Here is a 72,089-nt window from a genome sequence, read left to right on the forward strand (position 1 = left end):
ATCAAGACAGATCACCTATAGTAACAATTGTGATTACTTGTTTATTTTGTTACCAGTATGACCGCGCATGCCGAACGTGCATTTGTTAGATTTGATTTTCGTAATATTAATATAAGAATTCACGATATCACTGGATATGCAGTTCGTGAAGCCCTAATCTTCAATTACAATAGGAAAATTTTAAGACACTAAAGCATTTGCCAAGTGCTGCAATATGATAGATTAAAATTAGTGAGACTCTTAGAGTTGCAGAATGCAGCTAGTTGCGTGAGTTAGAGCGATATTGCAGAATAACACTTCATTCTTGGATAGGCATGACAGTAGAAGAATGATCTGGAGCTTTTTGTCGCGGGATTAGAGATTAGCTCGAACAGCATGAAGATTTACAATCTTGTTGCACAATAGGACTGGGTTGAGGAGGGTGAGTGGCAGAAAAAGTTGCGCTTCTGGATGTATTTTGCAGCAAACACATGCATAACTCTTTGTTAAAGGTCGAATAACACAATAAGGAAGTCATTTAGCTCTTCACTTCGTCGACTTTGAACCCAATATCACTTGCCAACTTCTTATTTTGTTTTTTGTTTTTAAATGATTTTTACTGTCTAAAGGGCTCCATTTTTTCTCTGTAAAATTCTATGTGTTGTTTCATTTATTTGTGGTTCACTGAGTATTCGTTTTGGCAGCTAAATAACAACACCGCCCACAAACAACGCAAATATTCACACCCGCTGAAACACACTCCCAACACTGCGCGTGAACGCTCCCTGAAACAGCGTCCAAATACATCGCGCACGACCGAATCTGTCGCATCCCTGGTCTTACAGCCAGTGGATCGAGTTGGCCAGTGTGATCCTATCGCCAAATCTCTCTGCATTCGGTGCGGGCGTACTTTATGTTGATAACTCATTTGCATAGGTTTCTCATTTCTGTAGAGAGGCTGAGTTGTGCTGCTGCAGCCCCACGATCCGTGCAAGTGCACTACTTGCCAATTTCCTTGCATCTCTGTTCCCATTTTCTCTGGTGTGGCCGGAACGAGTTCTGTCTTGCTTTTGAAGTTCAGATAAAAAATCAATACTGGTGGTATTCATTCTTATGCATAGCACGATTTTGCGCATATACTTATATTACATAGTCTATTTGCGATGTCGACCAAATATTTTGTAACGATAATTCCTCTACCCTTTTCATAGTGGTATTAAACATTTGCAGGTTCATCTACAGTTTTATTAAATTATTTACTGCGCATTTCCGGGTTTCTACTGTGGATACTCAAGTATCTTATTTATCTGATGTTCTGCCACATTGTGTTTTGTGCTCTGTTAAATGGATTCCTCTAATTTAGACAGACACTTTCATTCCAACTTAATAATACAGAACTTGTATTTAGTTTGGATCCATTATTTGTTGCTGTAAATAGCTTCATTCATCTCCACACACACACACACACACACACACACACACACACACACACACACACACACACACACACACACACACACACACACACATTCAGTTGAAGTGCAGAACGAAATAATACGCGGTTCTGTTTTAATGACAATGCATGGAAAATAGATATCATACTTTACCTCACGCTGAAGTCATTCTTATGCCTTACTTCCACAGATTACTCAGTTTTCAGATACTGTGTTTTGTTGTACACTTTAACTGTATGAACTGAAAGTTATTTCTTATTGTCGAACCCTTCAGTACATTAGCTATATACATATCGAGTTGAGCTGGACAAAGAATAAAGGTGCAGTGAATAGAATACTTTATTTGACATATGCTCACTTAACTATGAGTCAAGTATTCATCTTATCCTATTATTTTGGTTCACTTTTCTGCCTAAGATTTCAAATGCTGTCAATAATATTATTAAAAAGTGTTTAACTGCATATAATTTGCCACAGACGATTTTTTCGTCATTTTAACATACAATGTAAAGATAAGAGATCTTATCCATCGCTGATGGTTTACTTTGGAATAATTAATCTCAGGTAAGAACAGTGAACGTCCACAGCTGACGTATGCGAGCTGTTGTTTGTGTCTCTGAGTTTTGAAAATTTTACACTAGATATAGAACTGACACCCGTTCTTACACGTATCTGACAAAATGTAATTTGATAGTTATAACTGTAAGTGTTTCACTTTGTGTTGCATATAATAATCACACAACCGCAATTTCAACTTAATGCCTGTTCTTTAGGATGCAAAGACCTCATTCCTGCTCGCTACATTGTGGCGATTTTGGCGTTTTTCGGCCTATGTGTGCAGTACACGCTGAAGGTGAATCTGTCAGTTGCCATCGTCGCTATGGTCAAAACAAATACCAGCTCTGACAGCAGTGATGACGGGACGATAGATGCTTGTCCAGCAACGGAGAGCAACGCCGGAGATGGCAATACAACTCAGGTGGGATCTAACAACACGTTTCTTTTTCAGTCCCTAAAAACCGCATTCGCCGGTATCGCTTAGCGCAATTGATATGAATTCCAATCAAAGAGTTTAGTATTCCAATAAAATTAGGCCATGTTTTGTACGATAACACTGCTGGTTTTTTAACATTTCAAAATTTAACTTTTCTGCTTAATAATGTTGAAAAGTATGATACCTACGAACCTGAAAACGAAACATATAAGTACAAATGCATAATGTGATCATACGACAGCAAGCTATAATGTATCACTATCCGCTTCATATGGCGTTGGTCTCTGATACGTAAAAGCGTGCCGCCTGTCGCAGCACGGCTACTGCAAGTTCACGGTAGGCTAGGTATGTGGTGTTCAATTGTCCGTGCAAGCGATGCAGTTCTATAAATAAACAGAAGATCGTCTCTGTTATTCTCCAAATTTGGGCTGGGAGGCCATAATACAACTCGAATTCTTTAACTGGAAGCCCTGTGGTATTGTCATAAACCCTGCTGGAAGGTATAACGGCCTTTGTATAGCACATCAATCACGAAATGATGCAAAAATTGTCAGCAAAATATGTGCTTGCATTCTTTGAAGTACCTCTTGCAACCGTGAGTACCAAGGATTTCCATGTGAATGTCCTCCTGGCATAATACTGCCGCCTTTAGCCTATTTCGGTTCTGCGATATATATATATATATATATCTCGAGGAGGAATTCTGCCGGAAGATGGCGTGTGTCGATATGATCTTCGAAATGATGTGATCAAGCATTTAGTTTCCTTCATTCTGCGGCCGAATCACATGCATCTATGCCCCCTGCTACCTTAATGGCATCAACAAAAGCACACATGCTAGTCGAACTCATGTTCAACCTATGTGCGATGGATTTTGTGCTGCACTTCAACCACTGACAAACGAAGATTCTGCTTTATAGACCGGTCTAGCTCCAGAAATCCACGTTTTTCGACGATACGTTCAACCTCTTGTAGTTTTCTAATGGCTTGTGTATAATTTGTTTATCTTCCTTGGATGCTAGCTAATGTGCTTAATTACACGACGAGCTTCACTTATTCTGTTCAGTCGTTTCCTTCTACTTGCCATCACAATCTAACCATTTCTAAAATCACTGTAATCAGCAGCATTTTCCATTCTCTCTAGTCGTACATGCATCGACGATGACTCACCCTGTTGCTAACATTTATTACATAGGCCTATATTTCCTTTATCACGTGTTCCTCATATAATCTAGGTGCGCTCACTTACACGATGGATGATTGCTCATAATGCACCGACTTGTGAGAGTACACATAGATGTGCGTATTTTAAGTTGTAGTATTTTAGTGAAAATATTGCTGAAATCATTGGTTTCCATTAATGTGACAAGTTTTAACACATTTGTGTAAGGCATATTCGAAAGATCAGAGGTTGCTAGCCTTTCAGTACTTGACAATATTTCAATAGCGCTGAATTAAGAACAATTTAAAATTCAAAAATTTCTTTGCTTTGGCAATAACATTTTTAAAAATTCTCTTACAGTGAGAAATGAATAATAATTTAGTGAAAGAAACACTGAATTTTTTAATGGATACTTTCACTTAAGAAGAAATAAGTTAAAGCTACTCTATATACACAGGCTTTTAAAGCGATGGAGAACGCATGATTTACTGCAGTTTAAGAAAAAAACGAAAGCAACATAAGGGGTTGGAGGAAAAGTTTGTTAGTATTTTGTAGTAGATGGCTTTTAGATTTGTAATTCTGGAGATAGTATTCCAATCTGGGACTGCCCAAGCACATAGTAGAACCTATCCCAGGAAAGACTATAATTATAAGAATGTGTAGTATCTGTTCTTTCGGACCATGCAGTCATGTAATCGATTCCTCTCGATCATAAATGAATCCCCAACCTTCAGTGCGGATGCACATTTATATTCGACCTCCAGCAGAAATCTGAAGTTAGCGAGCATGGAGCACATGGACAGGGACTACGGATAGGTCGCGCTAGGCGGAGTCCGAGTCACCCAGGGAGCATGTACAGTAAACACTGTGTCTGACTGGATAACATCGGAAGTTCGCAAAGGCTTTTTGCGGATGATGCTGTAGTATATCGAGAGGTTGTAACAACAGAAAATTGTACTGAAATGCAGGAGAATCTGCAACGAATTGACGCACGGTGCAGGGAATGGCAATTGAATCTCAATGTAGACAAGTGTAATGTGCTGCGAATACATAGAAAGAAAGATCCTTTACCATTTAGCTACAATATAGCAGGTCAGCAACTGGAAGCAGTTAATTCCATAAATTATCTGGGAGTAGGCATTAGGAGTGATTTAAAATGGAATGACCATATAACATTAATCGTTGATGAAGCAGATGCCAGACTGAGATTCACTGGAAGAATCCTAAGGAAATGCAATCCGGAAACAAAGGAAGTAGGTTACAGTACACTTGTTCGCCCACTGCTTGAATACTGCTTACCAGTGTGAGATCCGTATCAGATGGGGTTGTTAGAAGAGATAGAGAAGATCCAACGAAGAGCAGCCCGCTTCGTTACAGGATCATTTAGTAATCGCGAAAGCGTTATGGAGATGATAAACTCCAGTGGAAAACTCTGCAAGAGAGACGCTCAGTAGCTCGGTCCGGGCTTTTGTTGAAGTTTCGAGAACGTACCTTCACTGAGGAGTCAAGCTGTACATTGCTATATCTCGCGAAGAGACCATGAGGATAAAATCAGAGATATTATAGATCACACACAGGCATACCGACTATCTTTCTTTCCACGAACAATATGAGACTGGAATAGAAGGGAGAACCGGTAGAGGTACTCAAGGTACCTTCCGCCACACACCGTCAGATGGCCTGTGGAGTATGGATGTAGATCTAGATGTAGATGAGTGGCACAGTGATTAATATAACTGCCAAAGAAACGCCGGCGTGGTAGCTCAGCGTGTTCGGTCAGAGGGTTAGCTGCCGTCTGTAATAAATAACTGAGTTAATGGATTAACGATGAACTTCAACAAGCGTCATGGGACGTTCACACCGAATGAATAGAACGAACAAAACGAGATAAAAAAAAAATAATAAAAAAGAAGCAGGCGATTCCGGGTTCGAGTCCCGGTCTGCAACATATTTTTACTCATCACCACTGATTACACATGAAGTCCCGACGTAGCTAATATCATTAGTTCCTTCCCTTTATCCTCCCTCCACCTTCAATCTACATAAGAAAGTTATGAATTTTGAAACTGATTGGAAACACATAACATGTCTGAGCAGAAATTTGTTTACAAAAAAGGAATAAATTTCTGATGTTTTTGAACATTATGCAATATCAGTATATGTGTCACGAAGCTGATTACACCTTTTCCAGTCTGGAAATTTATCAAAGGTGCACCTCGAAGTTAAATGTTAAGCAATGCCGGCACATTAACAGCCATGAAGTCTGCAAGAAACTAAACACTAACAACAATTTAGATAAAGCTATTTATTGAGGGCTGACATTTCATCTGCAAAAAATTGCTACGAACAGAACTAATTTCACAGTGTTTGGAATTGCTCATTTGGGGCAACAATATTTGACCACGTGTCACAATGGTGCATGAAAGAATTGGTAGTCGAAGAATGGTCAAGTTCTGTTGGTGGTATCTAAGAGAGGAGGTTTCACGAACATCACAGGTTGCCGAGCACTGGTCCATATGGCTGTTGTAAAGCTGTGTACTTCTAACTGAACTGAAACTTTCGCAGATTCAGGAAGAACAATCTGTGCCTTTGTGAATGTTACGAACATTGTGCAACAAAGACATCATCAGGCAAACTCTCTAATTGTTATTTAGATGAATGAGGTCAAGCACAGATGCCTGGATCAGAACTGTTGTTGGTAGCTTGCATGTACAATAGCTGAATATGTAATTTGAAAGTGCTGTACACAAATAAAGCTATATATGTGTTTTAGCCACCTGCTGATACCTTAACAAACTGTGACGAAACACATCTGGCAAATCAAATACTACCGTTATTCCGTTGCATGTAGACAGTCCTAAGCTAAAATTCATTAATATAATATTTATTTTCTTGTTTATGATTTCAGACTACTGGTGACTTTGACTGGGATGCGCAGACACAGGCCGAAGTGCTAGCTTCTTACTACTATGGGTATGTTGCCACACAGCTTCTTGGTGGTTTTCTTGGTGAAAAATATGGAGCTCGGTATATATGTGGGCCTGGTTTATTTATCGCTGGGCTCCTCACCGTCGTATCGCCATGGACAGCATATGTGAACACATACTTCTTTATGGTTGTACGAGCTCTGGAGGGAGCTGCTTCAGTAAGTAACATCTTCCTTAGCAAAGAATATTTATTTCTAGGAAGTAACCTGTGGTTTATATTGTTATACTACCACAAGACAACAACAACAACAACAGTTATAATTATTAAATTCGTTCATTTTCCATTTTATTGTCTCGGGACCCTTATCTGTGATCACTGTTTATGTGTTTCTATGCTCTGCTTCATATTGACGTGTATCCCTACTCTTGTTCTTCCTTACGTCAAGTTTGATTTAGTGGGCTCAGAGGTGTGTTGTGTTCTTTTGACGCCCTCCAAGCCTTAAAGACTTTTGTCCCATTTAAGTGTCTGGCTGGGATATAGAAGCTTTGCCCCATCTAACCAGACATGACAGATGGCAATGCTTTTGAAAGTGAGTCGTCATAAAGGATGGGGAAAGGAGGGGAGGTACCTCCATTTTGTTTTTCACGTAGGTCTGTTATGGAGACTCCCTTGGCCTGGATGGCATCACATATTCAGAAGCACATTGTTGTGGTGAAGGTGCTGAGTGTTCTGTAGTGTGATAGGAATTGCTGTATGAAGTACAGAAGCTACTGTTTTGCTTGTTTTTAAGGGGGCATTACGCTGTGTGGTGTTTGTTTGAATACAGACACTGCAATTATTTGTGTACTATCCCAGGAGTTATCTCATGGCAGTACTAAATTGTGAAGCAGCAGCAGCGACAGTGGGTGGGATGTTTGTATGTTAGGCGGCCACAGAGCACTATGGGACTTAACATCGGAGGTCATCAGTCCCCTAGACTTAGAACTACTTAAACCTAACTAACCTAAGGACACCACACACATTCATGACCGAGGCAGGATTCGAGCCTGCGACCGTAGCAGTATTGTGGTTCTGGACTGGAGAGCCTAGAACCGCTCGGCCACAAGTGCTGGCTGCAGGGTGGCCCTCCGCCGTGTAGTTAGTTTTCAAATAAAGCACTCAGGTCTCCTATTTCTTATCCTTGGTAGTGATGCTAACAGGAGAAGTGCAGGTGCAAAAGTTATTAGCAATATGCTGTACATGCATCTTCTTATAAAGTTAGTAAAATAGCTATGAAATGTCCTAACACTGTAACTAGCAACATACATTTGGTGGTGATAGTTATTAAAAATTTAATGCAACATGTTTAAGTGTGTTCCTTGAAAAATGGGAGAAAGTCATCAAAATAGTCCCAATACAATACAGTACAATAGTATGTTGGTGTGCTTGCAGGGTATGCACTGTGGTGTTACAAGTTACATTTACACATTTTATAGCTCTGTATTTTGTGTGTCTTCTTGAGAAAGTAGGTATTTATGAAATTCTACGAGAAAATCGATAAAATTTTAACAAATAGCCTACAAACTGTAAGTAGTGTCTTAATGGTGGTGACAGTTATTAAACATTTATAGCCACATACTTGTGTGTGTTTCTGGAAAACAGGTAAAATAGCAGTGAAATCTTTATTTATATTTGCCATCTTAAAAAAAAAAATCTGTAAAATTAGTCACAAAACCCATAATTACATGTATCTTCTTAAGAAAAGTGAAGGTAAAATCGATAAAATAGCAATAAAATGAGTGACTTCTTAAAAAATGGGTAAAATTATCCACAGAACCATAAATAGCGTTGCATGTTGTAGAAACTAGTGTTTGGTGCGATTCTCTGCCAAACATTTATGTAAACTAGGAAAATATCTCTGGGTGTCACACTACACCAGAAATTTACAAAATCACCTGAATTTACTGCTAATAGTGCATGTGTGAGGTTCAGACTAGGAATGACAGTTTAGAATGCTGGAGATACAAAGGGGGTTGGGGCAATAGTGAGGGGAGAACAACAAGAGCACACTGCAACCGTGGGGAGGGCAGAGGCTATTCTTCGGCCATGTCCGAAAGAACAGATACCATATTCATATAGTTAAGGCAAACCGACCATTGACCATCTTCTTCTGTGCTGGATGCACACGCATTGCCTGAACTCTTATAGGACTTGGTAAGATTGTCTGCTGCAAGTAATGAGTGTAATGAGCAGGGGCACTATGAATGTAGTGTGTGGACGTTAAGTTGGGAATGTGGGTCTCACGGGGAGCGTGCAAGGGATAAATCCCTACAGTTGTACTATCCTCTGTGCCCTCGGTGGCTCAGATTAACAGAGCATCTGACATGTAAGCAGGAGATCCCGGGTTCAAGTCCCGGTCGGAGCACACATTTTCAACTGTGCCCCTTGATGTATATCAATGCCTGTCGACAGCTTGGGGTCTTGATTTAATTATCATTTCATTCTAAGAGAGCTGCATGGTCACATGTCCGAAAGAACAGATACCATCTTCATATATGTCCTGAGCTTGGTCAACTGTTGTTTTAAACTTAAGCCACAGTTTGCCTACATTTTCCTCCCATTTTTTTAGATTGAATTCCTGCATGAATATTTTTGATGGAATACATTACTCTTTATGAGTTTTTTCTTTTTCTATTTCACATTATTCAACTGCTCTCCATGTACTGCTAAATTTTGACAAAATAGTCAGGCTTTTCATTACTAAAAAATGTTAACATTAACAGTTACAGCAATTTTGGTGATCTGTTTTATGTAGTTTGACAATACTAATTGGGCAAATGCTAGGGACATTGTGAATGTTAGCAAGAACATTCTATATCACAAATGAGAATTGCACTTGTAAATATGATCTTCAGGTAAAATAATAAACTAGCATTACCATTTACTAATTGGACTCTTATATATCATTTGTTAATCAGTCACATGATCCATAGCCATTTCCCATGATAAACAATATGATGTGAAATAAAAGTTACTTACAAGTTTTCCTAAATGCATTTATATGGTACTTACTGGCCATTTACTGTTTTCTAGTTAACTACTTGTTTCTAAAAAATAACAAGCTTTCTTTTTCTATTTTTAAAGTTCTCAGTGCATTCACCTTTATCATATTATTATAAATATTACTGCATCATTTGTTTCACTTTCAGGGAGTTGTTGTTCCTTCATTACAATCATTGGTTTCAAAGTGGTTTCCTCCAGAAGAAAGGACAAGACTGTCAGGTGTAATCTTTTCAGGTATGTAAGACAAAGCTGCACAAGTCATCAAACAGTATTTCGCAGGGCAAATAGTAATATTTATGCCACTCCTTGTTCTAATTGAATATGGCAGGTGGGAAACGCAATTGCCTCTGTGCATCTGTGTAACTCCAGATTAGTGTAATTTTAGGTAATTTTAGTGTCACAATCATTGGCTGATAGATATATGGGAAAGGTAATGACACATTATTTGAGTTCTCTCAGAAGGTGATTCATAAATATTTTATGGCTATATGTTGTTATGTACAATGTGATCATTATGACTTCTCAAATACAAATTTGCCGAGTAGGTCTCTGCATTTGAAACTCTTGACATTATTATACAAACCCTTAAAGACCTATTGAAGTATTTGTTTTCTCTGTTTTATGGATAATCTACTTTTATAGATAATCCTGTGCAAGAATCCCGTGCTAGGGAAATTGTACAGAAATACGAGCGTAAAATTCCAGGTTAGCATCAGTCTGTAAAGTGGCAAGCTCTTGAATGAACAGTCTCTGCAGAATTTAACAGTCAACAGTTTACATTTGGCATCAAGAAAGTAGTATACAATATCATATAAGTAAATCTGAAATTGAAATGGCATTTCTTTATGATAACCTTTACATCTACATACATACACTGCAAACCAACATACGGTGCATGGCAGAAGGTACCTGTACCATAACTAGTTGTTTCCTTCCCTGTTCTTCTTGCAAACTGAGTGATGTAAAAATGACTAACTATATACCTCCATATTAGTCCTTATTTCTAATATCTTATCTTCAAGGTTCCTATGCGAAATGTATATTGGCAGCAGTAGCATCATTCTTCAGTCAGCTTCAAATACTGGTTCTCTAAACTTTCTTAGTACTGGTCTTTGAAATGAATGTTTTCTTCCATCCAGGGCACTTAAGTTACCAATGCAAATCCGTAACACTTGCATGCTGACTGAACCAACCAGTAACAAATCTAGCAGGTTGCCTCTGAATTGCTTTAATGTCTTCTTTCTATCCAAAGTGGTGCGGATCCCAAACACTTGAGGAGTACTCAAGAATAGGTTGCACTAGCACTCTATATGCTGTCTCCTTCACAGATGAACTATGCATTCCTAAAATTCTCCCAATAAACCAAAATTAACCATTCACCTTCCCTACTACAATCCTCATATGCTCATTCCATTTCATATCACTTTGCAACTTCATGCCCAGAAATTTAAAAAATGTGACTGTGTCAAACAACACACTATTATTGCTTTATTCAAACATTACAGGTTTGTTTTTTCTACTCATCTGCATTATCTTACAGTTTTCTACATTAAGAGCCAGCTGCAATTCATCACAAAAATTAGAAATTTGGTCTAGGTCATCTTGTATCAACCAACAGTCACCTATCCTAGACACTGTCCTGTGCACCATGACACCACCAGCAAACAACCGCAGATTGCTGCCAACCCTGTCAGCCATATCATTTGTGTATATAGAAAATAGCAACAGTCCTATCGCACTTCCCTGGGGCACTCCTGATGTCACCCTTGTCCCTAATGAACACTCACCATTGAGGACAGTGTACAGGGTTCTATTCTTTAGAAGTCTTCAAGCTAATGACATATCTGGGAGCCTATTCCAAGGGATGTACCTTTGTTAATGGTCTGCAGTGGGGTTCCATGTCAAATGCTTTTCAAAAATCTAGAAATATGGAATCTGCCTGTTGCTCTTCATCTACTTTTCAGAAAACTAGAAATATGGAATCTTCATCCACATGATCTAAGAAAAGAGCAAGCTGTGTTTCACACGAGTGATGATTTCTACAGCCATGCTGATTCATGGACATGAGCTTTTCAGTCTCTAGGAAATTTATTACATTTGAACTCAGAACATGCTCTAGGATCTGCAGCAAGCTGATGTTGAGGATATTTTGCAGGTCTGTTCTGGCTTTGAAAACTTGCACATTTCCTTAACTTTTGTGTGTGACTTCTTCTGCCACCACTTGATCAGTAGATTTTTTATCTATCCATTTATGTTATATGACAAAAAATTAGTGACAGTGCTTACAGTTTTACTTTTTCAGCAGCTCTGAATATGCTTACCTATTCCTTTGTCCTTCTGAGAATCATATCTGATACTAGGAAACCTTTTTATATCAATTGTCACTGCAGCAACCTACAGTTATCCTTCCTGTTCTCCACTGTAATAGTTTTATTCATCCTACTGTCCAAAAAATTATACAGGGTGTCCCAGGAGGAATAGTCAATATTCAGGGATATGGCAGGAACACTCATTTGAAGCAAAATACTTCATTTGGACACATGCTTTGTTCTGAATGGTTTTCAAGATAGAATACATTTAATGTACATTTGTTTTTGGGCTTGTGGTGTGCGCATTATGTGTCTTACCCCCCATCCACTTTGATGTTTGATGTTTTATATGCATTAGGTAAAATGTCACACATGCACACTAATGAAAAATATGCAGATACGGAGTATATTCATGGCTGCTGGGAAGGCAGCTCTCCAACTGCTGTTGAAGAATACTGTCAGTGCTTTTCGATATGTTGATACCTGATCGTAGAGTGATTAAGAGTTTTCAGCACGTTGCATGAAAAGTATTCTTCCAAGTTCCCATTTTTCTTCTACGTGTACAGTTCAACAAACTATACAGGAACACATTGTTTAAATGGTTCAGTATAGTCCTATTGCCAGTGCAAGTTGATTTTTTACACTCTCTGCATGTATCACTGTCCCAAGAACAAGTGTATGGCAAACACTGCAGGCAGAAAACATCCATTTCACATGCAGTCTGTCCACAATCTTCACATTGCTGACAATGTCACTTGACTTGAATTTTGTCACTGTTTAAATGACAATCATCATTTAATCTCTTTAATACTGACGTGGGAAATGGGGTATTTTTACCGCTTTCAAGTCTGTCATTTGGTGAGCCAGCTTTTACTGCCATGCCCATGCACTAAGTTCAGGGTGTAGGCTCAGGTAATGCTAATTTATCAAACATGTGATTATATAATAATATATTTATTGGCAAGGGTAGATGCACTAAAGAACTTGCAAAAATACTGTCTGAAATGTTCACATTCTGTGGTTGCTTGATTGTAGTAAATAGCTCAAGCATTTATCCCAAGGGTGTACACTCCTCAGCAATCAGGCACACAGTATGACCTCATGGTTGCGGAGAGCCGAATGATGCATGTCCGACCAAACACACAAATTACATCTCACCTTGTGGGGCTCCATTTAATTCATGGATGCAATGGAATGGAGTGAACAATCGGTGCTGTTCAGATTCTCTAATGTGTCAGTGGGGAGCGTACATGACCCACATGGACCATGGCTGATAGAATCTACAGTTGTTGGAAATGTCCACACAGCATGGGGGTCTAACTGGCACTAGCTTTTGCTTTGTCTCTTCTGTGGCTGTTGGTGTTGCAGCAAAGCCAAAGTTGACCTAATGGTAAAATCTGTGCTCATGGGTGAATACTGGTGCACCACCATCCCTCTTGGGGAGCAAGCTCTGTAGCCGTAAGAAGTGAAAGGAAACTATCTGCAGCCAGCCTATGTTTGGAGATCATGTGTTTCATGCTGACGTCAGTGTGAGTGTAATGGCAATGGGCTTGTCAGTTGTGATTAGGTAGCGGAAACCGTGAGTGGCAGTTGATGTGCCTTGATGTGTGTGGCAGCAGGAGTCCAGAGACCATGGACAGTCTAGGCTCATGCAAATGCAGTGTCATCGGGACCAAAATGCTGGTCCAGGAATTGCAACAGACAGGCCCAGTAGTGTGGGGGCCAGTGTTTGGAGCTCAATGGGAATGTGACACAGTGACAGGTGTGGGGGTCAATTCAGCCTCAATGCATGGCGTGCCAGAGGCAGAGAGGTGTGACAGTGAGTCCAGGAGCTGCAACAGACAAACAGTCAGTGAGATGGGTGGCAATGTCTGAAGCTCTACTGGAGGTGAGATCATGGCTGGTGAGGCGGCCTGCCAGAGACAGTGTCTCAATGATAGGCAGCAGGTGGGGTGTGTGCTGGCTGTGTTCTGCAGTGTGAAGTCATTATGTTGCAGCTTGGGCATTTGAAGGCATCATGGACATTTGAAGCAGACATGGCGGTTGGCTCTTATGATGAAGTCTGTTGGCTGCTGTGGTAGGGGGCTGGTATGCTTGAGGGAGTCAGGGTCTGGGTGGCTGCTAGGCTGGGGTGGAGGTAGGCTGAGGCATACATTGCTGCAGGGTGATAGCTGGCAGTGTCCATGCATCACTGGCAGTTATGGGAGCGAGCTCTGCCTGACTGGTTGCATGAGGAGCATAATCCATTAACAGTTCCTCTGCCAGGCTGAGGAACTGAACGGCAGATGGGACAGTCAAGACATAAGCCACTTTGAGTCAGTCAATGGAAACTTTAGTCAGTTTGCTGTTACATTTTATCTGCAGAGTCTTCTCATCACAGGTGACCGTGTAATGTGGTCCTGAGTAGGGCAGCCTAAGTGGTGGCTGTACCGCATCTACGCATAACATAACATGTGCTGTAAGTTGGTGTGAACAATTACTTTGCTAGTGCCATGCCACAGTGGCTGCCAGTGGTGGGGCTGAGGCATTGTGTGGCAGTGGTACCACCTGCATGAATTCACCAGGGCTTGTGAGCGATTGACTGTGGATGAAGTCTACAGATGAACCACCAATCTTATCCTTCGGTGTTATTTGCAGGCTGAGAGTATGATCAGAAGTGCCTCCATCCAGGCAATGTTGTGACACATTAGGGACACTTTCAGTGTTGGATGAAGCCATTCGACCATGCTGTTAGACACTGGGTAGTGGCTGGGCATTCAATGTAGTCGCACACCACACAGTTGGGTAAGATGTGTAAACAGCACACTGGTGAACTGCAGATGCAGTCGGTTGTTATCAGACAGGGGCAGCGAAAACGTGCCACCCAAGTTTCACAGAAGGCAGTGGCGATGGTCTCAGTGGCATTGCCTCTAGCCAGCGTGAAACTGTCCACCATCATCAGTAGATTCCGCTTGCCTTGGGACAGAGTAAATGGGTCCATGATGTCTGCGTAGACATGTGTGAAGCAGCTTGTCATTTCAGGGAAGGTGCTGATGGGTGCATGGGTATATGTCTCCCAACTTTGCCATGCTGGCACATGGTGCAAGTACATGGTCATTACCAGCATTCTTTCTGGAATCCCATCCAGATGAAACGTGCGACCACAAGCATCACAGTGTTGTCTACACCAGGATGTGATAGCCCATAGATGCAGTCGAATGCGCTGCACTGGAATTTTCTGGGAGAAATGGCTGATGTGCGCCTGTCAAAACGTCGCACCAAATCTTGCGGGAGGAACCAGAAATGGGTATTAGTTCCAGCTGTAGGTGGCTGTAGGTGTCATGGTAAAGCTGTCCAATAGTTCATCACTCTCCTGTTTTTGTGCGACGTCCTCAAAATTCACAGGAGAGGAGACAGCAACACAATCGTGAGACAAGCAGTCGGCAATGATGTCCATCCTGGTAATGGGTCAAATGTCAGTGGTGAACTGCGACACTTACTCCAGCTTTTGTAGCTGATGTGGTGAACAGTTGATATTGTTGCTCCAAAACACGTGAGTTATCGGCTTGTAGTCGTGGAAAATGATGAAAGGAGGGGCTTCTACTGATGAACAGAAGTATTTCACCACATGGTAGACTGCAAGTATCTTGCGGTTGTAAGCACTCCACATGATTGTGATACTGATAACTTGTGCAAAAAGAAACCTAGTAACTGTGAGCTGCTGCCAACGCATTGTTGGAGTGCTGCACCCATAGCGGTCTGGTTGTCATCCACACCTATGGCTAATTCCTCGAAGTGTATCAGCTGGGTGAGCTGTTTCGCTTCAGCAAGGCTCCATTTGGACTCACAAAGGTTTGTTCCATTGCATCCATCCAGATAACAAGGGACCTTCCTTTGCCTGTGGACCACGTAGTGCTGCAGTCAAGGGTTCCATTACTGTGTCAGCATTATGAGATGCCACTAGTAAAAGTCGATCAAATTGAGGCATTGGCAGATGCCATTGTGGCTCCCTTGGCATGGCTTGTTCAAGATTGCCTGAACCTTGTCCAGTAGAGGCTTGGATCCATCCAGGAGGGGCATTAGATGCCCTGGAAATTCGATATCCGCTATTCCAGATATGCATTTCAATGGGTTGATGCCAGCCTCGAAAGACAGTTGTTAGGTGACTGCGTTGGAACTTGGACTACTTCGAGAACATGAGGACCTCATCAAGATGAGCGAAACAGCCTGGTAAGCCTCGCCAAATGCTCTCCAAGAAACAGTGCCAAGTCTGGGCAGCATTCTGAAGACTCATCATCATGCACATCTCCCGAAGGCCCTAAACTTGGTGACAATCATAGTCTGTTCAAATTCGCAAATGCTTCAGTGGGGTTCATGTTTTGTGCTTCACTTATGTGGCCCATGGGTGATGGATTCTGGTGTAGGTGCTACTCAGTTGCAAAAAGTTGGCCCAACAGTAAAGTAAGCACTTGTGGGGAAATAATGATATGCCACCATTCATACAATTCTGTGACAGGGCTGCCACAGTACTATTCACTGATGAAGCAACACTTACACAGAATGCAATCAACAAAACACATAATAACAGTGGTCTGCATTTTGAAACTTTTTTCTTGAGGGCACAGGTTCTTGGATAATAATAGCCACACTGGCTACAGTTGCCTGAGACTATAGTCGTGTGTGTGTGTGTGTGTATATGTGTGTGTGTGTATATATATCTGTCATCTGTTTCTGACAAAGACCTTAGGGGTTTAAAGCTTTATTTGTGACAGTCTTTTTGTTGTCCCTATCTGTTACTCAGCATCTCCACTGTATGGTGAGTGGCAACTTTCCTTTTCATAATATTGTTACACTCCATCCTGGATCTAGGATGAAATATATGGTATTCTAATAAATGTAGCTAAGAAGTATGATAAGATACTTTTAATTACCAGTGTTTTATTTCAGTCCTTGAAAGTGATGCCAGAGGTACAATTATAGCTGGCAACCCTTTATACGGAGATGGAATTGGCAACTTTGTGGGGGAGAGAGAGGTGGGATTGAACTGACCTCACTTCTGACTTGTATTAACCTGCAGGCTTGTATGATTTGAACTTCATGAGTGAAAGCTACATTGTTACAAACAGATCAAAAGTGCAACAGCCATCCTGACTGATTTTGCTACATTTGTGGTAAAGTCATCATGCCACACAGGAAGTCAAATATTACTCCTTTTCCAGGGAAAATGTATTATGCATACTTTGGAGTTAAAATTGATTATAAGGACAAGCCCTTCACACCACATGTATGCTGCAAAACATATATTTAAAGTCTATGGTGCTGGAGAAAATTGCAGCAAAAGTGTCTCAGTTTTGGTGTACCTATGATAGGTACCCTATGATGCTCAACACCCACAGAAATTGGGGAAGGAAGAAAAAAGAAAAGGAAATTGAAAAATTGGGGGAAAATTTAGTTGTTAATTAGACCAACTTTGATGTTGCACTGTTGTGCTGACCCATGCAAGTACAGCTTAGCACTTCTCAGTCCTCCAGAAACAACTGACAAATGCTCAGCACTACTATCTCAAGAAAAACTCTGCCAGTCATTGCCCAATGGCTGGTGGTGATTTAAACCACCCAAGTTTACATCTTTTTTGCATAAACAGTATCATTGACAATTATTTATGATTAAATTTATTTTCTTTATTGTAGTTGTTTTGGTAAAGGATAGATTCATTGTTCCCTGATTAATGTAGAAAAATGATTTGGCTACAATGTATGCAGATAGTGCTCTTCATGGTTCCAATTCAGCTGTTTTATTTAATAAAAAAAAAAGAAAACTAGTCATGTTGGTGGTGACCACACCTTTCAAAACAGTGGAAAGATGAGAAGTGTGGTACAGTGTTTCATCATATAAGTAAAGAAATGAGTTCCTCTAGTGGACCTTTGGAAAGGAGACTGAACGCGACAAGGATGTGATACAAGCATTCATTGAAGTCAGGTTTTCTTCTTGAAACAAAGCGTTAGAAAAGTTTGCTTTTCTGAAAAGTCAAATTATCTTATTTCTTGCTGTAGTAGGAAAAATGCAGTTGATAAAGGTGTGAGTATGCAGCATTTAATGTCTAACAGAAAGGAGGGAGAAATGAAGACGGAAAGAGTATTTATGTTGAGAATGTTATCTTCACTGTGTTATCTCATGGTGCAGAGTTAGCAATCCTTGGTCGCACAGATGAAAATTCTAATTCTAATAATTATTAGAGTTAGTGGCTGCAGATGACTGTGATTTGTCCTGTTGGCTTAAGTATACGAAGTACAAATGGCTTTCACACAACATAACAAATGAAACAGTCTCTATTACAGATAATGAAGTCTTACAAAATTTGATAAAGTTCTACATCTACATCTACATTTATACTCCACAAGCCACCCAAAGGTGTGTGGCGGAGGGCATCTTACGTGCCACTGTCATTACCTCCCTTTCCTGTTCCAGTCGCGTATGGTTCGCGGGAAGAACGACTGTCTGAAAGCCTCCGTGCACGCTCTAATCTCTCTAATTTTACATTCATGATCTCCTCGGGAGGTATAAGAAGGGGGAAGCAATATATTCGATACCTCATCCAGAAACACACCCTCTCGAAACCTGGCGAGCAATCTACACCGCGATGCAGAGCGCCTCTCTTGCAGAGTCTGCCAATTGAGTTTATTAAACATCTCCGTAACGCTATCACGGTTACCAAATAACCCTGTGACAAAACGCGCCGCTCTTCTTTGGATCTTCTCGATCTCCTCCGTCAAACCGATCTGGTACGGATCCCACACTGATGAGCAATACTCAAGTATAGGTCGAACGAGTGTTTTGTAAGCCACCTCCTTTGTTGATGGACTACATTTTCTAAGCACTCTCCCAATGAATCTCAACCTGGTACCTGCCTTACCAACAATTAATTTTATATGATCATTTCACTTTAAATCGTTCCGCACACATACTCCCAGATATTTTACAGAAGTAACTGCTACCAGTGTTTGTTCCGCTATCATATAATCATACAATAAAGGATCCTTCTTTCTATGTATTCGCAATACATTACATTTGTCTATGTTACGGGACAGTTGCCACTCCCTGCACCAAGTGCCTATCCGCTGCAGATCTTCCTGCATTTCGCTACAATTTTCTAATGCTGCAACTTCTCTGTATACTACAGCATCATCTGCAAAAAGTCGCATGGAACTTCCGACACTATTTACTAGGTCATTTATATATATTGTGAAAAACAATGGTCCCATAACACTCCCCTGTGGCACGCCAGAGGTTACTTTAACGTCTGTAGACGTCTCTCCATTGATAACAACATGCTGTGTTCTGTTTGCTAAAAACTCTTCAATCCAGCCACACAGCTGGTCTGATATTCCGTAGGCCCTTACTTTGTTTATCAGGCGACAGTGCAGAACTGTATCGAATGCCTTCCGGAAGTCAAGAAAAATAGCATCTACCTGGGAGCCTGTATCTAATATTTTCTGGGTCTCATGAACATATAAAGCGAGTTGGGTCTCACATGATCGCTGTTTCCGGAATCCATGTTGATTCCTACATAGTAGATTCTGGGTTTCCAAAAACGACATTATACTCAAGCAAAAAACATGTTCTAAAATTCTACAACAGATCGACGTCAGAGATATAGGTCTATAGTTTTGCGCAACTGCTCGACGACCCTTCTTGAAGACTGGGACTACCTGTGCTCTTTTCCAATCATTTGGAACCCTCCGTTCCTCTAGAGACTTGCGGTACACGGCTGTTAGAAGGGGGGCAAGTTCTTTCGCGCACTCTGTGTAGAATCGAATTGGTATCCCGTCAGGTCCAGTGGACTTTCCTCTATTGAGTGATTCCAGTTGCTTTTTTATTCGTTGGACACTTATTTCGATGTCAGCCATTTTTTCGTTTGTGCGAGGATTTAGAGAAGGAATTGCAGTGCGGTCTTCCTCTGTGAAACAGCTTTGGAAAAAGGTGTTTAGTATTTCAGCTTTACGCGTGTCATCCTCTGTTTCAATGCCATCATCATCCCGGAGTGTCTGGATATGCTGTTTCGAGCCACTTACTGATTTAACGTAAGACCAGAACTTCCTAGGATTTTCTGTCAAGTCCGTACATAGAGTTTTACTTTCGAATTCACTGAACGTTACACGCATAGCCCTCCTTACGCTAACTTTGACATTGTTTAGCTTCTGTTTGTCTGAGAGGTTTTGGCTGCGTTTAAACTTGGAGTGGAACTCTCTTTGCTTTCGCAGTAGTTTCCTAACTTTGTTGTTGTACCACGGTGGGTTTTTCCCGTCCCTCACAGTTTTACTCGGCACGTACCTGTCTAAAACGCATTTTACGATTGCCTTGAACTTTTTCCATAAACACTCAACATTGTCAGTGTCGGAACAGAAATTTTCGTTTTGATCTGTTAGGTAGTCTGAAATCTGCCTTCTATTACTCTTGCTAAACAGATAAACCTTCCTCCCTTTTTTTATATTCCTATTAACTTCCATATTCAGGGATGCTGCAACGGCCTTATGATCACTGATTCCCTGTTCTGCACTTAAAGAGTCGAAAAGTTCGGGTCTGTTTGTTATCAGTAGGTCCAAGATGTTATCTCCACGAGTCGGTTCTCTGTTTAATTGCTCAAGGTAATTTTCGGATAGTGCACTCAGTATAATGTCACTCGATGCTCTGTCCCTACCACCCGTCCTAAACATCTGAGTGTCCCAGTCTATATCTGTAAATTGAAATCTCCACCTAAGACTATAACATGCTGAGAAAATTTATGTGAAATGTATTCCAAATTTTCTCTCAGTTGTTCTGCCACTAATGCTGCTGAGTCGGGAGGTCGGTAAAAGGAGCCAATTATTAACCTAGCTCGGTTGTTGAGTGTAACCTCCACCCATAATAATTCACAGGAACTATCCACTTCTACTTCACTACAGGATAAACTACTACTAACAGCAACGAACACTCCACCACCGGTTGCATGCAATCTATCCTTTCTAAACACCGTCTGTACCTTTGTAAAAATTTCGGCAGAATTTATCTCTGGCTTAAGCCAGCTTTCTGTACCTATAACGATTGCAGCTTCGGTGCTTTCTATCAGCGCTTGAAGTTCTGGTACTTTACCAACGCAGCTTCGACAGTTGACAATTACAATTCCGATTGCTGCTTGGTCCCCGCATGTCCTGACTTTGCCCCGCACCCGTTGAGGCTGTTGCCCTTTCTGTACTTGCCCAAGGCCATCTAACCTAAAAAACAGCCCAGCCCACGCCACACAACCCCTGCTACCCGTGTAGCCGCTTGTTGCATGTAGTGGACTCCTGACCTATCCAGCGGAACCCGAAACCCCACCACTCTATGGCGCAAGTCGAGGAATCTGCAGCCCACATGGTCGCAGAACCGCCTCAGCCTCTGATTCAGACCCTCCACTCGGCTCTGTACCAAAGGTCCGCAGTCAGTCCTGTCGACGATGCTGCAGATGGTGAGCTCTGCTTTCATCCCGCTAGCGAGACTGGCAGTCTTCACCAAATCAGATAGCCGCCGGAAGCCAGAGAGGATTTCCTCCGATCCATAGCGACACACATCATTGGTGCGCCGACATGAGCGACCACCTGCAGATGGGTGCACCCTGTACCCTTCATGGCATCCGGAAGGACCCTTTCCACATCTGGAATGACTCCCCCCGGTATGCACATGGAGTGCACATTGGTTTTCTTCCCCTCTCTTGCTGCCATTTCCCTAATGGGCCCCATTACGTGCCTGATGTTGGAGCTCCCAACTACCAGTAAGCCCACCCTCTGCGACCGCCCGGATCTTGCAGAATGAGGGGCAACCTCTGGAACAGGACAAGCAGCCATGTCAGGCCGAAGATCAGTATCAGCCTGAGACAGAGCCTGAAACCGGTTCGTCAGACAAACTGGAGAGGCCTTCCGTTCAGCCCTCCGGAATGTCTTTCGCCCCCTGCCACACCTTGAGACGACCTCCCACTGTACCACAGGTGAGCGATCAGCCTCAATGCGGGCAGTATCCTGGGCAACCACAGTTGTAGTCCGATCGGGGGATGCGTGGGACGAGCTGGCCGTCCCCGACAAACCCCCATCCGGACCCCCACAGTGATGCCCATTGGCAGCCTCTAGCTGTGTGACCGAAGCCAACACTGCCAGAAGCTGGGAGCGAAGGGATGCCAATTCAGCCTGCATCCGAACACAGCAGTTGCAGTCCCTATCCATGCTAAAAACTGTTTTGCAAAGAACGTCTGAACTAATCTACAGAAAGCACAAACAAATCGACAAAATTTAAACGGTTATTAAAATACAAGATTGCCTAGTAAAAGCAGTAATGCTGCTACTTGTGCACTGCTGACACTGCTCGGCGGCGGAAGGAGACTATGCGAATTTACACTATTCAGGTACTAAAAAGCGATGCTACAACTCTCAAATACTATTATACGCCCAAAATTTACGAATTAAACAATGCAAGTACCAAAAACACGCAAAGAAATTAAGAATTAAACTATGTAACAAATGAGTGAGCTAGGAGTATACGACTTGCTGCTGCAGCTGCTTATCCAACGGCGGCAGGGAGCACAGTGACTGTGACCAACCGACACTGGCCGTTCAAAACAAAAACAGAAGACAAACGACTACGCGAATTTACACTATTCAGGGACTAAAACGCGATGCTACAACTCTCAAATACTATAATACGCCCGAAATTTATGAATTAAACAATGCAAGTACCAAAAACACGCAAAGAAATTAAGAATTAAACTATGTAACAAATGAGTGAGCTAGGATTATACGACTTGCTGCTGCAGCTGCTTATCCAACGGCAGCAGGGAGCACACTGACTGTGACCAACTGACACTGGCCGTTCAAAACAAAAACAGAAGACAAACGACTACGTTCCTAAAAAACAGCTGTATTTATATGGAGACACAAATATAGGCAAATCAACTCTTGTTGAAAAGATTCTGTCAAGGAAGCAACATGTCTATCTACCATTTTGCTCAGAATTCGGCTTTGGCGGGTACGACCCTCGTGTGCATAATGTCATTGTGTTCGAGGAATTTGAGTGGTTATGATGGCGTCCTTATGCGTCTATTTTGAAACCTATTGTCGAAGGACGTCCTGTAACTGTCAATGTTAAAAATAAGCCGGGAATGGTTATAAAACACAGAGGGCTGGTTATATTTGTGTCTAATGAGTTTGTACTATTCCCAATATCATTTGAAAACTATGGATGAAACTAGAAATGTATGTCAACACAAGTAAGTTTTGATTTGCTTTTGATGTGTCAGTGGGTATAATTTTCAAATTAATGAATTAGTTTTTGTTTCTGTGATACTGAATCTACTACAGCTGAAGTATTGTTGACAGTTTTAATGGATGTTATCATTTATTTTTCTCTACATTTCAAGTCATGCAGAGTTATTGCTAGTGATGGAGTGGAAAACATGACCAACGCTTTTTCTGGATAGCAAGCAAAAGTCAGAGAACTGAGCTACAAATTCTATATGTTCTTTGTTTGGCCCATTCTTTGAACCTTGTGACCCAAGAAGCAAAGCAAAACGAGACCTTGCTACAAACTGTCTTTCAAATGTGACAGAAATTACCAGTTTTGTACACATGTCCGCCAAATGACTAGCAATATTTGAGTCTCTGCATCGAGCATTATACATTCTGTAGCTCCTTGGCCTTTTTGCCCTGTCAGGTGATGCTCCATAATAAATCCCTAGGTTCTTAAATTTTTTGTGTTTTGAATTTATCATTGTCACTACACTCTGAATTAAAATTTTAGAGCCAGCTCAAATATTGAATGATTTTCTGAAAAACTTCTTTCTACAACACCAAAACACCACGTACAATATTAATAGTGTCCAAGATGTTGTGAAGTTACCTCAAACTGATGAAAGTTGTGATGAAATATGGAGCCGTTGCTTGGAACTGATCAAAGAATTTGATGCCAGAGATCTAAAACTTCCTAAAGTACAGAAAATTTCTTGAAAACTTGATGACAACATTCTACCCTATGCTTTTGCCAGCCCCTGTGATTGTTACTAGAGGATTTATTTTGAGATTTTAGGTAGTGTCATTCAGTGTTTCAAGGAATGACTTTCTAAAGCTGCTATGACTTCATTCAAAGAAATATAAACATTTCTTCTGTCCAAAACTAAAGATTTCAGTTATGTAATAGACTTTTCTAAGGATGACTTTGATCCAGAAAGTTAAACTTTGCACAGAAATATGATATAAAATGTGTGTAAAAATTATTTCAGTGGAAATATGAAAGACTTAGTTTGACTCCTTACCTCAAATATGAACATCAGAGAATTGAATCCAGAGGTGATGAAACTGATGATGATCACTTTAAATACAGCAGTTTCTACATGTACAACAGAACATCAGTTCATTCTTTTTTTCCCCTTAGAAGATTAAAAATTACCTCTGCAACACCATGACACAAGAGAAATTAAACGACAATGCTTTGATACATGTTCAAACAAGAACCAAAAACTTGGATCTTGACACTGACGCAAACATTTTCATCAAATGGGCCACTGTTTATAGGAATACATTCTTTGTGAATGAGAAATAGAAAGTCTACAAATGTTTGAAAAATAAAACAATTCTCTGTGGATTGTTGATTACTTTTTGTATTAATCAATTAATCTGGGGAAAAAAAACAACTATAGTTTGCTTATCTTTATCAATCACTGCTCATTCAAAAATACCTGAAACTGGATTTTTAGGGGGATTAGTTTTCAATGTTTGTGAGCTGTGATTTTTCAAAAGCCAGCACCCTTGATCTATAATTGGAGGGAAGGCAGAGATTATACTACAGACTGCTATTTCTTCGTGACAAATTTACAGGGTAAGTTAATGAGTTTGATTCTTATGAACTGAATATGTCTCTTTATTAGTGCCTTTTAAATTTATTATAATAAGTATCTTAAGTGAATCAACTGCAATTACCATAATCATTGGAATGGTCACAGTAGTGCTATTAAGTGGCCACTAAGATTTACAGACCTTATGCCATTAGATTTTTGTTTGTGGGGTTTGATGAAGTCTGAGATGTAAAAATGAAAGGTGAATGCATAAGATGAACAGCTTGGTCGCAACATGGACGCTGCTGCCTTCATTGGGGAACATGCAGAGGCACTCAGACAAGCAATACAATGTGTTCTCCCAAGAGTACACAAATGATTTGAAGCTGACAGTGGGATATTCAAACATGTATTGTGAACTGTACAACACCTGTAATGTGACATTTACAATAATGCTTAGAGATGAATGTATTAAAAACACATATTTTACAATTGATACTTTGTAAAACACATCTTGTTATGTTTACTAACTGTTCTACACGTACACATGTTTAAACCTGACAATGTGTTGAATGATAATGATAATAAATAACAATGTACACTAAATGTGTTCTATTTTGGAAACCCAAATAGTGGATATATCCATATGAAGTTTTTTGCTTCAAATGATTGTTCGTCTCATATCCTTGAATATTGACCATTCCTCCTGGGACACCCTGTATAATTTGTGATTACTGATTTTTGCCAGTCATCTGAAACATGTAGAAACTCATTAAGTTTTTACAATTTTTATTCTCTGCATTTAAGAGAACTATCAGAAAAAAGAAAAGAAACAGGTGGTTTCCTTTATAGAATTTGTATATGTCATGCTGTTTCATTTGTTCATTAAGTCATAACCCTTGTTTTCTCCGATATCTTACTTCCATACGAATTAATTAACTTCAAACTATTTTGAGTTTTTTCTGTTTTACAGCACTCAATTTAGGCAGTGTGCTTTCCATGGGATTGTCTGGTATATTAGCTGCTGCTGGTGGATGGCCACTGGTGTTCTACTTCTTTGGTGCTTTAGCTGTTGTATGGTTTATACCATGGATTTTCCTCATTTATGATTCTCCTGATAAACATCCCCGTATTTCTGAGGAGGAAAAAGAATATATTCTTAGCAGTCTTGGTGAGGAACTTAATGCAAAGAAGGTGTGTAATAAAGATAAACTGATTGATAATAATTTAATTTCTCACATAAACAAAATGGAAATTCAGAACTTCAGAAGGAAACAGAGCTTAACAGTTGAAAGAATACTTTTTCTTAGTGTGGAAGCTTCTTTTTTTTCTAGAAAAACAAGTGAAACTTAATTCTTAATGCGTATACACTTGATATGAAAAAATAACATGCAGAAATCTCAATAAACCATTTTCAAAAGATAAATGCGCTTAGGAATGAGTAAATGTTGCATACTGCTTTGTAAAGCTACCTTGCATTAAGATTATCATTTCCAAGTCTCTACCTTGAAAACAATAAAAGTAATGAATGATTCACTCACTACTGGGAATCTATTGTGATTCTTCAGACTTATTTCAGGGATTTATTACTACCATGAGTAATAATCTATAGGTACTTTCAGTTAAGTTACACATGAGACTACTCATCTTGTAACTTCACACAACTCTCTCACTATGCATATTTGTAAATAGAACACAAAATTCCTAACTTGTCATAACATCCTCCTGCCACAAGCCACTTGAACTCTCTCTCTAGTAAGACCTAAAGATAGGCTTTCTGTGATATTAGCTTTTTTATTTTTATGAGATGTAGCTCAGCTATCTGCATCAGTACAGCAGTGGTGGATACAGAAAAACCTCAAGGAGGGGGTGCAAAAGATATATTAGGCTACCTTTACTTTTACCATAATAAACTGATCACTCTCACTCTTGACTAATCTTGACACTTGCACTTGCTGCAACTAGGACTTTTTACTTATTCATTCTTCAGTATTAATATTTCTGCTTCTGAATGTAAACTAGCTTCCTATTCAGTGAATAATCCATATTTATAATGCTACGTATTGAAGGTTCTCTGTACAAGAAAACATTAGAATATTCAAGACTTTCCTCTAACAAATGCCAGACAGAATAATGTATTGAGATCACTAGAATGGTCACAACCTTTCTCATAGGTATGTGTTAGCTATCTATGTGCCAGACAGAAATGCATAAAATATGATGATGCGGACGCATGTGCTACATAGGAAAGTACAACTACTCAATTCAGTCGAGTCAACTGCCAAATGAAATGAACAAATGAATTATAATCTTTCTCCCAGGAGTGTTAGTCATTCAGAGTGTGCAGAAGGGCTATGAAGTTTGTTAAGTATGGGAGAGATACACTACTGGCAAAATTAAAGTTGTGAAGGCGAGTCGCGTGTAGTGTGTTGATTTTTCTGTAATATCAACATGCAGCTGCTCCCAGATAATTGAACACATTAAAGGGTCCATTTCCAAGACATGAGGAGATGTGCTGGTCCTGGATTGAATCTGCCTCCCAGATAAATGACAGAGGCCTATGTGTCAGCCAACTTGTAAGTGGTTTTAGGCAGTTTTCCACACCTACCTAGGTAATTACTGGGTTGGTTGGTTCTTCCCAAAATTGGGGAACCATACTGTCTCCAACCCAGCATTAACTGGATGATGGGGACAGGACAGGAAAGAGGGGATCAACACACAGAACATGTACATACTTAAGTAGTGCAAAACCGGTGAAATATGTAAGAAGATATGCAATCTCACAAAATCGTTTTATTCAGTATTTAATGCTAAACAATAATTTCAACTGAAATCAACTTATGAATTATACCATAGCCTACTGTATTATCTTAATATGCACTAACGTGCCACATAAAGATGAAAAGTACTTTAGGAAGGTACATTTTAAATAACAAGCACTTAATTATTTTATTTTGAAAGTCTGTAATGCCCTAATAAAAAATTGTTTGCAGTCACATCTGTTTACTAAAATAGCCATCTTCCGTTAAATTACTGTGGTACCCCATATCACATTTCATTCTGAAATGCGAAGAACAACCAGCTACTTTCACAAATTGTCTGCAGTCATAGAACATTGATTGCAAGGAAGAATGTTTTTACAGGATGCTGATGGTGCAAATTTTAGGAGAGGAAATGTTCCTGGAGAGATGTCTGCTGGAGTATCTTCTTCACCCCAATTGAGGATACTGCAGATAGGACAAAAATAGGCTAACCTGGATTTCTTGTCAAATCAGTGTCAAACCTATTCACTGCCCTTTGCCCAGTGTCACCTTTACTGTCAATTAGCTTGCTTTTGATAATTCTCAATTGTTGTTGTTGTTGTTGTGGTCTTCAGTCCTGAGACTGGTTTGATGCAGCTCTCCATGCTACTCTATCCTGTGCAAGCTTCTTCATCTCCCAGTACCTACTGCAACCTACATCCTTCTGAATCTGCTTAGTGTATTCACCTCTTGGTCTCCCTCTACGATTTTTACCATCCACGCTGCCCTCCAATGCTAAATTTGTGATCCCTTGATGCCTCAAAACATGTCATACCAACCGATCCCTTCTTCTAGTCAAGTTGTGCCACAAACTTCTCTTCTCCCCAATCCTATTCAAAACCTCCTCATTAGTTACGTGATCTACCCACCTTATCTTCAGCATTCTTCTGTAGCACCACATTTCGAAAGCTTCTATTCTCTTCTTGTCCAAACTGGTTATCGTCCATGTTTCACTTCCATACATGGCTACACTCCATACAAATACTATCAGAAACGACTTCGTGACACTTAAATCTATACTCAATGTTAACAAATTTCTCTTCTTCAGGAATGATTTCCTTGCCATTGCCAGTCTACATTTTATATCCTCTCTACTTCGACCATCATCGATAATTCTCAATTATCACTAACAATTCCTATGAAGGCAACTCATTAGATTCTAATTCTTTAATGCTAGTCACAAGGAAGCTGAAGATGCTATGGATGTACACAAGAGAATTTTTTATTTTTGCATTAGTGACAACATATTGTGCATCTCCTGCTGAAAATATTCTCTCAAAAATGAATCAATTACCATTTTGAGGGATTGAAAATGTTTATTATAAAAACCAGTAGCTTCAATCCATGTGCTGAACTTCATCAGGAGAGGTGTAAATCATGGGTTTGGCTACAGTTCTCTATACAGTGACTCACAATGTGGGGCTTTAAGAAAAACTATTGGTGTATGAAATTATTTTATTTACTTATGGATAACTGCCATGCACTTTTTCACCAATATGTTGCACTGCATGGCTCAGACAGATGCATGGATTAAATGTGGAAATACACGTAGGGCAGTTGTGGTCTTAAGCATGTAAGTCACGGCATCTGATTATATAATGAGAACTTTTTCTTCTTGAATTCCCAGAGGCCACATTGCTTGAAGATTGTCATTCACAAAATGAGCTACTGCTGATTTGTCCACTCTGCAGAAAATCAGTAATGGCTCTGAGTGTTCTTCTTTATAGAGTTTGCCAACAATGAGACAATCAATGAAATATCTACGTATGTCCATTGTTGGGTCAACAGCTATCCATATGTTGTGGTTACTTATATAGCACTACACACTTTTCAGAGCATCGTGATAGCAAAAATATAAATAGTTTTTTCTTAATGCTGAGTCACTGTACTTTTAAAGAATAAAAAATATTCAGGCACTTGAACCTGGTACCATGGAATGTTTGGAGCAACCACAGTGGAATACACATTGTAAAAATTCTTTTCTGGAGTTTTGAGTCTTGTATCAGCATCAATAACTCTTGCTTTTTAGGCGAGTGTATTGGCCTGTTGTTTATATGTGCATCACAATGTGTATGCAGTGAAGTTGGAACTTCACAGAGCACCTGATCTGCATATTGCACACTTAATATAGAACACTATCCATCAGCAATGAAAGCATCATCCATTGTAACCCAAGATCTTAATTTAGGTGATAGTTTTGATGCAAGAGGAGACATCATGAACAGAAACAGTTACAAATCCTTAAGAAGTACCATTTGGCTGCCTTTTCTTGCCACACACACTAGCACACACTGCCACTGTATCTTTGGCCTGATAGTCTTTTCTGCACCATGGACTACCTCAGCAGTTCACAAAGCCCTTTACTACATGCACCAATGGTTACTACAATGATAGACACAGCATTGTTATTATATCTACTTTGCTTTGAAAAACTCAAATACTGAATAATAGAAAATTAAGCAAAAGTAAAAGAGTTGGACAAAAATATGGAAACAACAAATAACACAACACATTACCATGACTAATTTGGTGTAGGAAACCTGTTGGCATTTTAAACAGCTTCCAGTCATCTCAGAATGGATAAATACAGATCCTGAATGTTTGTCTAGGGAGTCTTATACCATTCTTCCTCTAAAACAGTGCCACATTCAGATAATGAGGATTGAGATGGATAATCATCATGCACTCTTCTCTCCAAAGCAGACCACAAAGGCTGACTAATATTGAGATCTGGTGCCTGTGGTGGCCTGGCGAGATGCAACGCTTCATTCTCGTGCTCACAAAATCAGTCTTCGATGATGTGAGCTGTGTGAACAGGGATTGTGTTTTCTTGGAAACACAGCATCACCACTGGTAAACAAACACTGTATCATGAGATGAATGTCAGCAGCCAAAATAGTGACATAATCCACGGCAGGATTGTGACCCTGCAAAGTAGGCATGGGGCCTATGGAATACCATAATATGGCTGCCCAAATCATCACTGAACCCCCACTGTATTTCAATCTTGGGACATAAACATGACCAGAAGTTGTAAACAGTATAAAACTAGATTCACCCAATCAAATGACTGTCTTCCATTGCTCCATACTACAGGTTTTATTGCTCTGACACCAAGTTTTCCTTTATGGGTATTTGCATCAGTGATGAGTGGGTTTGGAATTCCAGGTCACACTGCAGTTCCCTGCTTACAGTGCTCTCGTCACATTGTTTTGGTGCTGATAAGGTTTGCAAATGTGACAATCACTTCTACAATGACTTTTCCAGCTGTTGTCCTCTTACTTTTCATCACAATCCTCTTCAATGATCATCTGTCATAATCTCTGAACACCACACTTTTATCTGCATTGTGACTAAGCAGATGATGTCTCTCCCTGTATGCAGTACATAAATCTTTAATTTGATTCTTCTTGAAAGACCAAACACTTCACCTCTCTTGGTTATGAGAGTACCCACCACACAAGCACCAACAATTTGCCCATGTTTGAATTCACTTAACTATGACATAACGCATTCACAACTACTTAGGATACTGTTCCAATCATGATGAATTTTAACATACTGAGAACACTGAAAAGATGTTGTTCATGGGTAAATACAACAGTCCAACCTACAGGCTTTGCTAACATCTGCATTTACATTCAAGCATGCATCTCTCATGGTGTTTCCATATTTTTGTCCAGCCTCTGTATGTCCTTCACAATCCAATTCAAATTGCAACTAACCACATTTCATTGCATCTAGAATTTGATTTTTAGAGATAATTTTTCTTCCTGTCTTCAATTTTTATGGCAGGTCTGATTTGAATATTTTTGTAAGGAGGCTGTTACTGATGGTTGGGGAAATATGGAGATGGGTAAAAAAGCAATAATATTTCAATTTATGAAGTGTAAAGTAAAAAACAAGTAATTATAGTGAAATACATAAAAATGTATAATGATAGAATGAAGTATATTAACTCTGGCAACAAAAATCTTAAACATTTTTATGCTTGTCGTGTACACAGGACCAAAGAAAAATAACAAGTTATTGCATAAAAATCAGACTCTGTTCATGAGTAATGCCAGTGTTACTTATTTAATAATAGATATTAGCAACAAGAGGCAAAATTCTGTATGTGAATCATCAATTGAAAGACAGTCGTAGTGTATCTGGAACCTTCACAACAGTACACACATTTCTGAAGAGTGAAAGATTCTTTTCAGATATACAAGTAAATTGGTTTTAAATATCTGTGAGCACTGAAGTTCATGTCATATTTATTTTAATGTTTATGTGAGGTCTTAATGATTTTGTTCCAAAATACAGCCCTTTTCACATGACTTTCACTGAGGTTTAAACATTATGGGTGTTTTCCATATTAGCTATGATTATAGCATCACCCTTCAACCAAAACTGACTACCTAAAGTGTAATATAGTGAGTAAGAAAGGAGTGACAAAAACAATGAAGACTATTCCATTAGGTTTCGGGAATGCAGCCACATGAATTCTGCTTCTTCTTCTAATATTTCGGCTGTATACCTTTCAGCCATCTTCAGAGAGAGCCGTATGACTGACGCTCCAGCACTTGCTCCATCCTTTTAAACTCGCGGACCGCGCCACTGCGCATGCGGCCACAGATAAACAAGGCGCCAGACAAACGAATCGTACAGTCCAAGAGAGGTGTATGGAACATCGCAGGTACACTCGGCTCTTACAACCCAGTAAATCGGCTGTGGCAGAGCATTGTATTGATTCTGGTCACTCTATGGTACATGAAAATGTCGAAATTCTGACTTCTGTTTCATCTTTCTGGGACTCCGTAGTAAAAGAGGCCATTGAAACCCGCTTGATGAAGAATTTAATTAATAGAGACAGCGGTGTCACATTAGATAAATCATGGAATCCGGCACTTTCAATATTGAACTTACAAAGACGTCGCTACAGTTCAGCTCCCAGTAACACATCGACCTCCCAGCATGGATCGAATGCGCAGCCACAGACGTAATCATGCATATTGTATGTCTTTGCCGCCAATCAACATCACTGGCGCCTTGTTTATCTGTGGCCGCATGCGCAGCGGCACGGTCTGCGAGTTTAAAAGGATGGAGCGAGCGCTGGAGCGTCAGTCGTACGGCTCTTTCTGAAGATGGCTTAAAGGTATACAGCCGACATATTAGAAGAAGAAGCAGAATTCATGCGGTTGCATTCCCGAAACCTAATGGAGCAGTCTTTGCACCACGAAAACCTGAAAATTCACAACAATGAAGACTGACTATATGTGCAAAATCACAGAGGGTTTTAAAAGATGCACATCTTGAATGTAATGCTAAAAGAAATGTGTACATCTGGTAACAATACATTTGTAGGAATTTGCACATGATATTATAGTGAAAGCTCTATAATTGTACTACTTATGCACAATGCATACCATATTGTGAGTACAGAGAGGTTGTGAAGAATTTTTAAGTAGCTGTCTGAAATAAAAATGATAATTGCCATTGACTGACCATTCTGTCAGCTCTTGGTAGAATATTTTATAAATTATGAATAAAACATACACAAAACTTGTGAAAGAGCATCAGATAATGGTTATCCTCCTACGTTAGTGGATTCGTAAAGCACAGAAAGCAGAAACAACTGATGTACTCTCCTCTTTACCTTTTCATTGACCCACCAGCTCAAGAATGCAACAAATGGTGAACAATTCCATACTCAGGAAACGTCTCACTGGATGTTGCCAGAAAGCTTAAATCCAGGAACATAAAAACATCATTTTATGTGCACAACACAATAGGACATGTCTTGCCCAGTGGTAAAGACAGAATTCCAGCTTTGGAAAAGACTGGAATAAATAAAATTACTTGTAACTGTGGTAAAATCTATATAGGTCAGTTGGGCAGGGCAATATGTATCATCTGAAGCAATGCCAAAGAAGATGGGAGCTTAAAAAAGGAGACTCTACTTTTGCAGACCATCTGCTTAAAGAAGGCCACAGTTGCTAGGTGAAAGATAAAGTTTTACATCATATCCATTAAGGAAGGAGCATGAACTATATTGAATGGGAGTTAATAAAGACATGTCCATCAACCCAAGCTCAGTACTGAATGACCAGACACAGTTCCCTCACTCACCACTTATAACTTCTGATACTACTCACAATCCAATCCATGCCATATTGTACATTACCCTTCTTACTCACATGCCCAATTTCCTTCATTTCAGTTATTATAATTTCCTTCATTGTGTTACAAAAATTTTACTCTTTATAAACACTGACACTGCTTCACTGACCCGCTTAATAACACTATGATATCTTATCTGTTTGTAATTTAGGATCTACTAAAGATAAGATTATTTTATTCAGCCATATGTCACCAAAGTTTATTGTTAAATTGTTTCCTTCTATGGACAACTATTTTGATTTTTCTATAGTTCATTAGTTAATGTGTCACATATTTTATCTTAATTAAATAATCTTATATCACATTTACACTAAAATATTCCATCTTGATTTATTCCTAATTCTACAATTAATGTTTTTTCATCTTTGGAAATGGATTTACTTCATACAAGTACTAGTATAAAATCTTTGATTCAGAAAAATTTCAGTGCACCACATACTTATCTTTGTACCTGATGATGGCACAACAGCCAAAAACCAATTTGTGTAACAAATAATAAATATTGCAGAAAATTACACCAGTGTTGCGTGTGTTCCATTCATAACATAAAATTATAATATTTTTGGGGGTGTGCCTGTGTAAGGTATGTTTGATGTTCTTTTGGAATCAGTTGTAAACATTGTACTGGGCTTCACTAAAGTAAATAGCAACATTAATTAATACAATGCACCTGACATTGTAAAGAAAACATTAGTTGCAGGTCATTTATATTTGACACATCAGAGTAGACTCTGACATACTTTATATTTCTCCAAATGCTAATATTCTTAAACACTTTAGGTTGCACCACCAGTGCCCTGGTTACAATTGTTAACATCAGTTCCTGTTTGGACAGCAATTATATTTCATACTGGAACAGCATGGACAATGTTCACATTACTTAGCGAAATGCCAACATATCTGAAAACAGTTCTGCATTTCGACATTGCACAGGTAAGGAATTCATTTACTGCAAACATCCATTGCTTCAAAAAATAAATGAATAAAATACTACTGGAAAATGTATATACATATACAAAGGTTTTCATACCTTTACATAGAATATTTCATTGCCACTTCTTATAAAATGCAAACTGCAACCCATAAAATAAACACTTTTGTGAATCCAAGGGTACTCTTCAACATCATTAAGAACATTCCTGAGTTTTTATCTTTAGTCACATATGCAGATAATTAAGATCTATTCAGTACTAGACATTCAGAGACAGCCCTTGTTGATACGTGAGAACCGAGGACTTCTCAGTTCCCTCAGCTGATGTTGAAGACAGGCTGACTAACTAAATGAACCATAATACTAAAAATAATTATTTGGATATTAATTTTATGTTAGGACTTACACACAGACATGTTTTTTTTTTAGAATTGTCATTTATTATAACTCATACAACATTAAACGTTATATTCAGTCAAAACATTTTAAAAATAACAAAAAATTAACAAAAATGCTATTTCTCAGCTTTAATACTTGCAAAATCCTTCACAATATCATTAATTCAATCCAACTTAATGAAGGACCCAATTAAACATCTGAATAATAAGTGTTCAAGACCTCCTCACTCATATAAAACATGTTTATGTATAAAAAAATCAGTTACATAGAAGCTTTCAGTACATGTTAATAATTAGCTTAGTGGTTGGTTATCTTTGTTACTCCTATTATGTTGTTTAATACTTTTTGGGAGCTTGCTGATGTTTGTTTACCTGAATACATAACCTCACTTTAAATCCTGGACAAGAAGAGGAGACTAAATGGAATTTATTATTGTAATTAAACAAATCACAGTTAATTTTAAATGCCTTTATATTAGTGGCAACAAATACTATTAAAAATGGAAGTTCTTAGAAGTGACTTAGAATTCCCAGATTCTTGAATAGACCTCTGTAGGATATTTACAATATTATTCATTTATTTTACTGTTTAGATGTTTTATTTAATTTATGAAGATATAAAAATAAAGCCATGACTTCTGACTTCAAATGAAGACAGTGAAAGATACTTCAAAGGATAGAACATGCTGAACCAAGATTCTTGTTGATATTATAGCAGTGTTGACTGCATGTAGTTTGTACCTATCTGGATTCTGAAGTATTTTGCATTTGGTTGTTCATTTAGCATATAAAAGCTGATGTCTATTTCTCGTGCTAGTAGGTAATTCAGGAATAAAGAAGATCGCTTCTTTACTCATAAATAATTTACATTCTACCAGAACTTTTCTTACTATATCTTGTATCAGCAGGTAATTTTTGTTTATCTGAAATTGCATAATATGAGTCTTCTGCTTGGCAACTAAAGTGTTGTGGCAGTAATGGCATACTTCTTTCATGGATGAAGTCTTATCTTCATAACAGAAAGCAGAGGATGGAGCTGAAAGGCTACATCACAGCTAAACTCTGAATTGGAGAACATAACATGTATGGTCAGATGCTGATAGGTACTGGATTCTATCATTTCGATCCTTTGAAGGATATTTCTAAAACTGCAATATTTGCTGATGAATGAACTTACTGCTCAAGGATCCCCTCCCTGTGGAAAACATTTGAATAAAAAATACTCAGCAGTCAGGTTGTAGCACTGTAAAAGAGTGTGCCTATGGGTGCATATGTGGTCACCTGTAATGTGAGATGACAAATGAGGCAAATTGGATACCTGAATTTTAGTTTTTAGTACTTAGCTTATGTGACTACTCTCTGATCAATAACTCTTCTTGATGGAAAGACATTGTCTTTTCTCATACTAGGTCATGGTGGATGGTTCTCATCAAACATTAAAGATGGTCTCCTGAGTTGTAAATGCACTTACAATTTTCTGTATTCCAGTTTTAGTTCAATGCACTTTGTTCAGTGCTTTTCCAGTGATTATATTGTATCCTAAACTACAATTTTGGAAGGGCTGCGAAATATCCATCTACAGTAACCATAGCATCTTCATTGGATTCAAAAAATTTTCAGCTGCAAATTTCTTAAATATGTGTAGTGACCCACACAGATCCACGACCGAAATCTGGGTGCACAGTTGTAAGGTGCACCACAGAATTTAGCAGACGCAGGTAGAAGTTCAGCAACCATTAGAGCCTGCCACTCATGGATGCACACACTGCTTCTTGTCTGCCCACTCTACTGGCCGCCTGACAGCTTTTAGAGATGTTTCCAGTCAGCTCTAACTCAGTTACATGTTTACCTTTGGATATGTGTTATTGGACTGTTATTTTGAGTCACATCTTGGCTAGTGTACCTATTATAATAAGTTGTTTTCTAAACTTAATACAATTTGTTGTATCAGTTATTGAGTGGTGTTCTTTTGTGGGACTAGAATACACTGGTGACAAGTGGGGTTGTTTCTCCACATGTTTTTCATTGTGTAGTTGCTTTTTGCATTTTTTTGTGGCATGGAGTCTCTGATTCAAACATTGGTGAAGCAAAAGAAAGATCTCATCATGGTCATGCAACAGGCTCCACCAGTGTTGCACTTCAAAATTTAGATACGTTGTGTTTGTGGTTGTCTTCCTATTACAGCTGCTGCTTGCACATTGTAACTGCTTATGTTGAATTTTACCAATGCCAGAACTAGCCACAGAAGCCTTATTGTGCCCAGGCCACAACGCTCCACGACTTCAGTTGCAAGTGCTGTTTTGTCACGGACAAGTCAAAAGAGTCATACACAGGCATTATGGTTCACAATTTTATCCTCTCTGCCCTGGATAAGGAAGTCTGGCAATGAGCCTTCCAGTTAGCAACCCCCCCCCCCCCCCTCCTTCCCACCATTGAAGAGGTTTTGTCAATTACCCAGCTATATGAGGTCTCACATGCCACTGGTTAGCAACTGAAGGCCTGGAGTGATGTCATGGCAGTACATGATGACCTGACTGCATCCACTACATCTGGGAAAGATGGTGTCACAGCAGTGCAAGCCGGCCTGTCTGATGACTCCCACACAGTGCATACACAGCATTCCAGACACCTCATGCTGTTACCATCACTTATGTCGTGTTACTCTAAACACAACAGATAAGTGTCCCCATCATTGGGCTGTCTGTTGTAAGTGCCAGGAAAATCATAGTCTGCCACTCAGCTGTCAAGAACACAGCATCAAAAACCTTGGATGTGGGTATTCAGGAAAAGTTGTCATCAGAGCTGGTTTCCAATCATTATTCCAACAAGCTTTTTATCAAGGTTTTGGTTCTCTTCTGACAGCTACACCCACAGGAAGATACAAATGCAGCAGTGTCTCTGGTTAATGCCCGAACATATTCAGACCTCTGTTCTCTGCAGTTGTTGCCAGTAAACGTGTGCCTCAGGGAATATGGTAAGGAGCAAACCCCCTTGATTGGCCAGTTCATGGTGGGAGTCATCTGTAGATCAGTTACTCAACCTATTAACCTTTCTGGATTTCATGCCTCTCAGGCCTTTGGCTTGATAAAGTTGATATCTACCAAGATCCCCTATCAGTCATTCAAATATCTGTGCTCAGGATTCCAGGATATTGTTGCAGAAAGCCTCAGATGCATCAAGGACTTACAAGCCCACATAATCTAGTTGACTTGTCCAAAAATGCTAGGCAGAGTCCCCAGGCCCTGCATTCACAAGTGAATGTGGAGGTGAACCAAGTCTTGGGGTCATGGTTCACATTTCCTCTAGTGAACAGACCACATGCCTTGTCATTGTCAAGAAAATCTCTGGGAGATTGTGCCTTTGTAGTCATTTTAAGGACACTCTGGATTCACAGACCATGGTCAACATGTGACCATTACCATGTCATGATGAACTGTTCACACACTTAGCAGAGATCAGCTCTTCTGCAAACTTGATCTTTCTGAAGCATATGACCAGTTCTCCCTGGGTGATGAACCCAAGCATATCATGGTCATTAATACACCATTTGACATTTATGAGTACTATGTTTGGAGTGGCAAGTGACCCCATAATTTTTCAACACTATTTGGAACAGGTCACATCCAATATCTCACACTGCTTCAACTACCTGAAAGGAATCGCTGTTACAGGATGTACTATGACTTGCACAACCTCTGGGCCTTCTTTCAAAAATGGGTCTGCATTGCAGTCTGATGAGGTCCAGATTTTTCCAACCATCTCTTGAGTATCTGTGCCACATCATCTTGAGGCAGAGTGTGTTACCCATGGAGAGTCTCGTCAGTACCATTATGAACCTGCCACAGCCCTTGTCATTGCATGAACAGCAGAATTTTTCAGGAAAAATTGTCTATTACCACTGGTTCATTGCCAAGGTGTCCAGCATGCCGCAACCATTTCACCTCCTTCTATGAAAAGGTGTCCCTTCGGTATTCAGAGTGAGACCACACTTTCACCACACTGTAGGAATGCCTCTGGTTGGCACCATGTCTAGATACCTTGGATCCCAACAAACTGATGCTTTTAGCTAGGTATGTCTTGGAGCATGGTGTGGGAGCAATCCTCACAAATCAGAATGCAGATGGTCATAGCTGCCACTGACATTTCCATCAAAACTGTCAGTCCAGGATGGATGCAGTACTCTCAGGTCAAAAAGGAGATTCTGGCCATTGTGTATGCTGTCACATTCCCTTATATGGCACCAAGTTCCACTTAATTACAGACTACAAGCCCTTAATTTTGTTATTTAGGCTGTCTGACCTAGTCCCTGATAAGGTACACACAGGTTGCAATGATAGGCCTTGTTCCTTTACATTTATGTCTATGACATTTCTTTTCACCCCACAAGACACAACAGCAATGCATATGCCTCATTCTGGCTGCCTGTTGGTCCAGATCCCAAGTTTGATCAGTAGGAGTTCGTGTTTTCATTTGGATATCTCCTCCCGCCAAGTGGTGGATGGTTTTCCGATCACTAGTGCCTGAGTTGCCAAGGCAAAAGTGACCAACTGTATCCTCAGGCAGGTAATTTGCCTCATCCAACAGGGTTGGTCATCACAGCCTATGCTTACAATGAAAAATGTCATTAGCCAGAAAATTTCATATTTATTATTGTAGAACATAATTACTGTTCAGTAGTTTAAAATACTTTACTGGAATTTGGGAATGCTTAACTTTTGAATACTGTAGGTCACTTTATGGAATTACGCTGATTAGACCATAAGTTTCTGCATGTAGTGAATCATTGTGCTAAATTTAATTAATCAAAACTTTTAATTAACAGTGGCCTATAGCAAAAACTAATTACACTAATGGAATCAAAATGCTTGAAATATGTTGAATAGTGAATTTAAGTAAAAGTAAGTCTAAATAGGAAGTTGAGATTTTTAAGTACATGCCACATTTCACAATAGTTGAGTCGACATAACTTGATACCTGACAATTGTAGTGGGCTGGGCGCAGCAGCTTTGCGCACGTACCTCAACCGAGAACATAATGCTGTTTTGTAAATGCCTTTACGATAGTACATCATTGTTGCCATGACTCCATAGATGGCTACTATTTTCTTCTGCAGCCATTTGTGCTTTGCAGTTGAAAGCTAGCAACAGCCCTGCAAATTGTCAGAGCTCTTCTTACACTGTCTCAACTAAATAAATATATCAAAAAGCAGATAATATTTAGCAAAATGATTGGTTATTTTTGAGAGTGGAAAAACATAGCAGATGGGCAGAATCCACCTGCTATATCACAAGGTCATTGCCATTTATTTATAAAGATTATCTACATCAAATGCCTTTCCTCTCTACTGACCAACCTAAGTTACTAATTTCCGCAATTCAGAATGTGCTGTTGGTATGTTCAACTCTGTTCTAATCCCACAAGAGAACGCCACATAATGACTGACACAACAAACTTTATTCAGTCTAGAAAACAATTTATTATAATGGATACACTAGCCACAGAGCATACATATGTAGAGGTAAACATGTAACTGAAATAGAGCTGGTCGGGCCTATCTCTTTAAGCTGTCCGGTGGCTGGTAGAGTGCGTGGCTGAGTGGTGCTGTATACATCTGTGAGCAGTGGCCTCTGATGGTTGTCAGACTTCTAGTTTTGTCTGCAAACTTCTGTGGTGTGCCTTACAACTGCACACCTGGATCTCAGATGGGGATCAATGCTGGTCACTACACCCCTATCCACTTTATGGGCGGAGAATTGCTGGTCTGCAGGATGAGTTGTGGGTAGCCATTATGTGGAGATGGCATCCACATCCATGGAGGACCCAGAGGCAAGAGAAGCAAGCAACAAGCAACCCCTGGTTGCCAGAGACTTGGGGATACAGGCGAAGGACAGAAGGAGAGACCCAATGCCACCTCCCCCCCCCCCCCCCCCTTTTTCCCCCAATTGGAGCATGAGGTGATGGAACAAGTGATGGGCAGTCCAAGGTGGGATACACAGTGATGTTTGGCAACAGTGTACAGTGTATAAAGTGCAGGCTACAGCACTGCAGGCTGAGGCTGCTCTGGTTACATTGAACCAGCAAGGGGTATGCACTCCAGTGGGACCACCACTGGAGCTGCTGCAGAAAGCTGCGTAGACATAGGCTCTTTGGGGGGAGGAACTGCCACTAATGGAAAAGGAGGCAGAAACCATCATGGGTAGGTGCGCCTAGTGACCAGTGTACAGTTGAAGACAGTGTTGTGGCCAGGACAGAGCAGGGATGGGTGTTCAGCCAGTCACAGAGTTGAATTTGATGATGCTGGACCTCTGTATCACCTGTCTGTAGGATGTAGGCATGGTAGCCATTCTAGTACACAATTAATGCCACCATCCAGTGGGGGCACCAACCAAAACCATGCACCGGAACTGCCATCCCGGTGTAAAACTCAGTACGCCGGAATATGATGGCGGGCAAGATCCAGGACGAAGGAGCTGGAGCAGCATCCTTGGCTGGTGCATTTGGAGAAACTCCACTGGCCCATGGGGACCAATAGGAATCATGTGGTAGACCATTAGAAAAAAAAATTAAAGGCTTCTCTGATGGGGAAGTCTTGCAGATATTTTTTTTATATGAATCTTAAAGGTGGGAACCATATGCTCAGCCACCACTTTAGATTGGGGGTGAAATGGAGGGGATAAAACATGGTGAACGCCTAACCACACACAGAAATCACAAGATGCCTGAGGCAAAAACTGGGTCCACTGTCACAAACGAGGGTAACTGGAAGGCTATCCACAGAAGAAATTTTGAAAAGAGCGTGAATAGTGACGTCAGTAATGGCCAAGGGGCACTGGAACAAGAGAGGAAAAAGCAAAAATGCATCAGAGGATAAAGCAAAAATGCAAATGTGGTACAGACACATGGCCTGAATTTTTGAAAGAAGACCCAGAGATTGTGCAGTCGTTCACTCTTAGTATGTCCTTAATGACAGTATCATCCACGTAGTTGAAGCAGTGCAAAATATTAGACATGACCTGTTCCAAATAGTGAAAAACTGCAAGGGCATTTGTCACCTCAAACATCAGCCATTGGTAGATTGGGACAGATTGAGAAATCAGCTGTAGCGGAACACGAAATAAAATTTAGTGAGACAAACGTGATAGCTAGGACCTCACATTATTACACTCGCATGTATAGAGAAGCTATAGAGATCTACAAGCACGGAAATAATTTTAATAGAAAAGAAGAAGGATTAAAACTAGACAAGATATGGCGTTTGACTTTGTACCAACGAAGTGACAATCGATTACCCGTAATTGAGAGAGATGGCACTAGCCAGAGATAATTTTAAAGTCGAAAACACGTGACAAGTGGTGGCGCCATCTAAGCACTCTATATAAGTGGGACCACCAGCGCCTAGCAGCCAGTCGCCTACTCACCTCAGAAGATGTTGCCTGCAGCCGGCAATGAAATGTCAGGAAGGAGAAGAAATTTTATATATGGACCATGGCAATTCAGCCCGGAAGTTTTAATTAATGAAGACGCCGGCCGAGAAAGCTTACATGCTATGATCAGCCATTGGTATTCATAAAGTTTGCAACTCCCTGGAAGCATCACAGGAAATCATCCCCCAGAATGACATCAAAACCCTGCTTCCTTTTCCTAAGGAACACTACTCTAACTCATACTTCACTGTACAAATTTCTAGCTTGTTACTGCATGTTCCCAAGGGATGAATAGTTTCTGTCTCCAACCCACTGATGCAGCAGTGAGGTAGCTTCAATTGCTGCTTATCACTGAGGTGTAAAAGCAATAAGCTGAGATTCGTGCCTGTGTCTATTTACATCTTTACTACTCTGCCTTTTAATGCTGCATCTCACAATTATGTTTTCCACCTCCATTGGGCCCCAAAAATTAACTGGGTTGACTGACTTTAATGAGAGCTCAAGGCAGTGATGACACTAGGTCCTCTACTATTTCCCATATATATGCCATATCTGAATACTTCTCAATACTGTAATGTTCCATGTTACCACCATCACTCATACAACATAACTGATGCTCTGCACGCAACTGGCATGAGTGGCACTCTGTCTACAACTCCATATCTTGAAAATGTAAATAATGACCACATGGATTGGCATGCAGCATTTACACAGAATCACATCAGTAGTAGCTGGCAACAACAAAGTCACAATTATCTCCAAAACAGTTCATTTGTAGACCTGTGTTAACTGAGACCTTTTTTGCTTTGTATCAAGTACTTTAAAGTATATGTGTATACACAATTAATTATGATATAGCCTGTATATATTACGTGATAAACTTTGTACATAACATGATGTTTACAAAAGTCATAATGTGATGACTACATGCAAAAAGAAATGAAAATAATTAAAAAATAGTAGATCACTGTTCAACAATGCCCTATGCCAAAATTTTCATGGACATAAATTTTTGTCTCTGTTGTTAATTGAAAAAATAGTCTTTTACTTTATAAAATTTGTGGAATTTTACATACTGTGTCCCATCTTTCAGAGTGGTCTACTTTCTGCATTACCATATGTGTTTTGCTGGGTGTTTGGCAGTGTATTTGGTTGGTTATCTCAGTGGATCCGAGGGAAGGGATACCTCTCTCACTTGGCAGCATACAGATTTTTCAATGCAATTGGTAATTACCTTATTCACATGAATGCTCTGACATTGCATTTAATACAGTAATAGAAAACATTCTGTTTTCACTTTTTCTTACATCTCATAATTCACTATTTTCATTTCAGTTTATTTTTCTAACACAATCTTAAATGAAATATGGCATAGTATAATACATTTAATAGTTTATTAGCTGAGAATAATATAATGTTTCTAAGTTTCAGATCTCTCACGTTTAGGAAATGAAACACTTCATCATTTTTTCTTTAGTTAAATTACTTTTTGTTACTATTATTTAATTTTTATTAGTAGATTAAACTTAACAAATAGCAGTTCAATGATTACAGATAGTTTTCTTCAACTAAAATGAGTACAGTAAGGTAACTCCTTGCAATTCATAAATTTGTTTCTCTTCATAGAGATGTTTCTCTCTTCATTGGTAGTGTAATCAAAAATAAATTACAGACATTTTTAAATAATGCCCTTTTGGGTAGCACTTACCATCTAGTTTGTGTCTATGAAACATTCAATTAAAAATACTGAAGGCACCACTTTTACTTGGTAGTTGAAGGGAAGGCTTCTACTATCACTCACTGTGTAACAGTGACTGGCCAGCCTGTGCAAGGATTTTTGCTTGTTGTGTGGCACAGAAAAATTAGTACAGATATTTACTTGTTTCCACGACAATTTATTCTTCTTGCCTGAGGATTTTTCATAAATCAATGAGAAGACTTTTCACACATCAATTAAAGTTTGCTGGACAACCCTACCATGCTGTGAAAAACGGAGAGGAAGTAATAGAGGTTTGAAAGTGGGTAGCACTGCAACAGCGTAAACTATTTTGAATACCTACAGCTTTCATTAACTGAGAAGATTTTTACAGGAAACACAATACTCTCCTGCTATTCAGCCTGACGACAGATTTGATACAGCTCTGCATTCTATTACCCGTGTTAATTTTGCTGGTGTTCTTTTAACCTCTTTTCAAGAGACTATCCATTTCATTCAGTTGGATGGTGTTATGAAATCAGTTTACCAAGCACTATAACTTTATTTCGAGATATTATGAAAATGCAAAAGAGTTAATATAAATGAAATTTCTACACCAAATCTAGTTTTGTAAGCATTACAATTATGAAACTGAAGTAAATTTACATGCTCATATCTTAAAATCATATAAGACGTACTAGTACCAAAACTGTCACTTCATATAGAAATGGTACTTGGTTATGTGATGTTTTTTTTATATGATTTTCAGTTCTGCATTTTACATTAACTGACTCCAGGCCATCTTAGTCAAGTGGTGCAAATTAGAGAAGGATGTAATGTCAATTATTTCATAAATTATGAAACAATTGCATTAGTTCAGGCTATATTTAAAGATACTTAACTGCTATATAAGGAAAATAGAATTCCTGTTCAATGTTTAAACTTTTTATTTATCTGTTAATTCAAGTAATATCTTCCTACATAACTTGAAGAAAAATGCTTCTTGCATATTCAGAAAATACTGTACACTTTCTAATGCAATTAGAAGAAACATTTCTAGAATTAAAAAAAATTGTGACAAAAATTAATAGTTTGAAGCTATGAATGTATTTTATTGACATAGGAACATAGATAGTAACATTGATTTTATACATTTACAGACCTTATTTGAATATATCAATGCCAGATACCTACTAGATTACAGAATTACCAGTATCACATACATTTAATTTAAATAGACTGAAGCTATTTCTTAGGATGTTTTTCATTATAAATTTTGTAGACATGAAATTATAATAAAAGCTCTTACATCTTACAAAGAAACGGACTCTTAAGACTTGCATAAGTGAACAACAGAAATTTCTTATTTTGATATTTCACTATCAACAATAAAATCTAGTTGTGAGCAGTCAAAGCCATCAGTTTCATCATAGAAATCAGGATGCATGAAGAGTTTGTGGTAAAAATAATGTGCATCATTTGGAATGAGACCCGTCAGAGAATAAATGCCCTTTAGCTTGGCTTTAGAAATTGGGTTCCCATTCGACCATAGAAGTGTTAAGAAGGCATGAAAATTAAATCTATCCCACATTTGAGGAGGTCCACCTGCTAATTTTTTACTACTGTCAACTTCAGGCAATGGAAACTCCAGAGAACAATATAAAGAAAGTAGGAGAAGATAGAGCACTACTTACTGTAAAGAAGACATGTTAAGCTGCAGGTAGCCACAATTAAAAGGCACTTACTTTTGGCCACAGTCTTAATCAGCAAGAGACAAAGACACAACATTCATACACACAAGCAAGCACACAACATACGTACATGACTGCCACATCCAGCATCTCAGGCTAGAATGTCAATTTCAAATTGTTCATTCACTTTTGAACAATATATTTAATGATTTGTCTTTAAACACTTCTGTATTCCCATCATCAGTCACTTTATTTTCTCTTTTTGGGAGTTGGTTTTGTGATTTACAATGTTGTTTTCTACATTTGAAACACTCTTGAAATGGACAGTAAGAGGATTCCTTTTGTGACACACTTTCAGGACATACATATAATCATTTGGTGTATAAAGATTCTGTTGCAGTTCGAGAATGCATTCTATGTCTTCAGAATTGCTGTCATCTAGAAGGAATGTATGTCTAGGTATAAGAAACCTCTGCCTTATTTTCTACAATGCAGGGTGCTGATCTAAAACTGGTTTTAGCATTAAAAACATGTTGATGTTTCTATTTGCTCCATGTCCTACCTCACCCTCTAACCATACTTCGCAGTGTCCTGTGTCACTACTAGCAGTATGAATACCTAGGTTATGACTGTTGCTTGTAGTACACAATGTTTGGAGGAATTCTTTGAAGGGGCAACATTTCTTCAAGGTTAACACAAAGAACTTCTACATTCTCATCTTCTTTTGCTCATAAAATATCTGAAGATTTAAGATACTGAGCAGCCTTCGCTGTATTAAGATGAGCACTTTTTGTTGATTTGATGGTTTTGTGCCACTAAATTGTCACAATTTTTTTATCAGGACCTCAAGTCTGTCACAAAAATTACATGTATCTTTTTTCAGCTTCCTTCTTTATAAATTAAATTTTGACAGTAATGTTTTCTTGTAAGAGGCCAATGTACTGGGTCTGAATATTCTTTTTTGTATGGACTGTACATGAGGTGAAGGGTAATTTGTGGGACAAGGAATTCTCTATTTGTTTCACCTCTTCTAAAGAGAGATCTGTATTTAGGAATTTTTCTAATATGATCTGTTACTTCTTTGCATTTCTCTTCAACAAGCCAGTTCTTTCATCCACCCACTCCTTGGAGGTATCTAATGTCCTGTGGTGACTTAATTTTATTTAGAGCCAAATGTATCATTCTGCTGGATATTCTAAAAGTCTATAGAGTAAGGAAGTTTTACATACAAGTACCCACATATTATGTACCCTTGCTGACGTCCTTTTCTGTAATTTCTTAATTCTCTCCCTTTTTACTCCATTTTCCTGCACCATAGTGCAAATAAGTGCTGTTTGAGCACCATGTGAGACAGTATTGTAAAATTTTAAATTATCCCTTCTTAACTTCAAAAAATGTTTCAGGGACAGAGATATTCCCTGATGCCTTTCTTTTCTTTTACTTTGACTCTTTGAGTTACGTAAGTCTTATTTCTAAGTTATTTTGTCCTCCTTACTTGTCAATTTTGTGATGGGTGTTTTCTTGTCTGCCCCTTCCTTGGTCTCCCATTTTAAGACTATCGTATGTATTCATCATTCAACATTTCATGATCCTATATTTCTCCGTAGCCTTCAGAAATTTTAGTCGGGCTCACAGCACCCATATCGGAAACATTATTTCTTTCATAATATGGCTGTACAGCCATTATGCCTAAATTAGACTTTATTGGACTCAGTGGTGTGGGATCAACAGCTGATTTATATGATGGATCAGATGTTGCAAAGGCGAGTCACTGGAAGCCAACTGCATCTTCATTTTCATGCATATGGAAAACCAGATGTTTAATTAAATATAGTAATTTAGAATGTCACTTTTATGAATCATAGCTAGAACAACCTACAAATAATTTGCAATTACTGCACCACAAAACCCCAATCTTATATTAAGAAACTAACTTGAGTTTCAAGTTCATTCGTCTTCTTCTTCACGATCTCCATTACACATTCTGCTCATGTTTTATACATTTCTATTATCGAAACAACACTTAAGAACAGTAAAAACTATAAAATATATTATTACAGGACTGTCTCACAATCGGAAAAACACACAATATGAAGGAGAGAGAACCACAGTGCGTGGTGGGGAGGGGGGGGGGGGGGGGGGGGAGAGAGAAAGAGAGAGAGAGCCCAGCAAAGCATTAATGCATCATGTGTCCAACTGATGTTATTTGACACATAGCCAACTGATGCAAAATAAAACTGTAAGATTGCATGGTTACTCAACTGATGTAAAATGTAATAATTGAGGTGGAGTGTTTGCCGTTTGATTTAAATTAACTTCCTGTTGGAAAATTGATCGTATTGGTGTCAAAAAAAAAAATTTATAGATAGTTTACACTTCCACACATGTCTGCATACAAAAATCTAAAAAAAATACAAAATAGTGCTTGGACAATTGGTGCATAACCACCGTCCAGTTGATCTTCCAAGTCCTGTGCCATCTTTTGACAGAATTACATCAGCCAAACATAATAGTATTAATTTCTTTTCCTTACACATTAATTCATTTTTAAAATATCTGAATTGTTTCCTTTACTGCTTGCTCAATGTGCAGAACGAATAACACTGTGGATTGGCTACTCCCTTCTCAACTATTGCTCACGTTTCACATCCTTCACCTCTTGTAACTGTAGTCTGGTTTCTGTACCAGTTGTAGATAACCTTTTGCTCCTTGTATCACATCCCTGCTAACTTCAGAATTTCCAAGAGTATATTTGAGTCTGCATTGTCAAAACCTTTCTCTGAATCTACAAATTCTATAACATAGGTTTGCCTTTTTTCAGTCTGTTGTCCAAGACTAGTTGTAGGGTCAGTATTACCTTGCATGTTCCTATATTTCTCTAGAATCTTAACTGATCTTCCCTGAGGTCAGCTTCTATTCTTGTCTATGTAATTTTATATTAACATTTGGCAATCATAATTTATTAAACTATGGTTCGGTAATATTGGGACCTGTCGGCACATGCGTACTTTGGAATCAGAATTATTACATTTTTCCTGAAGTCTCAGTGTACTTCATCTGTCTCATCTGTCCTGTAAGAGAAGCAGTTTTATTTACATCTGCATCCATACTCTGCAGATCACTGTGAAGAGCATGGCAGAGAACATGTCCCATTGTACCAGCTATCAGGGCTTTTTCCCCATTCTATTCATATATGGAGTGTTGAAGAATGACTGTTTAAATGCCTCTGTGCATGCTGTAATTAACCAGATTTTGTTCTCACAATATGTAAGAGGTTGTAGTAAATTCTTAGAGTCATCATTTAAAACCAGTTCTTGAAACTTTGTTAGTATTTTTTCTCAGGACAGTTTACATCTTCAGGTGTCTGACAGTTCACTTCTTTCAACATCTCTGCGACACTCTGCCAGGGTCCAAACAAACTGATGACCACTTGTGCTGCCCTCCTCTGTATACATTTAACATCTGTTAGTCCTATTGGGACAGGTCCACATATCTGAACAATATTCTAGGATGGGTTGCATGAGAGATTAGAAAGCAATCTCCAGCGTAGAATGATTGCATTGCCCTAGTATTCTACCAATACAACATAGTTTGCTACCTGTTTTTCATAGTATGTTCTCCCAAGGATCACAATAATTCTGAGGAAATATTATCTATTCAAAGTGCCTTTTCGACTTAGAACTCACAGGGCTCTATCGAATTCTTCTGACAGTATCATGCCTCCCATCAAATTCATTTCCTTTGTATAGCCCTTCTATATCTACTCCATCCTTTTGTCAGTTATAGTCAACATCACATGCATTATCCAAGGATAAATACTGGGCCTTGACCTTTTCTTCATTTTTGATCTTTTGCTGCCTTCACTATTTCATTTCTCAAGCTACGCACTAATCATTACCTAACTCTCCCTTTAAAATTTTGTCACCAGTGGCTATTTCATTTTATACAGGTTCCATTCCATTAATTTCCTAACTTTGTCTACTTTTAACAGTTTTACTTTGCAGTTTATGATAAATTAATTGTGGTCAGAGTTCATATCTGCCACTAGAAACTTTTCCTGTTTAAAATTTGGTTTTGAATTCTCTGTCTCACTATTATATATCTGACACCTTCCAGTGTCGCCCGCTCACTTCCAAATATACAGTCCTCTTTCATGATTCTTAAACAACATGACTGCAGTGACCAAAGTGCACTATCTGCAAAATTCCAGCAGGCTGCTTCCCCTTTCATACCTTTCCCCCAGTGAATGTTTTTTCCCATTCCCCCAGTTCATTTTCTCCTGCTATAGTTTCTTCTTTTCATTTTCTTACAATTAAATTTTCATCTCCCTTAACAGTCAGTATAACTCTTTTTTATTTCATGTAACATTCTTTCAATCTCTTCATCACCTGCAGAGGTAGTAGACATATAAACTTGTGTTAGTGTAGAGGGTGCTGGCTTTGTGTCAATCTTGGCTGCATCAGTGTGTTTACTATGGTTTTCAAAGTAACTATGGCTTATTATTATTATCTTATTCATTCTTGTACATACTCTTGCATTACCTCTATCTAATTTTGTGTTGATAAACCAGTACCCATTTCACTAGAAGTCCTGTTCTTCCTGCCAGCACTTTTCACTAATTCCCACTACATCTTCAATCCATACATTTGTCTAACATACCTACCCAATTAAGGGCTATTACACTTCATGCTAAACCTATAGAATGCCAGATTTTTTTTAAATTGTTAAAATTTTAGTCTTTTATTGGGGTTATCAGAGAAAACTGAGATACAAGATAATGAAACTTCATGTTTACATGGGTTGTAAATAATTGCTTAGTAAGTAAATATTTCTAGAACATTTATGTAATATAATTAGTCTTTGTCACATGCAAAAACTTAATTTGAACTTTAAGATAGTGCCCATTCCCGCTGTGCTGAATTCTCTTTATCAAATGCAATATTTTTTTCCAGCGGCAATTGGACCAGCAGTAGCTTTTATTATCATTACATTTGTGGGCTGTAATTCAAGTGTTATTGTGGTTCTTCTAATAATAACAACAACAACAAACTCTGCACTCTATGGAGGAAGTTACCTTAATCACATGGATCTGGCACGCAACTTTGCTGGCACAATATCTGGACTTCTCCACACAGTAGTTACATCCTGTGGAATATTTGCTCCACTTGCTGTAGGAGCCCTGATTAATGAAAATGTGAGTATTTAGAACATGGCTTTTATATATAAATAATGACATCCACTCATTAATGCTTGTCCATACAAATCAAAGTACAGTTTTTGGGACACAAAAGGCTAAGTCACAATTGTGGAGCGTGATGCTTTAAAGTTCCTGTAGTTTAGCTGGGTTCTGACTCAAGTGGAATATACTGCACATATAACAATATTCAGTTCCAGATGATTTGCATTGGCCTATTGTGAGTTAAAAACAAGTTTTTATTATATGTGTATGTGACTGTTTCATGAAATAAAATTAGATCCAGCATTGTGGTCTCTGTTGCCATAGGTGCTACCTAGTAGGCCTATAGGTCTGTATACAATGCAAGGTCCCTGTTTATCCATTTATTACATTATAGGTGCAATCTGCAAACCCATTTGATGATTTGACATTAACAGTTAATGCTGTTAGGCATTATTACAGTACCACATTTCTTAATTTGTTGTTTATTATTTTTTACTAATCAGATAGAAGTAAATTCTATGATATATCACCAGTTGGAAATTTGTTTATGGCAATTAAAATGTGAATCCACTTCTTTCAACTAGAATGTATACAGGACTGCCTCCTGTATACTTCATCTGTCTCTTAACCAGCTAATGCCTACAAAAGGATCATATAAGTGTATACTTACCACAGCTCACCTGAAAATAGGTTTCTAAAATAAAGTATCTATCACAACATTTCAATTTAGCAGGCTATGTTACAATGTATCATGTATCTTATTCTCTTCTACATCTACATTTATACTCCGCAAGCCACCCAACTGTGTGTGGCGGAGGGCACTTTACGTGCCACTGTCATTACCTCCTTTTCCTGTTCCAGTCGGGTATGGTTCGCAGGAAGAACGACTGCTGGAAAGCCTCTGTGTCTGCTCAAATCTCTCTAATTTTACATTCGTGATCTCCTCGGGAGATATAAGTAGGGGGAAGCAATATATTTGATACCTCATCCAGAAACTCACCCTCTCGAAACCTGGACAGCAAACTACACCACGATGCAGAGTGCCTCTCTTGCAGAGTCTGTCACTTGAGTTTGCTAAACATCTCCGTAACGCTATCATGCTTACCAAATAACCCTGTGACGAAACGCACCACTCTTCTTTGGATCTTCTCTATCTCCTCTGTCAACCCGACCTGGTATGGATCCCACACTGATGAGCAATACTCAAGTATAGGTCGAACGAGTGTTTTGTAAGCCACCTCCTTTGTTGATGGACTGCATTTTCTAAGGACTCTCTCAATGAATCTCAACCTGGCACCCACCTTACCGACAATTAATTTTATACTATCATTCCACTTCAAATTGTTCCGCATGCATACTCCCAGATATTTTACAGAAGTAACTGCTACCAGTGTTTGTTCCACTATCATATAATCATACAATAAAGGATCCTTCTTTCTATGTATTCGCAATACATTACATTTGTCTATGTTTAAGGTTCAGTTGCCACTCCCTGCACCAAGTGCCTATCCACTGCAGATGTTCCTGCATTTTGCTGCAAGTTTGTAATGCTGCACCTTTTCTGTATACTACAGCATCATCTGGGAAAAGCCCCATGGAACTTCCGACACTATCTACTAGGTCATTTTTATTTATTGAGGAAAGCAATGGTCCCATAACACTCCCCTGTGGCATGCCAGAGGTTACTTTAATGTCTGTAGACATCTCTCCATTGAGAACAACATGCTGTGTTCTGTTTGCTAAAAACTCTTCAATCCAGCCACACATCTGGTCTGATATTCCATAGGCTCTTACTTTGTTTATCAGGCGACAGTGCAGAACTGTATCGAACGCCTTCCGGAGTTCAAGGAAAATGGCATCTACCTGGGAGCCTGTATCTAATATTTTCTGGGTATCATGAACAAATAAAGTGAGTTGGGTCTCACACGATCACTGTTTCTGGAATCCATGTTGATTCCTACAGAGAGATTCTGGGTTTCCAGAAATGACATGATACGTGAGTAAAAAACATGTTCTAAAGTTCTACAACAGATCGATGTCAGAGATATAGGTCTATAGTTTTGCGCATCTGCTCGATGACCCTTCTTGAAGACTGGGACTACTTGTGCTCTTTTACAATTATTTGGAACCTTCCGTTCCTCTACGGACTGGCGGTACATGGCTGTTAGAAGGGGGCAAGTTCTTTCGTGTACTCTGTGTAGAATCAAATTGGTATCCCATCAGGTTCAGTGGACTTTCTTCTGTTGAGTGATTTCAGTTGCTTTTCTATTCCTTGGACACTTATTTTGATATCAGCCATTTTTGATTTTGTGCGAGGATTTAGAGAAAGAACTGCAGTGTGGTCTTCCTCTGTGAAACAGCTTTGGAAAAAGGTGTTTAGTATTTCAGCTTTATGTGTGTCATCCTCTGTTTCAATGCCATCATCATCCCAGAGTGTCTGGATATGCTGTTTCAAGCCACTTACTGATTTGACATAAGACCAGAACCTCCTAGGCTTTTCTGTCAAGTCGGTACATAGAGTTTTACTTTCAAATTCACTCAATGCTTGACGCATAGCCCTCCTTACACTGACTTTGACATTGTTTATCTTTTGTTTGTCTGAGAGGTTTTGGCTGCATTTAAACTTGCAGTGGAGCTCTCTTTGCTTTCGCAGTAGTTTCCTAACTTTGTGGTTGAACCATGGTGAGTTTTTCCCATCCCTCACAGTTTTACTCGGGACGTACCTGTCTAAAACGCATTTTACGATTGCCTTGAACTTTTTCCATAAACACTCATCATTGTCAGTGTCGGAACAGAAATTTTCATTTTGATCTGTTAGGTAGTCTGAAATCTGCCTCTTATTACTCTTGCTAAACAGACAAACCTTCCTCTCTTTTTTTATAGTCCTATTTACTTCCATATTCAGGGATGCTGCAACGGCCTTATGATCACTGATTCCTTGTTCTGCACTTACAGAGTCGAAAAGTTTGGGTCTGTTTGTTATCAGTAGGTCCAAGATGTTATCTCCACAAGTCGGTTCTCTGTTTAATTGCTCGAGGTAATTTTCGGATAGTGCACTCAGTATATGTCACTCGAAGCTCTGTCCCTACCACCTGTCCTAAACATCTGAGTGTCCCAGTCTATATCTGGTAAATTGCCATCTGCATCTAAGACTATAACATGCAGAGAAAATTTATGTGAAATGTATTCCAGATTTTCTCTCAGTTGTTCTGCCACTAATGCTGCTGAGTCGGGAGGTCGGTAAAAGAAGCCAATTATTAATCGAGCTCGGTTGCTGAGTGTAACCTCCACCCATAATAATTCACAGGAACTATCCACTTATACTTCACTACAGGTTAAACTACTACTAACAGCGACAAACACGCCACCACCGGTTGCATGCAATCTATCCTTTCTAAACACCGTCTGTGCCTTTCTAAAAATTTCAGCAGAATTTATCTCTGGCTTCAATCAGCTTTCCATACCTATAATGATTTTGGCTTAGGTGATTTCTATCAGTGCTTGAAGTTCCGGTAATTTATCAACGCAGCTTCAACAGTTTACAATTACAATACCAATTGTCCTGACTTTGCCCCACATCCTTTGAGGCTGTTGCCCTTTCTGTACTTGCCCAAGGTCATATAATCTAAAAAACCGCCCAGTCCACACCACACAACCCCTGCTACCTGTGTAGCTGCCTGCTGTGTGTAGTGGACTTCTGACCTATCCAGCGGAACCTGAAACCCCACCACCCTATGGTGCAAGTAGAGGAATCTGCAGCCCACACAGTCACAGAACTGTCTCAGCCTCTGATTCAGCACCTCCACTCAGCTCTGTACCAAAGGTCTGCAGTCAGTCCTGTTGATGATGCTGCAGATGGTGGGCTCTGCTTTCATCTCACTAGTGAGACTGGCAGTCTTCACCAAATCAGATAGCCGCCGGAAGCCAGAGAGGATTTCCTCCGATCCATAGCGATACACATCTTTGGTGCCAACATGAGCGACCACCTGCAGATGGGTGCACCCTGTACCCTTCATGGCATCTGGAAGGACCCTTTCCACATCTGGAATGACAACCCCCGGTATGCACACGCACTGCACATTGGTTTTCTTTCCCTCTCTTGCTGCCATATCCCTAAGGGGCCCCATTACGTCCCTGACGTTGGTGCTCCCAACTACCAGTGAGCCCACCCTCAGCGACTGCCTAGATCTTGCAGACTGAGGGGAAACCTCTGGAACAGGACAAGCAGCCATGTCCAGCCAAAGATCAGTATCAGCCAGAGACAGAGCCTGAAACCGGTTCGTCAGACAAACTGGAGAGGCCTTCGGTTCAGCCCTCTGGAATGTCTTTCACCCCCTGCCACACCTCAAGACGACCTCCCACGCTACCACAGGTGAGGGGTCAGCCTTAATGTGGGCAGTATCCTGGGCAGCCACAGCCGTAGCCCGATCGGGGGATGCGTGGGACGAGCTGGCCGTCCCTGGCAAACCCCCATTCGGACCCCCACAGTGATGCCCATTGGCAACAGCCTCAAGCTGTGTGACCGAAGCCAACACTACCTGAAGCTGGGAGCGAAGGGATGCCAACTCAGCCCGCATCTGAACGCAGCAGTCACAGTCCCTATCCATGCTAAATATTGTTGTGCAAAGAACGTCTGAACTAATCTACAGAGAGCACAAACAATTCGACACAAAACTTAAACGGTTATTAAAATACAAGATTGCCTAGTAAATGCAGTAATGCTGCTACTTGGGCACTGCTGACACACTGCTCGGTGGCAGGAGACTATGTGAATTTACACTATTCAGGTACTAAAACGTGATGCTACAACTCTCAAATACTATAATACACCCAAAATTTATGAATTAAACAATGCAAGTACCCAAAAACATGCAAAGAAATTAAGAATTAAAATATGCAAAAAGATGGCTGGCAGATTTCTTCTCTGAATTATGATATCTGGTTCAATCCTACAAAAAACGAAGCAATCAAAGGTCATAGCAATAGCCCAGGCCCATTACTGAGCAGTGTTTATAAGTGCCTTGATAGGGTTATGGACAGTTGGATTAGCCCAGTGATCTTTCAGAATCTTCCTGTTAAACAAGCTGGCTTTGGAACAGGACTGAGTAGTGTTCATCAAGTCTTATCTCGAGCAGGCGTGCCTGTGCATAAAGTATGCCAACCAAAAACAAAATGTTTCTACACGGTTCCATTGTTGTTTCACACTGCAAACCCATACCTTCACTATTGGTTCAGGGAACACAGCGATAAATACATACATCCAAATGAGCAGCAGTAATATAAAATACAAAGCGAGCTAGGCGAGAAGAAAATGTACAATCCGTGCAAAAAAGTGGCCCTGATTATGAACTACCAACATAATCCCACAATGAGGCAGTTGTATACGAGATTATTAATGATCGAATAAGCAGCTGGCTAGGATCTAATGCAACTGCACTGCATAATGCTTTGAGTGGGTCATTACTGTCTCTGTAACGTCTGCCCTTGACAACAGAGTATTATAGTGAAAATTTATTTCATTATTGTTTAATGAAACAGTGGTTAAGGTCATATTATGTAGGTTTATTTTCTCATTGTTTAAATAAACTAAGATTAAACTGTGATTTTGATTATACATAACATAAAGAAAGCTATCCTATACATATGTACAGAGTGCGTCGCATGCCTGGTCATGTTATGAAAAATTGTGCACCTACTTTAGGGTTAATAACATTTATTGAAGCATGATACCAGATGAAGAAGAAAACATCATTTGCTTGCACTAATCTAAGCGGTTTGGAGGTGTGGGTTACTTTACAAATTATTACAAGCTGTTCCATGCAGAGGACAACAAAACTAACAAACAACATGTTAGCTAGAAGGACATTTACTGTAACCACAGGAGAAGACACGAGCTGTCCTGAAGTATTGAATAATGGCTTACCACAGAGACCTGTTCTCAGTCTTCTCATGTTTAATTTATATATACATCTGATATTCTTCTAATATAGTTCAGGAAGATTGGCCATGTGAGTGACTGGGCAATAGCTACCCAACTTCTCATCTAGGTATCTTATGCCAGTATTTCCATAAGTGGAGGTTACAACCCAAATCTTCATCACCATCTTGTGACTGTGACAGACAGTTTCTCACATTGTATCAAATTCTCCCACAAATGCCTACAAGGCTTCTTTCAAAGATTTACCGACACTGACAAGTGGTGTGATAAACCACACAAAAGACCTTGACATTTGCTTGTATCTGTTTTAGTTTGTGTTATATTATGTTGGAGAGCTGTGTTGAAATGTTAACATGTAGTGGTTTAGTAATCTTTGTATGTGTGTAGCTATCCTTGTGATTCAAAAATTCTTAATGCACACCATACTGTAACAAAAAACATTATGGGCTCCAAATTAAGTTAGTATTGGACCCCAAGCTGTGTTTCAACTGAAAACTCTGTCTCAGTTATTAAGTTTTCTGATATCTGTATTTTGATAGACTCTTTTAACTATGCTGTCACAGAAACTTGCCAATTTTACCACATTGCTGGTCTCATTGTACTTTATTTTATGTTTATATTCATGGCAGCACTTGGCAACAGCTGATTTACTTTGTTGTTTTAGTCATTTTCGTCAATAATGTCCCTTGCATCTCTTCCCAACTGTTCTGATGATTTTCACCATATAAAAAAGTTTTAGTTCGTGTACCTACATAACACATATGTTACAATAATCCTTCAGTGTCTGTTCCCTTTTAACACTGAGTAGTAGGGAAGGGTGAATACAAGCTGTGGTGTAAATAATGAGATTGGCAAGAAGTATACTACCTTCTATATCACAAAGAAAATAATTCTATAATATTGTTTATAATACTGAATATAATAGATCTAATGTATTTTTATCTCTCTTTCCTATTTTACAGCCATCACTTACACAATGGAATATAGTATTTTACATTGCTGCAGGAATTTCAGCAGGCACATATGTTTTGTACTTTGCATTAGGAAGTGTTAAAGAGCAGTCCTGGAACACACCCAAAGTTGAAAAGGAAGAACCAAGTATCAACACAATCACAGATAAAGTGTAATACCAAACATCTGTTTGGTATTTTGGTAGTAGGCCTTGTTGCCATTGCTCATCCAGCTGTGCTACAATTGCAAATGTGGCCACCAAAGCAACATAGTACTTTGATATTATCCTCATAACTATTGTATTAGAAGCTATGATCTGAATACTATAAAATATGTTTGTGTACCTTGAATGAAAGTATTCTTCCCCTACTAGCAGAAAAATTGTGTACAGTATTACATTTGTATGAACCTGAGAAGTAGGGTTTTTGAAAGATTGACATTAAATATGTTACCATTTGAGCTTCAGTTGGTGCTCTATCATCTGAATAAACTATTTCTTTACCGTTCTGTCAGATACATTTCATTTCACTGACTGCTCCCTGTCTGACTGTTTTGTTCACATATTTGCATGTCTGATATTACTGACTCTTTATAGTGTCAGAACTCTAGTTAATCATATACATCAAGTGCTTTAATGGACCACAGTAAAAATTTGTTTCATTCTCTTTCCATATTTTGCAAACAAAACCCACTGAAGCTGTCACTCAGCCAACATTTCTGGAATGCATGTGTGCATTTGTATGCACTTATGTAGATGGCTGAGTGTTTGAAATATCACCATTATATCATTTGTATAATACTTGACCCATTTTATGTCTGAACCAAAAACTTTATTAGTAGGTAAATTTCCTGAATCTGTTTATAGTTTAATTTTCGTGTGGTACAATAAGCATTATTACTGTTGTAAACAGAAGAAATATTCATACACAAAATAAACAATATTTATGAACTTTGTATCTCTTTATTATCCAGCATGCCATCCACTGTAATTGTTTTCCTTTCTTCATAGATAAAAAACGATAACTCTATCTGGTGTCTGCAATAAATAAAAAATGACAAAGTCTTAAAACCTATTCATGCTTACCAGTCCTTCGAATACAGCAAGACAGTTATTAATCATCCCTTGTACAAGTTATATTACTGCATAAACCTAATCTTAAATAATAACAATAAACTGGTAGCACAATAGTTTCCATGAAACTTGTTACCCTCTGCCATTTCTGTAGATAAATATGATGCTTTTGTTCAGTTCAAAAATTTTGCAATTATTTTTATCGTCTGTTTCGTGCAAATGCTATATTATTACTCCATTGTTTCATTTTCTGTATTTTTCCTCAAGATTATATGAAACATGTCTATTAAATAATCAAACTGTGAGAGAAAATGTGAAATAAAGACAAGCTGCTTCAAATATAATGGTACTCATTATTATTATTATTATTATTATTATTATTATTATTATGTACTATTCAGAGAGAGAGAGAGAGAGAGAGAGATAAATTTACTAACCATGTGGAAGCAGAGTTCCCATCTGCTGTTACTTGATGGTTACATTTATCTCTAACCATATTATAAATATTTTAAGCTCACTAGCTGCTGAAAATAAGGTGACATACTCAATGTAGATCTCCACCAAGTTTGGATAAACTTCTGTTGGCAAAGAACCTCCAAAACAAAGAATTTTAAGGTAGCTTTATATCCCAGTTCATCCACCTGATGAAACATACAACACACCTATTTTAAAAATCTGTACAACACTGTTCTTTAATAATAATAATAATACCAGTAATAATAAGGATGCAAGAAATGTTATTACAAACAAATGGTTTCCTGATGTTGATGTATTCTTTTCAAAACACTTCTCATTTTGCATGTAACTATGATATCCTCCTAATGTGTACAGAGGGTTTTGAAATTGGAATTTCTTAAGCTGAAACTTAATCTCTGCTGTGGAAAGAGAAAATAAGTGTAACAGGCTTTACACTGGCTAATTTTGACCCAAATGATGTTCTATGGCCACTAATGTAAATTTTTTCTTTTTTTTCACGTACTGTACTGACACAAATCAAACAAAATACACGCTGGGGTGCAGTCCATAACAAGCAATATTGCTTTTAAAATAAACATGTGCACTACAGTCAGCACTCCAGTTCTTGGAGACTGTTTATGGCACAATCCTTGATATTTTGTTCAGCAGATGATTCGTATATCCCTTTTGAAGAACCTATAGCTTATTTAGATTTGCTTTGAATTGCTCATTACAAATATATTCTTAGGTAACTTAGATATTAGAAAGTTGACAAGCCTGTCCTTTTTCAGATTACTTTAAATGGTTGAGCCAAGTAAGTTCACACTACAATCATGTTTTTTTTTATCATTTTACTACCTACATACATTTTAATTCCAACAATGTTATGGAACTCTGTGAGACACATGTTACTGGTACTTACTATATAGTGGAGATACTGAATCACAGGGTGGAACAACAATAAGACTGTCAGAAAATGAGTTCTTAGCCAACAAGGACTTCACACATACAATGACACAACTGCAATTAACACACACATGACCACAGTTTCTGCCTGCTGAGGCCACATTGCAAGCAGCGTGCATGATGGGAGACGCAGTCGGGTGATGGCGGTAAGGAGGATGCTGGGACGGAGAGGGGGAGGGATAGCAGGGTAGGGGTGAGGGACGGTAAAGTGCTGCTTGTGGGAGCATATGGGGATGATGTGGAGTCAGATGATTGGACGGAGAGAGAGTGGGAGAGGGAAGGGGGGTGGGGGAGGGGGGTCAGATTAGCTGAAAAGGTGGGAACTCTCCCTGCAATATATCCTACGTTCCTGTAACCCTCCTTACCCTCTAGCCCCTTCCCTGTTCCCATTCCAGCACTACACAGGCCTCTGTTCCACAAATGCACCCACAGTGTTTTTACCTCTCTCCTTTCCCGCTAACCTCACCTCCCCCCCCCCCCCCCCCCCCCCCTCCTAACGCTCTGTCTAACCTCCCGACTGCACCTAGTTGCCCTACCCTTTCTCCACCTCATCCCTGTATGTTCCCACAAGCACAAGCAGCACTTTACCTTCCCCCACCCCTACCTTGCTATCCTTATCCACCCTGCCCCAGCCTCCTCACCTACCTCCGCCACCCAACTGCATCTCTCATCATGCGCAGCTGCTTGCAGTGTGGCCCAGCCACAAGATAATATGGTCATGTGTGTGTGAATTGCATTTGCATGAGCGTGTATGTGTATGTTCTATCTCTGACAAAGGCCTTGTTGGCTGAAAGCTCATTTTCTTACTGTCTTTTTGTTGTGCCTATCTGCAACTCTGCACCTCCACTATATGGTGAGCAGCAACCATCCTTTTCATAATGCTGATACTTACACTTAGGTGGCTTTCATGAAAGTACTGAACAATTTCACCTGTCTCGTTACTGCAATGAGTCTCTAATTCATTAAAAGATATCTTTTTACATGCAGTGGATTACTTTATGCACACAGAACTACTTTGGACCTTACAGAGCAATTTAACAACATTCACATACGTAAAAAACAGAAGAGGTCCAAATACCACGCTATATACTATGTTAACAATATTATCAAAAGAATAAATTGCTACTCACGATACAATGGAAATGTTGAGTCACAGACAGGTGCAATGAAAAGACTGCTAAACAAGTAAGCTTTTGGCCAAAATGCTTTCTTCTGGATTAGACAACAAACAAACATCCACACACACATTCACACAAAAGCACCTCTCACACACATGACCACTGTCTCTGGCTGTCAGGGCCACACCTTTAGAGGGGAGAAAGCGTGTGGTGTGGGACTGGGTTGGCAGGATGAGGTAAAAGTCCATGCAGCACAGGAAAGTACAGAAAATAACATGCAAAAATATGCGAGAGTGTCACAGGAAGAATGATCAATTTGGAGGTCTAGGATTAGTGATATTGGCAGGAAAAATGTAGAACATGAGATGCTGCACCGACAATCAGCGCGGTCTTGCAAACGTGTTGAGCACAGATGAGACAGTTGGTACAGTGTGGTTTGTAAGTAAGAGCATTTTGTGCAGTTTGGAGGGCGACAAGTAAAACACAGGAAAGAAAAGAAAGAAATGGATGGACACTGGGTATGTTAATGCATTAGGAAATAGTAATGAAGGAAAATAGTGCTGGGTTATGGGATGGTATAAAAGCCATTAGGCAAAATGAAACAACAGAAATCCAGGATGGAATAATGACAGTATTATGAAAAGAATAGATCACTGTTTACCATGTAGTTGAAATGTTGAGTCGCAGACAGTTGCAACAAAAAGACCGCTAAACAAGTAAGTTCTCAGCCAAAAAGCCTTCTTCTGGATTAGAGAACACACACACATATTCACGCAAATGCAATGCTCACATATGTGACCACTGTTTCTGGCTGCCAAAATATGCAGAAATAAAAGTAGGATGTACGATGAACATATCTGTATTAATGGGCTATGGCAGCAGATGACTGATGTGAGTGCCTTTGCTACCTGCAACCTGCTACCTGCAACACCTCTCCTGGGTTCATGATTTTACCAATTGGACCCTAGACCACTGGAAAACTGTGGCATGGTCAGATGAGTCTCGATTTCGTTGGTCAGAGCTGATGGTAGGGTTCGAGTGTGGCACAGACCTCATGAAGCTATGGACCCAAGTTCTCAGCAAGGCACTGTACAAGCTGGTGATGTCTCCAGAATATTGTGGGCTGTGTTTACATGGAGTGGACTGGTTCAGCTGAACTGATCATTGACTGGAAATGGTTATGTTTGGCTACTTGGAGATCGTTTGCATGTTCCCAAACAATGATGGAATTTTTCGTCATGTCACCAGGTCACAATTATTTGCGATTGGTTTGTAGGACATTCTGGACAGTTTGAGCAAATGATTTGGCCACCCAGATCGCCCAACATGTGCACCAATAGCACTTTCAACATTATGGATGGCTATAGAGGCAGCATGATTCAGTATTTCTGCAGGGACTTCCAGCAACTTGTTGAGCCCATGCTACATGGAGTTGCTCCACTACAGTGGGTAAAGGGAGATCCAACATGATAGGAAGTATTCCATGACATTTGTCATCTCAGTTTATTACATAACCTCTACTTGAAGGTCAAAGATATTTGTTATTTCCATCAAAGTCAAAGATATGTGAAATAAAGCTGTGGGGATGTAACGCTGTGGACTTGTCCGGAACAAAACTGCTGCCCTGAGGTAGCTGAACTAACCTCTCTGGACCTGGAGTTAGTTCCCTCTGATCAATGTTTGTTACAACATGCTTTGTAACTTTTAGGACAATAAAACATGTTCATGTGGAACTGTATGACAATTATTATTATACACAATTACTATCCTGAATACCATATTTCCCATAGTAGAAACCCCAAAATTTCAGCCACTCTGTGTTTAAAATGTAAAATCTTCGATGCTAGTCCATTGTCCTGCAATGCAGCTGCAACCTCCAGCTCAACCATCTCCTGCTCTGAGGGATATCAGTCTCACCTCTTCATCAACATCTGTGAATTCCACAAACTTTTTGTGCCTCAGTTTTGTACAGTTTCCCCAAAACCTGGGTGAAGTGTCCAATTCGGCTGTGTGTAGTGAACCAGTAACAATACTTCTATTGCTACCATATCTACCATGCCAGGCTCACGCTGCTTCATACCAAACTTGTCAATGGCATGTGTCATATTCTCAATGTGACCTTACCAGTGACAGCACTGTAATAATGTTGGATGGTTATTTGCCTAGTAATGCTGCTACAACAATGAATGCAATTGTGGATGAACAATGGCTTCCTGCAACTCCAGCTGTCAGTATACATAGTGCTCTGAACTTCCACATGGGAAATGAAGACACTTATTCCTCTGGACGCTCCTTTAGTGCCATTGAATTTATTCCATTAACATTACCAGAGTTCTGTAAAACTATACGGACACCCACCAAAATGCCACGATAGTTGGTCAACAATGGACTCCGCTAAACGATCCTCAAACTGTTTCCAACTATGTACTGCCTCCCAGACAAAATAACATGGGTTTGAGTGACATTCTTGGACATAAAAGTTAGCAACTGGACACAAGAGTATGTTGTCATGCAACACCTGCCTGTGTCATACACCTCACAACTGCTGCCACCCATACCATGTTCACTTGCAGCTGTCTCCACTATGCATGATGTGCACATGTGCACACTCTGCAACCCCTCCATGCAGGTGTACTGCCCAGATTCAGTACAACTGCATTACCAGACTCATTACCTCGTGAGTATATCATGTACTCACTGTGTCTGGTAGCTCCCATGGACCAGCACCACATACCACCAGTCGCACCCATCTTCATGTTCGGCTCACATGTAATGCACTGCACACATCTAATGCACTGCTCATACCTTCGTCTCATCACCACATGTTCCGTCCTGATGCTTCTGGTTTTGCTACTCCCAGATGCTTCCGCACCTGCCGCACCAACCATGCTGCATATCTCTTCGCTGCTTTATGGGGTGCCACTCTGCAGTGCCTCCACTCCTGCCACATCTACCTCTCTGGGCAGCGCTCACCTCATGATGGTGCCAGCCTCACACAGCCATTACCATTTCGCACATCCTCAGCTGAAACTCCCTTCACTGAATGTGGACTCACTTACGCTGTGGTTTTCACTTAGTGTGTGCATAATGCAGTCCACAAACATCACTGAGGGCAATGACAAATTGCAGAACTTCTCAACCACCTCGGTGATAACGCCTATCTCATTTGCGACTTTCTGCTTGATGTGTAGACACAAACAAACAAGTGAGACTTTCAAGGCACTTTCGCATCAATGCCTATACTGCTCGCCAGAGCACCAACTTCATCTAGTGATAAGTGGAATCTCATTCCGTCACAGAACAGCTTCTGTGCTGTGACGCAAGGTTCACTTGCAAATTGATACAAGCTTGCCCTTGGATCATGCTTTGTGGCTATTAAAACTGTCAGAGAGCATTCAAATGGCAGTGCGGAGAATGCTCCACTAGTTTTCAAACTATGCCTGGCTGACAGAACGTTAACGTTCGACAGCACTGCTCATTAATTAATTCTCGTTGTGACCTTACTACAGCTGACAGCATCCCCACCTACAATGCCAACAACACATGAACCTGGACGAGCTTAACTGACAGCACGCTTGTGCTCCCAGCCAGTACTGTGCACCTCCTACCTTGCATATGTGGGCCACCAGAACTCACAGAACCCTGCCAAACCCACAACTGCTCCATGCTGTCTCCCAGCTGACGAACATAAACAAAAGCCTACAGTGCAGACTACCACCAGTGCGCCTCTGCACAGTCACCGACCTGTACCTGGCAGTAAAAACAATGTGAGTCAGCCGGGCACTATGCCTGCCCACGCGCATCGTCACTGCTGGTTCCACACTTGTTTCGACACAGATGCGCTACATTGTGGACAGCCTTGCTCATACTCAACCTGATCTCGTAGCCTTATACTGGTACACCAGGGCGCTCATCTTCTTCAAGTCACCACAAATCACCATTTCATGACAACTTCTGCAGGTCTCATCTATGAGACCTCTTCATTTATGATGCACAACTGAATTCTTCCCTTCTAGTTGACACCGCAGCCAACATCAGCACAATTCCACCGCCTCTCGCACCAGCTACCACCTTCACCTATGCAACTGTGTGCAGCTAATGACTCCATGATACCAGTGGTGGGCATCACCTCCATTACTCACGATCCTGGCAACCACTCAACTATCCCCTGGACGTCCTTGGTGGCTGAATTGGTGGCACCTGTCTTGGAGCCATTTTCCTCACTGACATTTAGTGTCTGACCTGAACCGCACTCTGTTCCTGCACCATGATATCCAATGGCTAATCAACGACAAGATCAGCAACTCCCCTCCAGCCAATGATACGAAGTCGTCTCCTACCTTGCAGACACTGGATGAGCTGGACACGACATCTGCTGCACACTCTGAACTCTGTCATTCCAACTCGGATATGCGAGCAGCCAATGACCTTCTCCACTCATGCATCGCCGAGACGTCTAGCGAGTTTCATAGGGCTCAACAGGAACTGCCCGACGATGAAGACATTACGTTGGCTTCAAAACAGGTATCTGAAGGAGATGGAATGCTGTCAGAAGTATATTACAATTGTGTGTACCAAATGGAAAGCTCATACAGTTTCAGACAAAAGTATGAAGAAGAGATACTAAGCTTAGGATACTACTGGGTGCTGGCAAAGAAGCAGAAACAAATCAATGAGAATTTAATGAAACTAACTTCATCACTGTCAAAAGCGACATGTTTAAGCTTCAAACTATTGCAACAAAACCGACAGAAAAATCAAGCACATTATTTGTGTGCAGCTCCACAAATGACAGTAATTCTGAATTGAGTTCTTCAGATATATTTCCTGCTAACAGAAACCTTTGTTCATCATCATGAGATTCCATAACAGTAGACTGCAAATCAAGTTCTGATCCAGCGACATGAACGAACACATACAGGTGAAAGGCCATTATCTTGTAAATAATGTTCAAACAGTTTTTCACAGACTGCTGTACTTAACAGACACATGATGACTCATACTGGTGAAAAACCATTCCAGTGTAACATGTGTGGAAAGAAATATATTCAAAAAAGTCTTAAAATTCATTGTCGGCAACATTTATCTCGTAATGATATCACGACCTTTCATTAAAAATGTCCATTTTGTGAAAAATCTATTCAGCACTAGTCTGGTCTTTCAAGACAAGCCGATGTGGATGAACTCTTGTGTGCTGATTTTGTATGGCCTCACAATGCCTAGGCTTCTCATATCAAATTCGTCCTCTAAAACGATAATACGATAATACTTAGCGATTGTGTGGCGATTATTGGTAATTCAATGTCTGGGATATAATAGACAGCTACCCTGTACCGAACTTAAGGCATTACCCACGAACTTGCTAGGGCTACTATATTCAGTGCTGTTGACTGTGAAAGGGCCTATTTATAGATACCTATGGCTGACGAGGATATGCCAAAAAACTGTCATATTCGCGCCATTCGGTATATTCGAGGTTTTATTTATGCCAATGCGTTGAAAAAACGCGGCCCAGTCCTGGCAGAGGTTTATTGACGACGTCCTATTTAACATGTCCTTCTGCCGTGCTTATCTAGACGACGTGATAATTTTCTCGCAGTCTCCTGATGAACATGAGATTCATTTTTGGTCAAACAAGTGATACAAGGCGTCATAATTAATAATGATAAATGCCAACTACAGCAATCGTGTGTCATCTTCAATGGACATACGGCTGATGTTTCGGGGAGGGGATACTCCACACGCCTGTAAAAAGGGAAAAATCCACCTCCTCCCCCCCCCCCCCCCCCACCATGGACTTGAGCCACTGCATAGCATGAACACCAGTGGCAAAAGATGGCTGATATGGGTGCCTGAAATGGATATGGCCTTCGACAACACTAAATCCGACCTCACACAGGCTCTCACTGTCGCCCTTCCATCACTGAACGCACACCTTTTGATCAGTGGAGACGCCAGCGACCGGGCGATTGGTGCAGTATTCCACCGGAGTAACACAGCCACTGCCTTTCTTCTCTCAAAAGTTGACCATTACTCAGATGAAGCCGTCGACTTTCCATAGAGAGCTTTTGTATATCTATGAGACAGTCCACTGTTTCCAGGATGACATTGAAGGATGCGCTTTAACCATTTACAATGCCAACAGGCCTCTTGTAGACACGATCACAATCCCTTCTGTTAACACCACACCAAGGCACTTTCACCACCTCTACCTGGTCATGCAATTTACCACAGACGTCAGACACATCCATGATGCAGAAAATATAGTCCTGAACAACCTTTCCCTGGTGACCACATTTACTCTTCTGGACTTTGATCTACTCGCTGACGCACAGGCCAACCTACTACAATTACTCACTGGACAAGACACTGGGCTACAACTACAACAGTGCACACTGTCAGGGACCACCAGACCAGTTTGGTGCGATGTGTTACGAGAAAGGATACAACCATTCGTCTCAGAGCGCTATTGTAAAACTCTGTTTGACATGTTGCACAGTTCTTACGCATCCCGCCGTACATGCCGAATTCAAATTAGTCACGTAAAATTTCATCTGGCCCAACATCAAGTTTGATTGCACTGCATGGACCAGGGCCTGCGTCCCTTGTCAACAGGCAAAGGTAGGACACCATGCTCATTCCCCTTTGGCTCATTCCCTATCCCAAAGGGCGTTTTCAATATGTTCATTCTGATTTGTTCTATCCACTCCCTGAGTCGCAGGGTTCAAAGTACATCTTATCCAAGATTGACTGTGTGATGCATTGGGTTTAAGCCGCCCCAGTACCAGATATTTCAGCCTACACAGTTGCCAAGGAGTTCGTTTGCACCTGGATTGCCAGGTTTGGTTGTCCTACACCACTGATGACAGACCGAGACTGTCAGTTTCAGTCACCCTTGTTCAATGACCTGTGCCGACTTTGAGAGTGCCATCATTTTCACACAACTCCTTACCACTCCCAGTCAGACGGCCTAGTGGACTGATGGCACCACATGCTCAAGGCAGTGTTAATCTGCTCTTCAGAATCGTGGACCAATCCCCTGCCCTGGGTGCCTCTCCGAATTAAGACTGCTGTTAAGGAAGATTTGAGTGCCTCACTTGCTGAGGTGAGCTGCTCTGCCTTCGTGCAGAATTTGTCGCTCAAGGTGTAGTTACACCAGACCATGACCTGCCAAAACTAATGCAGTGAGTGCATGATCATACATGCAACATCCACGTGCTGCCACCTACCCATCACACAAAGTCTACAATGTTTGTTCATGAGGGCTTAAACTCCTGTCCCCACATTACACTACACACAGATGCCATCAAGCCAGCTTTGCACCCCTACAGCGGCCCATACCACACAGTCATGTGGAACACCAACATTATCATCTTGGGAAAGAGCACTAAAATGTCCTCAAACAGACTGAAGGCTGCATGGACTTTAGCGGACCCCTCGATGGTATCCCATGCATCGACGCCTCCACAGCCAACAGATACTCACTTCAAAGTACAACTAAATATGAGTAACTTCCTGCTGGAAAATATTCATGCCAAGCTACGTGCCTCACTGTTAGTCATCTCCACCAGTTTCACAAAGGCAGGCCCCAGTGTAGTCTCCAAGTCAACCTAACATGCCACACCCCCACCGCTGCCCTCCTCCATTGATACAACGGGTTTAACACCTCACTTCATGACCTATGGAGCCCTCCTCATCAGCTCTTGCTGCTGATGCTGAGAATGACGCTGCCTCGTCATCCTCTAATCTCCACACCAGGTACACTTCCCTCTTCTCCACTGCTGATTTCGACATCATGCCTCCCGCCGCCTCGCCGGTCATGGACCATCATACCGCCTTACCACACTGCCATCCCCATTTCCTCGACCACTGGCAGCTCCTCCCTCTTTATCAAGTACTTTGCCAGTGTAAATTCGAAAACTGAAGCAGTATCCATTATCACAGCACAATTTAAACATTTTGATGTTTCAAGTATTGCCTAAGTATAATTTGTCGTTGAAATAGTATTAAAGTTTGATTGATACATAGTATTTTGGCAAGCTCATAATATTTTTTTTGTTGAAGTGATAGTTTTCCATTAATAATTTTCGATTTTCGCACTTTGGCCGTGCACTGCGCCCACTGGCGCACCTCGCCGATTACAACATCTCATCAATTAACACCTCCACTGCACTGACATACTGCTGGTACAAAAAGCTTTCTCTCACGTGCTCCGCAGTAAGGGAGTGCGGCGGGGGGGGGGGGGGGGGGGGGCTGCAGTTAATTCCATCTGATCGATGCTTGTGACAACATGCTTTGTATCTTGTAGGACAATAAAATATAGCGGTATGGAATTGTACAACCTGTTAGTTATGATTGTGCCTATCTAATATACCGTGTACCGTACTTCCTACAAAGGAGAAGCAATCAGTCACCTACAGCAGATGAATGCGTGGAGCACAGAAGCACATAAAAGAAAACAGCATTCACATTAGCTTTTGAGCACTGGCTCTTTTTCTTGCAATAGCGCACACTTTCACACACATGGCCACAACCCACAGTTCAACAATTGCTTCACTATGTGGACCATTCGGATACTCCCTTCAAACACAAGTTTCTCTGCACTTTGCAGATGGAAATGGTCTCTCCAACACATCCTGCACTCTTGCAATTATCTGGGCTTAAACCTTCACTAACCTGTTCCCAATACCTCACCTGGCCTTTTCTCTACTCTCTTCTGTCCACACAACTCGTCAGTTGATATCATGCAGTGCCTCCTCCCACCACATCCCCCCTCTCTCCTCCCTTTTTCAATCCCTCTCCTTCTCTCTCTGATAGCTCAGTAAGTGATGAAAGCATCGAGTGGCTATAATTCCACTGATGATGTTCCATATGCTGCAGTGTGGGCTGTATAAAACCCAGGATGTTGAAACATTGTAGATCTGTTCATTAATTTGTGGGGACATTAACTGTACCGAAAAAATAATAGTTTCACTTTATGTCATCAAGTCAAAATATGGCGCTGTAGGCAGTCAGAAAGTGGTGTGGGTGCTAGAAAAGGGAAGGAACGTCAAACACATCATAACAGGGGTTCTGGCGAGTTTATGGCCACAAGTTACAAACTGAGTTCAATACGGTCTCTCGACTCAGGAACATGCTCCATCTGTAAGACAACATGGTCAACAGTGGCTCACAGTATATCCAGTGTCGTCAGAGTGATAAGTCGTCATATGCTATCATTCAGATCAAGAAGAATCTGGATACATCCCTGATAGACATGATCTTTCAGATATCTCCAGAACCAGAAGTCTCATGAATTTAGGGTGGGTCTATGGAAGGCCATACAACTTGAAATTGTGTAGAGATGATGCAACCGTTACCAAAGTCTTCTTAAAGCAAATCTTTCACCTGGCAAGTGACATGTTGCGTCACCCCATCTTGCATGAAAACAGTGGTGTGGACACAGATCCATTGTTGCAAAGCTGATACCCATGTGTTGCACAAGGAGGTCCTTATAATGTGCAGATGTCACTGTACTCTAACAGGCCCATGAGATGTCATCTCTTCGAAGAAAACGGGCCAAGAATAAAGGAGCTTGTGAAACCACACCAACCAGTCACATAATCTGAAAGCAATGGATGTTCTGCATAACATGTGGCAGAGTAGAAACCCACAGGTGACAATTGTGTGCATTCATGGCACCGCGCAGAGTAAAATAAGCCTTGTCCGTCAAAAGAATGTTTCCCGGCCACATGTCATCCATTTCCTTGCATCCAAAAAAGGGATGGGTGAAGTCACGGTGTTGTAGCCCATCTTGGGATTTCATTTTGTGCACATTCTGAATGTTGTAGAAATACCGATGTAAAATGCGCCACAGAATTTTTGAACAGTTGACCAGGGGAGAGACATTTCCTGTGACACAGTTCGAGTGCTGGGAGCAGAATTTGAGGCATTTGCTGCACTGTCAGCTATAACTACAGCAACTTCATCACCAAGATTCATTTCACAAAAGAAAGCAACATGTGTCATCAAGTGACAAACAGCATACTGACTTCAAAATAGGAAACATTTAACGTTATGACTTATTACAGCACCATATTTTCACCTGGTGGCAGAAAGTGGAACTATGATTTTTTCAGCATACTCTGCGAGCACACCAGTTAGTGAACATATCTACAGCGTTTTAGCGACGTGCAATATATACAGCCTGCACTGCAGCACTCAGAACACGATCAATTTAATTATAACCATCCAATATGTGGTTTGATCCTAAAGGCAACCAGCTTAACATTGTGCATTTTACGAGTACCCATTATGCCAAAATGAGTGATGAAAATGTGCACAACTGTAACAAAGTCGACAATTTTTATGACCTTTGTGTCACAGGTGATATATCTGAACACAACAGTAAACAAACAATTTTTATGCTATTCAAATGACAATGGTTTCCAAACGTTTGAATCAATGAATGCCAATAAACAAGGGTAAAATAAAGCTGTTTTTTGGATTAGTTTTGTGGATCGGATTGATGAAATTTCCATCCATACATTTATATTGATCCTAGGATTGGCTGTTTATTCAAACATTCCCTCGGAAGGTAATGAATAGAGATTGTTTTTAAATTTTGTTGCAGCCAATACAAAAG

General features: G+C 40.0%; 1 protein-coding gene across 1 annotated transcript; it reads left to right on the forward strand.

The window, feature by feature from the left end:
- Positions 1-2,313: 2,313 nt before the first annotated feature.
- Positions 2,314-43,674, forward strand: LOC126456340 (sialin-like). The gene is made up of 6 exons (XM_050092093.1): positions 2,314-2,412; positions 6,498-6,734; positions 9,706-9,793; positions 25,653-25,873; positions 34,426-34,578; positions 43,492-43,674. The coding sequence occupies exons 1-6, from the start codon at positions 2,314-2,316 to the stop codon at positions 43,672-43,674; spliced, it is 981 nt and encodes a 326-aa protein (XP_049948050.1).
- Positions 43,675-72,089: the final 28,415 nt, after the last annotated feature.

This window comes from Schistocerca serialis, chromosome 2 (assembly GCF_023864345.2).
Source record: "Schistocerca serialis cubense isolate TAMUIC-IGC-003099 chromosome 2, iqSchSeri2.2, whole genome shotgun sequence".
In the NCBI taxonomy this organism is placed as follows: Eukaryota; Metazoa; Arthropoda; class Insecta; order Orthoptera; family Acrididae; genus Schistocerca; species Schistocerca serialis.

What these genes read in the sequence shown, in the direction of transcription:
- LOC126456340 (XM_050092093.1), top strand. Translation starts at nt 2,314, where the DNA reads ATGGTCAAAACAAATACCAGCTCTGACAGCAGTGATGACGGGACGATA. An exon ending in GAGATGGCAATACAACTCAG is followed by an intron (nt 2,413 to 6,497) that starts GTGGGATCTAAC and finishes TTATGATTTCAG; the next exon opens with ACTACTGGTGACTTTGACTG. An exon ending in CTCTGGAGGGAGCTGCTTCA is followed by an intron (nt 6,735 to 9,705) that starts GTAAGTAACATC and finishes TTTCACTTTCAG; the next exon opens with GGAGTTGTTGTTCCTTCATT.